This window comes from Populus trichocarpa, chromosome 6 (assembly GCF_000002775.5).
Source record: "Populus trichocarpa isolate Nisqually-1 chromosome 6, P.trichocarpa_v4.1, whole genome shotgun sequence".
NCBI lineage: Eukaryota > Viridiplantae > Streptophyta > Magnoliopsida > Malpighiales > Salicaceae > Populus > Populus trichocarpa.
Window position 1 is genome coordinate 16077240 of NC_037290.2, and position 72018 is coordinate 16149257.

The 72018-nt window shown below is 33.1% G+C and overlaps 4 protein-coding genes and 1 pseudogene across 9 annotated transcripts; 3 read left to right on the forward strand and 2 right to left on the reverse strand.

The window, feature by feature from the left end:
* Positions 1-7211: 7211 nt before the first annotated feature.
* Positions 7212-13000, reverse strand: LOC18100466 (uncharacterized). Its single transcript, XM_024603316.2, has 14 exons — positions 12750-13000; positions 12328-12383; positions 12065-12239; positions 11583-11684; positions 10996-11067; positions 10520-10636; positions 10364-10441; positions 9850-9912; positions 9673-9769; positions 9464-9542; positions 9179-9390; positions 8472-8617; positions 8075-8197; positions 7212-7645 (listed from the first exon to the last, which is right to left on the reverse strand). Exons 1-14 carry the CDS (start codon positions 12837-12839, stop codon positions 7499-7501), a joined length of 1557 nt encoding a protein of 518 aa, XP_024459084.2. The 5' UTR covers positions 12840-13000; the 3' UTR covers positions 7212-7498.
* Positions 13001-20001: 7001 nt separating this feature from the next.
* Positions 20002-21731, reverse strand: LOC112325663 (rRNA methyltransferase 1, mitochondrial-like; annotated as a pseudogene).
* Positions 21732-29972: 8241 nt separating this feature from the next.
* Positions 29973-32080, forward strand: LOC112323216 (mitochondrial import inner membrane translocase subunit TIM17-2). Of its 4 annotated transcripts, XM_024592483.2 has the most exons (3): positions 29973-30808; positions 30930-31008; positions 31778-32080. In XM_024592483.2, the coding sequence occupies exon 1, from the start codon at positions 30066-30068 to the stop codon at positions 30729-30731; it is 666 nt and encodes a 221-aa protein (XP_024448251.1). In that variant the 5' UTR covers positions 29973-30065; the 3' UTR covers positions 30732-30808; positions 30930-31008; positions 31778-32080. The 4 variants fall into 4 exon arrangements, with proteins under 4 accessions (XP_024448251.1, XP_024448250.1, XP_024448252.1 ...); XM_024592482.2 differs by having other exon boundaries at positions 29973-31008; XM_024592484.2 differs by lacking the exon at positions 30930-31008.
* Positions 32081-42394: 10314 nt separating this feature from the next.
* LOC18100470 (pumilio homolog 6, chloroplastic) lies at positions 42395-53155 on the forward strand. Of its 3 annotated transcripts, XM_024603426.2 has the most exons (11): positions 42395-42617; positions 43431-44093; positions 44777-44927; positions 45009-46176; positions 46260-46401; positions 46498-46605; positions 49367-49579; positions 49691-49801; positions 50320-50514; positions 51603-51774; positions 52694-53155. In XM_024603426.2, the coding sequence occupies exons 2-11, from the start codon at positions 43500-43502 to the stop codon at positions 52708-52710; spliced, it is 2871 nt and encodes a 956-aa protein (XP_024459194.1). In that variant the 5' UTR covers positions 42395-42617; positions 43431-43499; the 3' UTR covers positions 52711-53155. The 3 variants fall into 3 exon arrangements, with proteins under 3 accessions (XP_024459194.1, XP_024459192.1, XP_052309693.1); XM_024603424.2 differs by having other exon boundaries at positions 44777-46176; XM_052453733.1 differs by lacking the exon at positions 42395-42617 and adding an exon at positions 42845-42929 and having other exon boundaries at positions 44777-46176.
* Positions 53156-65775: 12620 nt separating this feature from the next.
* Positions 65776-67562, forward strand: LOC18100471 (spermidine hydroxycinnamoyl transferase). The gene has a single exon (XM_006381713.3). It carries the CDS (start codon positions 65951-65953, stop codon positions 67307-67309), a length of 1359 nt encoding a protein of 452 aa, XP_006381775.3. The 5' UTR covers positions 65776-65950; the 3' UTR covers positions 67310-67562.
* Positions 67563-72018: the final 4456 nt, after the last annotated feature.

Consider the following 72018-nt stretch of genomic DNA (forward strand, 5'->3'; position numbering starts at 1 on the left):
TTCAATAAAGTTAAAGTCTCTTTACATAAGAGGAGAACTTATTATTGGATCATTATCAAGGACAAGATATGGCCTGGGTTCATTGCTTAATTCTCCATATGAACCTAGTTTGTGATGATATTTCTATAATTTTTATTTTCTTATCCTGTTATTTTCTCACTTGTTTTCTATAACTTTAGGTGTATGATGTTACCTTATATGTAGAAGAACATCCAGGTAGGGATGTTATCCTAGCACATGCTGGAGATGATTCGATTGAAGGATTTTTTGGGTATGAACCTACCAGTTAAATAGTTTTCCTTCTTACAAGTGATCTCATAGTATTATTTTTTTTTCAGTTATTTTTTTAGCTATTACTTCTTTTCCCTGTTATTTTTTGTCAAATAAACCAAGGTAACAAGCTTTTGTACTTCTTGGGGTATGTCCCTCGTACTTTGTATAGTTTCCTTTATTTAATACAATTACTCTTATCCAAAAACAAGTGATCTGATGGTAACAAAAATGTTTTCTATCCACAAGTATTTTAAGAATGCTTATTAGTTTACCGCCCTTATCAACCTTGTTCTTGAGTCTGCGCTATTTAGGATCATTGTAGTAATGATTAGACCACAACAACCTCATGCATAGCTTAACTATTTAGAATCAATAGATAAAGCTTTGTCAGATTTTGAGCTGGGGCAGGACAGCTTTTCACTTAACTGAGTGCATGCATCAGTTGACCTTTGTGATGCAATCATATTGTTCGATAGTTTCACCCACATTTAACTAGTGTTTTGCCTATGTTTTATATATAAAATGTCTTGATATTCTTTGTTTTATATTTTGAAGGCACTTTTGGATGAAAGATGCAAAAAGGAGTAAATTGGAGATAATTAGCAGATTTGACCTTCAGTCGATGTTTTGTGCAAAGCGTGAGCTCTAGAGGTCGAAATGAAGTGATTCCAGTGGAATTAAAAAGCTAACATTCATACCTTTCTGGGCATCTAAGGCAAGAAAATAAAATAAGGAAGAGCATGGAAATCGCAGCTTTCAAAGTCAAATCTCGCAATCTGCCAATGTTGACCTTTAGTTATTCCGACTTGAATATCTAGAGCTACAAAAGTCCAATTGATGCAAACTCAATTGTTTTAGATTCCTAACTCAAAGACCTATAAAATCTCTAAATTTCAGCCAAAAAATATATCATATGAGGGAGATATGATTTTTCAAAGATGACAACTGAATTCTGCCAACAAACAGGTTTCGTGAAGAAACGAGTCCAAATTACGTTCTGAAGCATCTAAACTAATATCCAAGTTTTTTATTTCAGAAATTTAGCTCCTCTAAGTCAAAGCTTGAAGATTTCATGCAAGTCTATTTCTTCTTTTTTAGGAATATAGTTATTGAAGTACTTAAATGTAAACAATCTACTTAAGGAAGGACTATTTTGTAAAATAGAGACTAGGGTTTTCTAGGATATAAAAAGAATGAGAGAAGAGAAGGGGGGCAACCAGCCAAGAGGAGAAAAACGCTCCCCTGCTCTAAGAAACCTGAAATTATGCATTCTTCCTTCTTTTTAATTAGTTGTTCAACAAACATGCAAGGTTAAACACTTTTTCTTGGTTGCAAGGACACGGAAACCTTCGGATTTCAAGAACTGTGAGATTTATTTTACCTTTTCTTTTCAGTTTATATGATGAATATGTTTGTTCTCCTATGCTTATTTTTCCTATGATTGTTTATTTTAATTGCTAGAGCGGACTCTAAGTTATTATTGTAGACAATCTATTGCTAAGTTTGATATCAAAACCGGAGTTGTGGTATATGAACTTGTGAAGCAACTGAGTTTAATAATTGTGGCGGATCTACGTTATTAATCTTAGGGAGAACATTCAATCAAATCAAACATAGATTGCGGACAGTTATGTTTTCTTGATTAATCGACTTATCTAGTTCTTAAGGCTGCCATTGAATTAAATTACTAGTGCGAACACTGTGGTTGTTTGATGGTTAGGGTTAGTTATACGGCGGATCCGTTAACTAACCAATGTTAAGAAGAGATAAATATTCATAATATAAATTGATGTTTCGTTTCCATGATCAATTCTGATTTTTGTAGGTGGATGTGTGCTTGCGACCAAGGTTTGTTCTCTTGATAATTTTCTGATTTTATTAAATTTTGTTTAATAGTTTTATGTTTTCTTTTGATTTAGCCTAGATAACGTCCAAACCCCCCCCCTCAAATTGCATATCATATAGCATAAAAATCTGACTTGAATCTTCCTCGTGGGATCGACCCCTTGCTTGCTCTATATTATCTTGTGTGTTGTGTTTGAAGCTAGAGTAATTAATTTGTGCGACCACGACATCGCAACAATCTTAGACAGGCCTATAACCTTACTAGGTTGCAAGCAAATACTAGCTCACAGATAAACTTCTGGATATCTATCAATATACTCAGTTTCCTCCACTTCTCACTTTATTCAACCTAAAACCATTTAGCAACCAAACTCTACTAAAACCAGCTTTACAACAACAACCAACTTACCCAAAACAAACCTTACCAAGTGGCAAAATAAAACTACTCAAAACTCTTTTAATAAAAAACTCATTAAACCCATCAAATTTATTAAAAAACATGAATTTAAAGAATGTAAGCTAAAGGGATTATGCTTTTAAAGTGATGAGAAATTCGTACATTGTCATAGATACAGGAAAAAGAAGTTGTATTCTCTAAGTATTCTAGAAGAGGAGGAGGAGGTAGTGGGTGAGGAGATTCAAGAAGAAAGGTGTCATGTTAGATAAGTCATACCTCACATTTCTTTGAATGCCTTGAAGGAACAGTGAAGTTCCACACCATGAAGGTCACTGGAAAGATAGAAAAACAAACCCTTCATTTCTAGTACATTATGAGAGTACTCACAACTTCTTCAACTCCTCTCTAGCTCTTAGGCTACAATGTGAGTTAACTGCCATCAATTCTATAATTATACAAGCTGTAAAAAGGGGGGAAATGGTATGCAAATCAGTCTGTAAAGGCCTCAAATGGAAAATATAGGGGGTGTACTTTGAAGTAGATGTTTTCATCATGGACTTGAACAATTATGACATGGTGCTAGGTATCTAGGGGTTATCTATGCTGAGGGACATTCTATGTAACGACAAGCATCTTTAAATGTCGTTTGATTGGCAAAGCTAGAGAGTATTGCTCAAAAGGGAGAATCCAATCAAATTTCAAGCTATTAAGCTTGAACAACTAAACTGTTTATCGGGGAATCATAAACAGGTGGCAGAATTCTATTTATGCAGTTTAAGAATCCTAGAAGAGGGTGACCATTCTCTTAGTTCTCTAAAAGTTAAATCACCTTCTTATCATAACAGTGATACCATATTAACATCCTTACTAGAGAATTACCAGGACAAATTTAAAGAGCCTGAAGGATTACCCCCTCCTGATCATGTTATTCCTTTGAAGGAAATGAGCCAAACAATAAATTTGTGACCTTACAGGTACTCGGGGCTAAAGAAGGATGTTTTAGAAAGAAAAAAAATGGTAGAAGAAATGTTAGAACATGAATTGTAAGGTCTAACAACAGTCTTTTTGCCTCCCCAGTAGTGCTGGTTAAGAAAAAAGATTCTACCTAGAGGTTGTGTATGAATTATAGGGCCTTGAACAAACTCACCATCAAGGACAAATACCTTATTCATGTGGTAGAACTAGAGGATAAGAGCAACTATCTTTTCAAATATTAATCTTAGATTTGGATATCACCATATTAGAATGGTTTCTAGGGAGGAATTCAAAACAGCTTTTAGAACACATAATGGCCACTAAGAGTTCTTGGTCATGTCATTTGGGCTAACCAATGCCCCAAGTACTTTTTAGAGTTTGATGAATGAGGTTTTTAAAGAACACCTCGGGAAATTCATCCTGGTGTTCTTCGATGACATTTTGGTATACAATACATATCACTATAAACACTTAAAGATAGTTTTTGAATTGTTAAGAGCACATAAATTGGTTGCTAAGACAAGTAAATATAGTTTTTACAGTGAACAAGTAGAATATTTAGGTCACATTATATCTAAGTATGGAATTGCTACCGACCCCAATAAAATCAAAGTTGTACTCGATTGGCCATGGCATAAGAACCTGAGGCATCTAAGAGGATTTTTAAGGCTTACGGGCTACTATAAAAGATTTGTTAAAAGGTACAATTCCATTTGTAAACCTTTAACATAGCTATTGAAGAAGGATGCTTTTATGTGGGATCATAAAGCTACCAAAGCTTTCAACTTGCTCAAAAAATTGATGACTAAACCTTCAGTCTTATCCCTACCAGACCTGAATAAATTGTTTATTGTAGAGACAGATGCGTCCATGGTGGGGGTGAGAGTAGTACTTATACAAGATAAACATCATATTGCCTACATCAACAAATATCTAGGCCCTAAACAACAAGCAATTTCTGTTTATAAAGAAGAGATGCTAGTTATCATGCATGTAGTCACCAAATTAAAGCATTACATGTAGGGAAAACATTTTAAGACTCGCACTAATCACATGAGTCTTAAATATCTTTTGGATCAAAAAAATAATTACTCCTATATAGTATTAGTGGTTAGTTAAGTGATGGGGTATGATTACGAGATAAAATATAAGTTGGGAAAGGAAAATATAGCAGCAGATACCCTCTCAAGAACTTTAATCAAGAACTCTACCCAATGGTTGTCTTTTCAGTCTCTTCCAATATCATGGGTGAGATTACAAGGACCTGGGAAAAAGATCAATACTTACAAACCATCATTCAGGACTTACAAGCCACTTCAGGGTCACACCCTCATTACACCTAGGTCAATGGTCATCTGAACAGGAAAGGTAAAATTGTTGTAGGACATGATTTACAACTACAAGCAAGGTTGATTTCATTATATCATAGCTCAGTTGTGAGAGGACATTCAAGAATTACAGCTACTACGAAGAGAGTGGGGAGTTTATTCTACTGGAAAGAGCAACTGAAAGCACATTCGCTAGTTTGTTAGAGAATGCACTATCTACTAGAAGAACAAATATGAAAATATGGCCACTCCTGGGCTACTACGGCCCCTGCCCATTCCCTATACTCCCTTCATTGACATTAGCATGGACTTCGTCGAAGGGTTACCTAAATTTGAAATAAAGGATGTTATAATGGTAGTATTGAATTGCTTCAGTAAATACGCTCACTTCATGAGCCTAAACCACTCGTATTTAGCCCCTACTGTTGCTAAGTTATTCATGGATAATGTGTACAAACTACATGGCCTACCAACATCAATAGTTAGTGACAAGGATCCTGAGTTTTTGAGCAAATTCTAGAATGAAATGTTCAATGCCCAAAGGGTCAATTTGCTCTACTCATCTGCATACCACCCTCAAACCGATGGTCAAACAAAGGTATTTAATAAATGAGTTAAAAACTATCTCAAATATATGACTAGGGACAACCCAAACTAGTAGGCAAAATGGCTATCATTGGTAGAATGGTGGTATAATGCAAACTTCCATTTTTCTATCTAACTGACACCCTATAAGGTATTGTATGGTTTTCCTCCTCCTATCCCTATTTTCCTAATGACTCTATAGTGGAATTTGTTGATGATCTTCTAACTAGAAGGGAAGAAATGATTACACAAGTCAAGGTTCATCTTCGAACTACACCAAACAAGATGGCTCAACTTGCCAATAAAAAAGAGAAGTGAAAGGAGTTTTTCTATCGGGGATTGTATACATTAAGTTACAGCAATACAAGCAGCAATCAGTGGTTCGCAGATCATCACAAAAATTATCAGTTAAGTTTTTTGGGCCTTGCTTAGTGATAGACAAGATTGGAAATATGGCATACAAGCTGGAGCTTCCACTCTCCTCTGCCATCCGTCTAATAGTTCATGTCTCCCAACTTAGGAGGCATGTAGGGAACCGACCAGTGCAAAGTACCCTGTCAAATCTACCTTAGGTTTTTGGCCTGCAACTACAAGCAATACTGGATAGAAGGATCGCAAAGTAAAAGGATCAAGTTGTTACCTAAGTGTTAATTCATTGGAAGGGGCTTTCACTGATGAATGCTACCTAGGAGATTGTTGAGAAAATGACTGTGTTTTTCTCAATTCAACCTTAAGGATAAGGAGGTTGTGAAGAGGGGAATTATCATGTATTGCAACTACAAGTGTGGCAGGAGACAAAGAACAAGAGATGATAGAGGTTGTGGCAATTTGAAATTATAACCGTTGTTAGAATCCACTGAGACGCCAAAGACACCATTTAACTTTCTTGTTTTTAGTGTTGTTAAGGAATATGTGTATAAGGCATGCTATTCCTACGATTATGGGCACATCAATTATTGTGTGATATATTAGTTGTAGCAGAATATGAATAACAGAGAGAAAAATAATAAATGCATAAAGTGAGAGATTTGGGTGAATCACTCTATTTCTATCCACTTTTCCTTTCTTTACTTGATTTCATCAACTATTGTTAAAGAACTAGTTTCTCACTGGATTCTTTAACTGTTGGTAACATTTTTATTCCAATCATACCACAGATTTATACATTTAACTATGTAACTTAATAGCATAAACCTTGAGATGTGAAATGGCATCGTCATTAACATGAACAAACATCATAATCATCAAACCATGTATCTATTTACTCTATAGGGAAGACACTAAAATAAAGAGGCCTAACTATGTTGATTCTCTTAGACTAAGAGCTTGTTTGGAATTGTGGTAGCGGTTGCGGTTCAAATTATTTTTCGCTTAGAAATGCATCAAAATAATATTTTTTTTATTTTAAAAAAATTATTTTTAAAATCAACATATCAAAACAATCTGAAAGCATAAAAATAATAATTTTTAGTAAAAAATAATCTACGTTCCCAAACAGGCTATAAGACCATGTCGTTTGCACCATCTTATTTTTAAAGATTTTTTAACTTTATAAAATTAGGGTATAAATCCATAGAAATTCAAATGATGTTTGACGTTAAAATGAAAACCTTGCTTGCGATTGGCTTCTACTTTCTGTCACCTAACTGCTGCCTTTGCTGATGCGCCATTTTTTTTAGGCAATTCTCAGATCATGCATCCATGGATCATGCCTTCCCTTGCAAGTTGTTGCCAGTCCGTATCTAATGAAACTGGTTTCTGGCAGCATTTGAATTTAGACTTGGGAAAAACAACAGAAGCACTATGAGTTTTGCAAACTGCGGCGAATACAAATAAATGTCATCTTAGGGCAAAACAAATGTGTGCATGTTACAAAATCAACCCAGACTGAGGGGAGATGAAGAATCAAATTTGATTGAATGGAGGAATCAAAAAATGAGACTGAATTCCTAAATTACTAAAATCAATCAATCATTGACTAATCCAACCTATCCAAGAGTACAATTTAATCCACCAAAAATATTTGTTTCCCAAACCTTAACTAACCACCAGATCTTAAAAGGCGGGCAAGGAATTCACAAGATACTCCTGAACTCTAGCCATCAAATTTCTTAGGTTGTCGCCACTGTTCCAAACTTCTAAGCAAAGCACCAAGAAATGATGTTTTGGGAGGAGCTCCCTTCTTCCCATATAATTTTTTCCACGCTAGGTCTGTGTATTTGGGGCCCGTACTTCTTTCAATCTGCAGAATTTAAAAAGAACAGCAGCTGAGAGAGTGCCAACAACACAGTTTCTCTTCGTTGCTCAATCTTGTACCTTTTCTAGCCATGATAAATCTCATAACACAACCCAAGCATTGGTGTATAAAAACAGAACTAAAATAAACCAGTTCTATGGCGCTTCAAAAATTATAACAATTTAACTTCATCTAAAAAAAAGAGCGTGAACGACTTGACCTATGGAAAGTGAAGGGAATCTTTCATTTTGGACTCCCTGCCCTTTAAAAAGACCACCCCCACCAGTATACAAATTAATAAACAGAGGCATATAACTCGTTAAAATTTGAAAGCTGAGCTACTCATATGCAATTGCTGCTACTTAAAATGGGAAAAGATTACACTTTCTAATTTTTTGTTCTTTCTTTTTAAAAAAAAATTATTTGTGGGCATACCTTGCTTATCTTTCCATCCTTCAAGTGGTACCGGATACCAGACCAATTGATAGACTGAGAAAAATGGGAACGGAATGCAGATATTGGATATAAGAAGTTGTCCACAAGCATTGCAATAAATACCTGCCCAAGACAAATCATTTTGCTTAATAACAAGTAAACTGTCAGATTGGCTATAATTAGCCTAATTGGTTATTAGCCTTCTATGTTTAATTGGTGAATCTTTGATACAAATTTAGTGCAATGGTTTTCTTTAGAAATATAGTCACTGCTAGCAATTGTTCACAGAAAGGGCCCATTTATACTAGGCAATACCAATTTTTTGAACCATTAATATCATGTCCACAAAGAATTTTACCAAGACTGCAAATGTGCAAAATAAACTAGAAGTACTTACTAGGACCCAGTTATAAGTAGCAAGGGAGAGTCGGGGTGCCTCAGGAGAAAGCATGTTGCATAGTTGAACTTCTATCCTCGTCAAGTTCCACATTGAAAAAAGTTCTATAAAGGTGCATGCAGCTAGGCAGGTGACTAGTAACAACCCTGGGAAAAAGCATTTTTCTTAGCTGTAAAACTGCAAATTTTTTTGTGTAAGAACCATGTCAATGCCCTAACGTAACAATGGGATCTAGCTCTAGCTTCTTATTCCTAGTATTAAGTACTTTTTTTCAGGGCAAATTGCAACCTATGCATGTGAAAGGAAAGATGAAAATTCTTAATTATCGGATCCATAGACAAAGGAAAAAGGTGCCAATGTTGTTTAGTACCCTGGTTTCAAAAGCCAAAAACCCAACCCATTATATCTGAGCTAGACTTTATGGGTGTTTGTAATGGCTTTGTAAAGTAATTATTCCAATATAGAATAAATATGGTTGTAATAAAATTAAATGCATGGAGATGCATTGCCTATACAATAAAAAAGCATGTCACCATCATTGCTAATGCATTACCAAATGCTAATAATCCACCATAAGGTCTAAAAGGCCTATCATTAAAAACAATCCAAACTTAACCATATTAGTATCTTGGTAGATTCCAACCTAAGCCCCCAACCCACGTCACATGAAAAGCAAAAGGTAGAGAAGGAAAAGTTGATGTGCTCACCATTAGAAACAAATGTAGTTTCCTCACGTGCATATCCTTGGATATAGATTTGCAGTGCCGCTGCAACATGGGTCATGGCCATCAAGTATGGCACTACGAATCCCCATGATAAATAGCAGTGAGAAGAAAATAATGCACGGTTCATTATCCAGTTAACCTTAGATGTATATGATTCTAAAACAAATGTTTGCTTCCTCAAGTAATTCCAGTACCTACACAAAGTCAGCAAGTCAACACTAAATGAAATATAGTACATTTAAGCCTGAGCTAGCAAATATCACAAACCTTGAAAAGCTAAGATCACTAGAAAGGGGGTGAGGAAAAACAGCAACAGGAGGAGATGTAATGAGCCTCTTATGAGCCCCTAAGGAAAAATCAGAAAGTAGCGATCAGAAAGTTGATACCGAATGATAGGATAAAGTTTTGAAGTAGAGACTGAGAGAGGCTGATTTTAAGTCCAAAACAACTGTCTTCAAAGAAAATTAGTTCATTACCTGCTAAAGCTGCAAGAGTCATATCATCTGAATATCCACCATCTCGAAGACCAGATACCACACCACAGCGGTCATACCTAAAATCATCAGCATGCATCTGAAAAGAAAAATCTAGACCAATCAAAAAGCATTCAATCTTCTGTACAGATTTTTAATAAGGTAGTAGAAGCCACTTGCCATCATGCAACCACCCCATAGAAAGAATGTTTTTCCACCAGTGGCAAACCCCATCGAACAAGGCTGTGACAGAAAATATTCGACATGTGAACAAGTTATGACCATATTAACTCCATGAAAACCAAGAAAGCTTCTCTAATATCAAAAGCAAGGTAGCAATATTAAGTCATAACAGCATCAGCCTACAAATTCAGAGTTCCACACACTCCAGTAGTTTGCTAGAAAGAAACTCGTGTCCGTGTGCCAAAGAAAATTAAATTCCAGTTACTTGCATCTCCCCCCCCCCAAAAAAAAAAAAAAAAAAAACAAAAATAAATGATGCTGTGACTGGGGTCAGCAAACATGTGTTCCTCGCTTCACCAAGTTTAAGTAAATAATGCCACAAGTTAACTTGCTAGCATTTAGTGGTTAAAAAAAACTTCAAGACTGGAATGAAGCAGCAACTTCGCTTGAAATACCATAATGAAATAAATAGAAAGAGGAAAAATATGGAAAGGTCATTAAGGCGCTGTACCATGTGATATTCATAGATGCAGTAACTTCCTAAGCTCCCAGAAGGTAGATCAAGAGGATAGCCAGTTTGAATAAATATCTGCATTCCATTGCACAAAACTTAAGATTATAAAATGAATATAGTTTACATCATTACAACCATAACAAAGACCCATACCTCAGGATTTTTTTCCATCTCAGCAGTTAGGGCACCAATTGAACCAGGGTGCAGCCTAGCATCATCATCCAAAAACAATACATACTTGCTTTCTTTGTGCATTTGCTCCACACCAATCTTGACAACAGCAGAATAACGCACTTGTGAAACGCTAACCAAAAGTGTGGTTCTAGAGGAGACCAATGAAGAGAATTTATGTGAAGTATAGAATGGATCAACTTTTGTATAAACTTGCAATATCCTGGTTTTCTAAAATACAATTTGTAAAAGCATCATGTGATGACAGACCTTTTTGGCAACTAGTCTATGCATAGGACTCCTACTTTATAAAAAAAATTAGAATTCATATATAGCCATGTGCATTACATTGTAAGATGAAGAAAAAAAGTATGAACACAAATTAAATTAAGGAACAGGTAATCAGTATTAAGGGTATTGCCAAAAACCATTAAACAAATGCTAAACATGTTACATACCAACTGGTTGTGAATTTTCTGACTACAGGTCGTTGATAAGCCAGCTACAACAATTCTAGCATCGATACTATCCTGCTCATGTGAAAAATAATTACAAGTCAGTACACAAGGTGATTCACAGAACCAACATATATTTAAAGGATGCAAGGGACAAAAATGTAGTGACAGCTTTACTGATTTTCACATCAATAAAATGAGAGCCTACATATTTCTGTGCAAGTCTATATATCTGGTAGTTCATACTTTATACTTCGATACTTGCTGTGCAAGTCTATATATCTGGTAGTTCATACTTTATACTTTGATACTTGCCAAATTGTTCGTTGACTTGGAGACTAAACTTATGATTTTGGTTAACTCTACGAGGTTATCTCAGATATTTCACAAAGAAACGAAGATTATCACATTTTACTATGAATAAAAGCACAATTAATTAATGATTTTCCACTATATTGATGGGATTTCAAAGATGGACCAATAAATTGGGAACTAAGGAACCAATTACATAGGTGTCAAATCATATACTGCATGTGCAGTTTATTTCTCTCAGTACTGGTATTGGAGTAAACCAATGAAAACAAATATACCTTGAAATCTGATATCAAGCTAGAAACAGCATAGTAAGCAGGGTCTTCTGTACTGTCCACAACAAAAAGGAATTCTAGCGGACCTCCATAAAGAGATGTTACCTGCACTTAACAATACCTACGTCATAAACAATGGCTCTCTTAACATTGTATAACTTTTCTCAATCAAAAGGAGAGTTTGAGCATAATTACACCGAGCAGGAAGATATATACCTTAAAAAAAAAAAAAAAAGCGCTCTATGAGGATTCCTATGTATCAGCTCATAGCAGAAAATGAAAACAACAGTGCATATATCAAACTAGAATATGAAATAGACAGCACATACTCATTTGACCCCAACTCTTCTCTACCCAAACAAGGAATGGAAAAATCAGCGGTTTAACTAATTTAATGAAAACCTCAGCAAAACAGAAAAGGGTTGAACAGCTTCCCTCTCTGTCAAGGGGAAGAGAGAAAAGAAAGCCGGCAGTGAACAACTCACTTGACTTCTCCAATTGTGCAGATTATGTTCTCCAAACCCCTTTAAAGGCATAACTACTGTAACTCTAGGCAGATTGGTCTGATAAGAGTGCTCAAGTTCAGTAATGTCATGGCAAAGAAATGAAAAGCTGTTGCCAGCTCTCATACTATCTTTTATCCGTTTGATCTCTCTATTCCTGCGAGAAAGGAGAAGATGTAGGTGACGTCTCAAAGAACAACACATTACAAATCATTTTCAAAACTAAATTCGCTAGATCTCAATACCTGACATAGGCAGCACAAGCCCACCCAAGAGCCAGAAGTAAGCAAATTGCACATCCCTGCAGCACGAGAAAAGAGGGCGTAGAGCTGGTAAGATTTATATACAAAAGAAAACGGGAAACCTTTTTGCTTCTTGACGAGTGATACTTAGAGAGGGTAAATAGCTATCCAGCCAAGTTTGATGGAGAAAGCAAACCCAGAGGAGCCCAGAATCCAAATGTAGGACTTCCATAACCCAGCTTATTATTCATTTATGCATGAATTAAAATTGAAAGCTTTAAGACCCAATCCAGCTAATCCATAAACCTATAAAAATGAATGACAAGCGACAAGGAAAGAAAAGAAGCAGTGTGTTGCGACAGCAATGTGAGAAAAGAAGCAGTGCGCTGCGGGATGGATCTAAAAATAGGAAGGAAGAAACACACCTGGATCTGAATAAAAACAGCGAGAGGACTACAGAACGCTTTACTCATGGAGAAGAGGAAGGCACTATCCATCGCCTCTTTCCCCGTCATTGCTTCCTCTTCCCCCCCCCCCCCCCCTCTCTCCGTCAATCTTATTTATTCAATATTTGGAGGAGAGGAGAAGCGAGGAAGGACGAAGGAAACGAAGAGGAGTGAGAGACCGCGTGATTTTTACACTAATAATAATTGTTGGAGGAGCAGACAAAACAGAGGGAGAGACCGTTAGACAAGGGTGGGTTCTAACAAGAGTGACGGAATATATTGAATTTGAAACATGAATGAATCGATAATGTTTTTGCCCCTTGTACTTTCACTACTGTTTTATTTTGAACCCTATAGTTAAGAAGTCCCATTTTGTCCTCCTTATATGCTCGAATTGGCTACACCTTATTTTATGTTATGTTGCAGAGGATTGTGGCCTTGTCATTGCCGATTTTAGCTTCAAGGCATGCTGTAGATATAATTACCAAAATCCAAAGAGATTCTCCTTTGTGTTGCTTTTATTAAGTATTGCTTTCAGCTAATCTTTAAGAAGTTCTTGTAACTATTCTTATAATCATTAACATCATTTCTATGTACACGAATGGTAAAATCACAAGTAAATTTTAGAAAATCAGCGAGCATAAAATTTATATAGAGACTAAATAATTATATTTCAGATAAACATGTTGCAACTTGTCCTCTGAATCTTATCCCAACTTGAAAAATAAATCATTTGTGGCTTCATGTCTTTTAGGTTTCCACACAACAACACGGATCCCAACACTTCAAATATTTATCATATTATATACAAATATCAATAATACAATGAACAATTATTCAAAATAAGTAGATATATTTATTCAGGATTTGAAAACAAACCTTCGAAAGCTATTAGAATGGGCTAGAAGCTATTGGAAGTAGGATTAGGTAGTGGTGGTGTGTGACTTCCACACATGGATGTGTGATTGGAATTACTCAATATGGTTACATGCTCTGTGATGGGGGAAGGTATATGAATTACTAGATCGAGTACTCGTCCTCATTGTCTTCTTTTATACATCAATGATGAAGTCCACCGCTACTCCAAGAGGGAGATCCAACCAAGAGAGGTTTTGGTTTCTCCTTTATTGTCTTTCTCTCTTCACATGCTCATTGCTTTGGGTGGTTCTTGCTATTTTAGATGGCTTGTTGGTGGCCATTTGACATGAGAAGAGGGGTTGTCGAGGTGGTTGGGAAGTGCTAATAATTATTGGTGTTTGGCAAATATGAGTTCATGTTAGAGATGAAAGATGGGTTTTGCCTGTTTGGTGATGGTTGTGAGTTGTGCTACCAAATTCTGACAAGGAAGAAGGGAAGTGACTTGTCTTGTTTGTTTTGAGCAAATAGAAAAAGGAAGATGGAGGCTAGGGTTTTCTTTTTTTCTTCTTTTTTTGTTTTGTTTCTTTTCGTGTGTTTCTCTAGTCTCTTTCTATATGTTTCTATAATATGTGCATCTTTTTTTCTTATGCTTCAATTTATAGTGTTGAGAACCCTCTCAATTTAGAAAATAAAATTAAAATATTAAAAGATTTTTATATTCTTTCATTCTTGAATGGGGATTTTAAACTATAGAAATTTATAGTCAAAGATTTTATTTTTATTTTTGAACTATGCATGATCTCTTTCTTTACTTCTTCACTTTAATGAGATCCATAATCGGTGATTTTCTAAAACTATTTATTTCTTTACTTCTATATTTTTTCTAATTTTATTTGAATATCTACTTTATGAAATATAATCCCTCTTCTTGTTTTTTAATATTTGAATTATATTATTTGATTCCCCATTATCTTATTCGATCTCACAAAACTTTATTTTTTTTATAGTCCCCTATTCTTTGCTTGCCCTTTCACTCTCTATTTTTTCCTTTTCTTTTTCTTTTTTATTTATTATTTTTTATATGAAAAATTACCACACAAAATAAGATAAGTAAAAGCACCAAAAAACATAAAATGATCATGAATTGGTTGATTCGCATTGAAAAGATAGTTTCTTAGAAACTTAAAATACATTGAGAAAACTGAAGGTAAAAATGAGTTATGATACCACATATTTATGTAAAAGTTTTTTAGTTTATGTTGTATTAGGTTTTGCAATTATTTTGTATACATACTATTAAGTGTTTTGGTTTATGTTTGCTTATGTTTCAAGTCCTCCTATAAAAGTATTGCTAGCTGAAGTTTTGATTGGTTTTTTTAATGGATTTGAATGTTGATACAAACTTTTCAACAATTAATGGAAAATTACATAACTAATAACATCTTTATACTCAAGTTGAATGATAAATTATAAGTCAGTTCTTTAAGATTAAATTTGATTCATATATGGTATTGTGCTTATATTTTAAATCTAATAATTAAATATGAGTTAGAAGTAATTAAGAATGAGATTGAAAGAATTAGAGAGGGTGTACTTTATTGGAGAACTTCACCAAAAAGGAAAAAAGTTCGATGAAAAACTCACCATGTTCATATTCTTATAACAAAAAAAAATGGGTTTGATTGCCCAACGAGGGATTCTACATGTTTAATGCTTAAGAATGTTTTAATTTATAAGGATGTGTTTGCTCAACTTTAGCAACAAGAATCTCAATATAAGAGTCTATTGGGTAATAAATTTGACCAAATTTTCATAGACTTTATACTATAAGTATTGTAAAGATGAAAGAGCTATCATAATTAAAAAAAAATTTACCTCTCTTAAATATCCCAAAAGATATATATGAAACAAAAAAGAAAAGAAAAAAATACAATTAGAGACTAAATTGAGAAGAAATTGAGAGAAAATGATTGAAATTGGCTAAACATTGAAAAGCCAAAGACTGGATTGGAAAATGTGTCAATGTGCAAGGACTATTTTAAAGCAAACAGGGATGAAATTGAGAAAATATTGAGAGAAAATGGTTGAAATTGGTTAAAAATTGAAAATTGAAAAGTCATTACTGAATTGGAAAAGGAAGCAATATACAAAAACTATTTTAAATATAGTTAGGGACTAAATTGAAATAGATAAAGAGAAAAAGGTTGAAATTGACTAAAAATAAAAAATAAAGACCCAATAACCAAATTAAAAAAAATAGAGAAATTAAGGGATTTATTTTTAAACATGAAAATTGTATTTAAATAAATCAATGTGTTTTAGGCAAAGTGATGTCATTTTATAGTAAAAATCAGGGAAAAAAGAGATCAAAGCACCAAAACGACATCATTTTAGTGCATGGCCAAAATTGTACCTTTTTCTTCTTAATGGGGTTTGCAACTGTCTTATTTTTCTCATAGTTTTGGCTTGACTTTGACCCTTTTTTTTTTCTCTTTCCCACACTTGTAAAAAAGACCAAATAACACACTATTCCCCTCCATTGCATGTGTACTACATTCTCGATAATAATAAAAAATGCATGTTTTGACCCTCTGAAATCACTGAAAAAGTAGTGCAAAGAGGGCAACACAATCATGTTTAGCCAAAATGTAAAACTATAATGGAGAGTTGAGATTGACCCAAGAGAACTGATGGCCACGAACATTCCACCAAGAAAGGTTCCAAAAGCTTCATCATTGCTCATAAATAGAGGGGTAATGCAAGAAACAATATGAGCCAACTTAGAGAGAAAATGCCAAGTTAGAAATAGAGAGAAGAAAAGGAGAGTTTGAGCTGATAGAAGAGAGCCATAAGATGAATTGGAAGAAAAGGGAAGAAATGGAAAAAAAAAATTAAAACCCAAAAAAACTCAAAGTGGAAGTGTTGTGAACCAAGAAGTAGCGGGAGGAAAAGAGAGGAACAAAGAAAGAAAAAGGAAGAGAAAATGAGGCAAAAACCAAGGAGAGAAAGGGTCAAAGTAGAGAGAGAAAACACCTGAAAACCATACCATCACTGCACACCACCGTCCTTGTCAACACAACAGCTCCTCCCTTGAACCAGCCCCAAAATGAGACAAATCCTTCTTTTCTTCTTTTCTAGTGGGGTTTTTGCATTTTTTTTCTACACACAAATGAAAATAATGCACAATGCACTGCTCATACATGATTACTATTTATCTATGCATTTTTATTTTAGTTTTGTTCACTTCGCAATCACATTAGTTTTGTTCTATAAAATTGTATTCTTGCCTTTTTACATATGCATATACGTGTAACAAAATATTTTTTAAAGTAGGTTATTATTCATCCATATAATTTATCATTTTACTTTTATGTTATTTTATTTTTATTGGTTTTATATTAGTGTTAGTTATACTTCATAAAATATACTTTCATGTGTGTATGTGTGTTTAAATATTTATTTTCAAAAAAACAAAAACAACATTGATGAGTTTTCATCAAGTTATCATCATATTTTTTTTATTAATCTTGGGTTCTAATAATTAGGTCAAAGTGTCTCTTAGTTTTTAAAGACCGATATAAGCATAACACGTTTTTCTTTAAAACCTTAAAACTAGTTCAATAACGAGACAACGAGTGGTTGCTAAGTTAGCGTCATGTTTTAAAGACTTGATTTTAATGGTTAGGTCAATATGTCTCATAGTTTTAAAGACGAACATAGATCTAGCGTAATATTTTTAAAATAAATAACTAGGTTAATAATAAGTTAACGAGTCTCCTTTGAGTAGGGATCAACATGGAACAAGCCTAGCATTCTTTTCATCTTCTTCTTTTTTTGTCATTGTAATAAAAAGGTCAAGAAATATTTATAAATAAAAAAACTAAAAAGATGTGACTTCATTTTTTTATATTTCTCTTTAATTTTTAGAGATTATCATTTATATTTAGTGTGATAATCGTGATAACAATGGAAAAGGTAAATTGGAACTAATCTTCAATCCTAAATCCCAATCAATACAATATCAAATAAAATAATAAATAAAATAATAATCAAAATGAAAAAAAAATCTAATAAAAAGGAACATTGTGTGAATAAATGATGGTCTCTCTCATATTTTACAGTGGAAGATGTATTTTTTTTTAATTTAATATCCCTTGTCCAAACAATAGAATTTAAAAAAAAAAAAAAGAGTTTGATGTGAAGAAAGCCCATGTGGATTCTTGAATAATTTCGATCTCGTGTCTTTTAGGCCACGTGACTATGCCTCTAAAATTCTTGGAAAATATTGGAAGGACGTATATTAAATTCTTGAATAATTTAATATCCCTTGTCAAATGGTTGCCAGCTTTTGCTTCCCAGGGATTAGGTTAGCAATGCCAGTCTATCAGCATTTGATAATTTCAACCAAAACCTACCAGTCTATTTGTCATCTGGTTGCTCGTTCTGATGGATGATTTGTTGGCTTTTTGCCTCCCATTTCCCACTTCTCACGTTTGAAGTTTGATTTTTGTACTCTTTTTGAGCAAATGATCAATATATACCATACAGCTCTCTTAGTTATCAAGACAACACACTTATCATCCTATTAGTGAAGATATAATAATAATTATACTCCAAGTGGCAGCAAGGATGTCTGTTCAAGTTGAATTCGATGATGAGCCTGCCTGGCAACAAGGGGATCCATCAGGCATGGCTACTGATTTCCAGCATAGTGAAGTTTATAAAAGAAGGGGACCTCGTCAAAATGCCCTTGAAACCAAACAGACAACTTCTTTTCTGGATTAAGGTGGCCTCCCATGCAAGAAACCTTTTCCCTTGAATGTCTGGTCCTTCTATTATCTGGGAAGCCTGGATAACTGCAGAGAATTTATTGTCCTTTTTGTTTTTCTGATAGATCCCTTTGACTACTGTGGTATTGCTGGTTCAATTGAAGAAGGTTGCCGTATCCACACAGGACCAAAAGGCTAGACCTCCTCAGGGAACAACCTTTTGAACAAAGTGACACAGCAAATATTGATGCTTTTGATATCGCAATCACTGCAAAGGTAATGGGAGTACAAATACATGAGCACAGCTTTCGAACAAAGTGAAGGAGCATTAAGGACTCAAAACAGAAGCAAAGTTTATGTATGCATAAGCACTCAACAGCCATCGACGTTTTAAAGAGATGAAGACATAATTAGTGATAGAGAGCATCCATCAATGGACGGCATTGCAAAAGCGAATTAACATACGCCTGTATGATCTTATCCAGTGGAGAACAAAATAGCCCTTTCTTTTCTTTTCCTTGAGACACATGTTACTTCATATATTGATGCTATCCAGGTTTCATTTTTCGGGTCAGCATTTTTATCATCATTATAGGGATTGGATAATGGATACTCGTGCATGGATATGTCACTGCCCCTGTCAAAACCAAGTGAAAATTGATATATCTGGGTTGTGCCCAGCAAATTTGAAACTATCAGCATCTCAAAACATTATTTTAGAGGATTAGGGTTTGTGTAGTAAGTGTTGAATGTCATAAGACGTTCGATATAGGATAAGGTTCCCTCGTGCTTCAGACTAGAGCTATCAAGAGCAGCGTCTCTGAAATTTAAAGCACAAGCCTAAATATTTTCTGGTGAGAGCAGGGAAAGATATCAACTATTCTAGCAAATTATTACTACAAGAAACATGATGCTACGAAACTGCATTGTGAAAAGCTGGCTCATCTCCCCATTTGGTTTGGTACGAAAAGATATTAAATTGATGTTTTTTTAAGTGTTTTTCTATTATTTTAATGTATTTTTAATTAAAAAACAATCACCTCAGCTAGATTAAATTGCAGCTTCCAGGCTCATGCTTCCTTTCCTCTACATGATATCCGTCTTCTTTCACAGCTCGCAATAACAGAGAACTTTTCAAGATAAAAGATCTTGTTGTTCAAACTTTGGAGAAGTTTTTTTCTCCTCTGGAATACTTTTCAGCAACTCAACCTGGTTTACTATAAAGTTTACCCCCTGCTAATGCCTTGTATATGTGTGTGTGTCATAATAATACCAAAATTTACTAGCGGGGAGATTTTCGTTCCATGAAACCCACTGGCAGTTTCATATACAGGAGAAAATCCATGGGAGAAGAAACTTGGATACTGAAAATGCAGGAGCAGAAAAGGCCCAGATCCCATGGTTTACTTCTCGATGCAACATTTGTCTCTCTCTTGCTAACCAATAAAAGAGTGTAAAGCTAACCCCAGTCCTCTTGAAAATTGCTAAATATTTGCAGCAAAATGATAGACAGTTCGATCAGTAAAGCATTTGATAATTGATGAGATAACTAGAATTTGATTTTGTGGCCATTGAAACTCTTGCTATAGCAATTGGAGATACAAAGTGGAAGTTCTATCATGCATGTTTCCCAAATGCCATAGAAGAGCATAACTTTTAATCTACCTCAATTTTCAAAGAAATTTCGACAACGCTGATAAAATTACAGTGCTTATATATTATACTAGGAGGGAACGAGAAAGCAACTAATTTCTGTAACTGAAATTCAGCTGGACGTATTATGCAAAACATCCACGGAAAGTCATTCAAGTATAACCGTTGAAGTATGGCCTATGCAGAGATTCTCGTCGTTGTTCTCAATTAAATGGTGAAGAAGCACACCTGCTGCAACACTGACATTCAAGCTCTCCACGGCCAAAAAGGAACCAAACTCTGCACTCGAGCACTCAAGATTTATTTCTTCACCTTCCACTTCATCACCTCCCACAGTTGCATCCACAGGAATGTTTCCAGGGTTCCGAACGAATTGAGTACATGATCTCTCTCCACTAATGGCCTCAAACCAGTGCCCTCGCTGCCCAAAACAAGGATTGTGGGTTGACCAGGCAAAACCTCATTCAGGGGAACAGCTTTTGAAGAAACAGAACCACCAAGAACTCGCATCCATTTTCAGCTGATGATGCTAAGAACTGCATCCTATTCTTGCAACACCTAAGCTCCATTAGTTCAAGTGAACCTGCACTTGCTTTGCTCACAACTCCACTCAATAGAGCTGAATTTTTTGCACATAGCACCACCCCTGAAGCCCCAAAGAAGTAAGCAGACCTGATAATTGCCCCCAGATTCTGAGGATCTGTAACCTCATCCAAGGCTACCCAAAGAAAACCTTTTTCTTCATCGTGTAAAACAGCATCTAATTCCTGTATTTTAACCATCTCCAGTGGAGATGCATCAAGCACAAGGCCTTGATCGGGACGATTATCAACATCATATTAAGATCATGCTTTGAAACTTCCTTTGTGCTTAATCCAGTTTTCTTAGCCATCCACAACACTTTCTCAAACCTTTTCTTGTCCTTTTTCTTCCTATTATTGCCACTCAAATCCAACCCTTCTTGAATATACAATGCATAGAATTCTCTTCTTCCAGCTGACAAAGCAGCCAAAACAGGACCCACCCCATAAACCCCTTCACCAACAATCTTCGGAACAGTCGATTCTGTAGCCTCTTTCCATGTCTTTCTTCCCCGATTCTCCTCTTATTCCACCTTTGAAACTCAGGCTTCTCAGCCCGGCCTTTCACGCCCATCATTCCTCTGAACCTATTGTTTATCTTATCCCATCTTGGATCACCAACAACCTCTAGTTCCTCTTCTGCTTCTCCTCCTTCAACACCTTTCCACTTGACCCTTTCTCCAACCCTTTTGCTTCCTTAACTTTCTTAGAATTTAACCAAGCAAGTGACTTTCCAACTCTCACCACATCACTCCCTTCACCAACTCTCTGCGAAAACAAGAGAAACTTCTAGCAGAACAATGCACTACACTTCTAATTCTAAACCCGCCTGAAATACTTCTGGCTCTAGCCATCCCACCCGTTTTTATGAACTTCCACTGAAATCCAGTATCAGTTTTTGTTGGTCTCACAAAGTTGAAAACTTTATTGGATTTGTGATCAAACCCACGTGAATGTGTTGTAAAGTGGACACATAGAGGGTTTAGTGAGGGTTTTGAATGAGACGCGATTGGCAAAGACTGAGGTTTTAGACATTTGGGTTTTAGAGAAACCCTGGTAGCCAAGGGAAATGCTTGACCTTTTGTTAGATTAGAATACATTGTTTTCATTGAAACTCTGAAAGAATTGAAAGCAACAACAAACAATTCAAAGAGCAAATACCTGAGGATGGATTCAACACAAAGGCTCATTATTGTTTAAGCCTAATAACTCCCTTTATCTCCTTTTCCCTCAGCCTCGAACAAAGACAAAAAGGGTTATTTTTTAAAATATTTTTTATTTAAAAATATATAAAAATATTTTTTTTATTTTTTAAAATTTATTTTTTATATTAATATATTAAAATAATTCAAAAATAAAACAAAAAATTTAATTTTTAACAAATATCTATTTCGGTCGGACTCTCGAACAATAATGGAGTAATAATCTTCAATATTGCTTAAATGAACTTGTATAATGATCAACTCACTTTTGTAACAACGTAAATATTTTTTTATTTTAATTACACTATGTTTGGAATTCTCTTAATTGAATTCATTTAAAGTTTTTTTTAATAGAATCTTTAAAAATACTACAAAAATAAACCATTGGTCAAAACCTTTTATTTACAATTTCAAAAAACAAAAATTTAATATTGAAATTAACTTTTCTAGAATACCCATCAAGCACTTTATTTTAAGACCTTTAAAGAAATAAGATCAATACTGAGAGTAATATAGAAAATAAAATGAATTGAATTTTATCTCTTCCAAATACATGAATTCAATTTATTTATGAATTGAATTCAAATTAAACACTATAATTGAATTCAATTATAGTAGAGAATTGGTTCTAAACAACTTTATTTCTTTTATCGCTTATACTTACAATTTTAAAACTCGACTCGAAAATTAACATGAGCCTAACCTTGGGTCCCGAGTCAAGAGAGCCAACCTAGATTTTTTAAAAGAAAATAACATTAAAACAAAGAAAAAAATTATCGGCACTCCTTCCCCAATTTTATCTCATTTCAAAAGCATTTTGGGCTTACCACATAATTATAGCCAATTCTTCTCTTATCAGCTCCCATCAACCTATTCTTGGCCACTTGCCCATCTTTCTTTTGTTAACTTTCAAACCTCTACCTCTTTTCTTCACACATAAAAGCAACCAAACCCTATATCTTTATTCTTACACTTCAACAAATATTCCTTCATTTAGAGAAAAAGAGAGAATTATCCCTCTAGGAGCATACTCTCTTAACAAACACATGTTACTCCTTTTGTTTTCCTTGTTTTTCTTCCCAATGAACATCTATAGTCGAATTATTCTTATGAGAGCAAATCCAATCATCATCACCATCACATAACTATGATCCTCATCATAATCAATGAAGGGCAAATTATTGATTTTTAGGTCACATATTAATATTTATATATTTTGATGATAACAATTGAATGAAAATGAACTAATAATATGTTTGGTTGAGAATAAATTTAAACATGTTTTATATAAAGATCACATCAACAAACATGAAGAACTAAATAAAAAAATAATCAATAAGTCCAAGATGCAAAGCAAATAAAGACTTAGTTAGCATGATGGGAGAATTGAACTTCTTTATTGGATAGCAAATCAAGCAAACAAAAGATGGCATCTTCATCAACAAAAAAAAATACGTCAAGGATCTACTAAACTGATTTGGTATGGAACATGTCAAAGAAGCCGACACACCCGTGGGAACATCAACCAAGCTTGATATGGATGAAAATGGTAAGAACATAGACATCACCAAATATCAAGGTATGATTGGCTCACTCTTATATTTAATTGTAAGTAGACCAAATATTATTTTTAGTGTTTGTCTATGTACATGTTTTTAAGTATGTCCTAAAGAATACCATGTTAGTGCTATAAAATGAATTTTTTGATATTTGCATGGTACAATTAATTTAGGGTTGTGATCTCTAAAAGGAAGTAATTTGAGTTTGATTTGCTTTTCAGATGCTGATTTTATCGGATGTAAGGTTGATAGAAAAAGTACTAGTGCAATATGTCATTTTTTAGGATCATTACTAGTATCTTGGGCAAGTAAGAAACAAAACTTAGTAGGCCTATCTACAACTGAAACATAATATATATCAGCCGGTAGTTGTTGTGCACAAAACTTATGGATGGCACAAACCTTAAAAGACTTTAGACTTAATATTGATTATATATCTATTAAATGTGATAACACTAGTGCAATAAGTTTATCCAAGAATCATATACATTACTCGCGTACAAAACATATAGAAGTGAGACATCACTTTCTAAGAGATTACACGATGAAGGATGATATTGTACTTGAGTTTGTAAGCATAAAACATCAATTAGTAGATTTTTTTACAAAGCTTTTAAGTAAGGATCGCTTTTGCAAAATAAGGAGGAATTTAGACTTTATTCATGCTAATGACATTTAAGGTTTTATATTTATGCGTATACATTATTGGAAATAAGTTGAACATATTTGAGTGATAAAATATGTACCCCTTAGCATGAAAAATCTATTTTAACTGCGAAATTCACTGTTAGTGAAGCTCTGGGATGAACCGATTGACCGGTTTGTCATACCAAATCAAACAAGCGACCGGTTGAAACAGAGAAATAGAGTATTTGCTACTGTGTGAACAATAACATTTTGAGGTTTCAGTTAGGTTTAATTTTTTAGTCTATAAGTTGGACAAAAAGGTATAATTAAACTCATGAAACATATCTAAAAGAGAAAATACAAAAAAAATTCTGAATTTTGTGTAAACTGGTCAACTAGTTGAGATAGAGCACAAATAAATTGGCTACTGCCCAAAATTTTAGATTTTAACCCCTTTATCTCTTTGATTTTTGGACTTGATTTTTACATGAAAAAGAACCTTTTTAATTGTATAAGAAGGATCAAAAGATAAAATTAGGAAATTTAAAGGCCGAGGTTAAATCAATCGACTGTTTTAACTAACTCAATGCAACCGGTCGATCAATTGCTCGACAATATAAATATTGTTGTCATTTTCCAACAGTGACAGAATCCTCAAAATTGAAGAACCCTAACCCCAAACTGAAACCCTACTCTTAAATCACTTAAATTCCCCCAAACTAAGCTCAATTGGGGTTAATTTCTTAAAGATTCAAGCTATATGGCACCTAAGAAACATTATCGAGACGCGAAATCAAAGAGAAAACAAGCAAATGATCCTGATTTTCCTTAAAGTGATATTGTAGAGAAGTTTATAATTTTTTTTGCAAATCAATTTATTACAGTTGAAAGGGGTTTAGAAAGTATGTTAAGTGTTTTTGGGATTGATACAATCTTTGATTATATGGGTTGGCATAATATGTTTCATTTAAAGAAACCCACATATTCTAAGCTTGTTAAAATGTTATTTGCAAACATGTATATCAATATGGAGCCTAGGATAGTCAGTCATTTATAAAGTAAACGAATTGAATTTAATTGTGAGATTCTAGGTAATATTTTAGGTATAAGCAATGAAGGGCTTATAGTATTTGAGGTTAAATTTATACCCACAATAAGTGATTTTGTGTATGATGAAGTTATAACATAACATACTGGTCAATTGGACTTTGCACCAGATGTTAAGATTAAGAGCCAGGATTTGCTCTTATGACCTAGGCTCATTCACTAAATCATTAGAAAGGACATTATAATGAAGTAACCTTTATGGATATGTGCTTGATTGACTGCATGATTAAAGGTCATCAAATTAACTTATCATATATCATGATAAAAAATATGATCATGACATATGATAAAAATAAAAGTCTTTGCCTTATGGTCAGTGTCTCACCAAGACTTTTTAGTACTTTGAGATTTTGCTCACTGATATAGATAAGAACCCATATTCAAAGGAAATGGAAATAGACTCAAGAACCCTTAATAATATGGAATATATACTATCTAATGACAATGCTTAGGTTCCTAAAGACCAGGTTGGTGCTCATGCTAAAAAAATAGCATGAAATCTAGGATGGAAGATCACATAGCCCATATTGAGACAGATGTGAGCTATCTTTGAGACTATCGCGTGCACATCATTGCTAATCAAAAACATATGACCGATCACTTACATGATATCAAAACCATGATAACAAATCTACTATGTCAATATCCACCACCCTAGGCGATTATACCAAGAGCATTTTCACATTTTCATGATTGTATCTTTTTATGTTTTTGTATTTTCTTTCCCTAATTGTAATGGATATTACATTTTGAACATTATAGCATGTTTTTGTATTTTATTTCTCTATTGCTTATAGTTTATCATTCTTTCCCTATTACTTTTCATTAATGACAAAGAGAAAGAGAATTGGAAGATTTGTGATAATAGATATAAAACATGATTATATGATTAAGAGAGAGAAACATGTATGTATAGATTATTGTTAATTGTTAAGTCTCTAAGGGATTATATTGCAAAATATAAGGGGAGATTCATCTTTTTATATCTATATGTATACATTAATTGTCATCATAAAAAATAGGAAGATTGTTAACCTTGACCTTTGAGTCATATTAATATTTATATATTTTAATGATAACAATTAAACGAAAATGGACTAATGATATGTTTAGCTGAGATTAAGTTTAAAAATGTTTATAAAAGATCATCAATAAGCATGAAGAATTAAATGAAAAAACAAATCAACAAGTTCAAGATACAAAGCAAGTGAAGACTTAGTTCTTAAAGATTCATTTTAGTGTTTATCATGTAAATCTTTATATCTTACTTGATAGCAAAAATTAAAATGAATTCATACATTTCACATTGCATGTATTATAAGATTAATATGCATTTAGTCAGTTCAAGATTCACCAAGTTTAAAACTGTTAAAACTAGATTCTAAGTTGAACCGGTCAATCGGTTGTTCATCATGAATGAACGTCTCAAAATCTACAGGAATCGGTCAACCGATTAGCTTGACCAATCTAAACCGGTTTTTAACTGTCAGAGAAATAGTAACGGCTATAAAACAACTAGTTTTTACTAAAAACATAAATAAAGCTTGTCTAATTGCAGAATTAGATACAAAATTTGAACACACACACACAAACTATTTTCATCTAAAACCACCTAATAAGAATCCTTATCATGTCAATTGATGCAACCATATTATTCGATAGTTTCACCCACATTTAACTAGTGTTTTGCCTATGTTTTATATATAAAATGCCTTGATATTCTTTGTTTTATGTTTTGAAGGCACTTTTGGATGAAAGATGCAAAAAGGAGTAAATTGGAGATAATTGACAGATTTGACCTTCAGTCGATGTTTTGTGTAAAGCGTGAGCTCTAGAGGTTGAAATGAAGTGATCCCAGTGTCATTAAAATGCTAACATCCATACATTTATGGACATCTAAGGCAAGAAAATAAAATAAGGAAGAGCATGGAAATCGTAGCCTTCAAAGTCAAATCTCACAATCTGCCAGTGTTGACCTTCGGCCATTCCAACTTAAATATCTGGAGCTACATAAGTCTAATTGATGCAAACTCAATTTTTTTGGATTCCTGACTCAAAGTTCTATAAACTCTCCAAATTTCAGCCAAAAACAATGTCATATTAGGGAGATATGAGTTTTCAAAGATGACAACTGAATTCTGCCAGCAAACAGGTTTCGGGAAGAAACGAGTTCAAATTACGTTCTGAAGCATCTAAATCGATATCCAAGTTTTTATTTCTGCAATTTAGCTCCTCTAAGTCAAAGCTTGAAGATTTCATGCAAGGCTATTTCTCCATTTTTAGGAAAATAGTTATTGAAGTACTTAAATGTAAACAGTCTACTTAAAGGAGGACTATTTTGTAAAATAGAGACTAGGGTTTCCTAGGATATAAAAAGAATGAGAGAAGAGAAGGGGGCAGCTAGCCAAGAGGAGAAAAACACCCCCCTCCTCTAAGAAACATGAAATTATGCATTCTTCCTTCTTTTTGATTAATTGTTCAACAAACATGCAACGCTAAACACTTTTTCTTGGTTGCAAGGACACGGAAACCTTCGGATTTCAAGAGCTGTGAGATTTATTTTACCTTTTCTTTTCAGTTTATATGATGAATATGTTTGTTCTCATATGCTTATTTTTCCTATGATTGTTTATTTTAATTGCTAGAGCAGACTCTAAGTTATTATTGTAGACAATCTATTGCTAAGTTTGATATCAAAACCAGAGTTGTGGTATATGAACTTGTGAAGCAACTAAGTTTAATAATTATGACGGATCTACGTTATTAATCTTAGGAAGAACATTCAATCAAATCAAACATAGACTGCAGACAGTTATGTTTTTTTAATTATCAACTTATCTAGTTCTTAAGGCTGCTATTGAATTAAATTACTAGTGCGGACACTATGGTTGTTTGATGGTTAGAGTTAGTTATACGGCGGATCCGTTAACTAACCAATGTTAAGAAGAGATAAATATTCAGAATATAAATTGATGTTTCGTTTTCATGATCAGTTCTGATTTCTGTAGGTGGATGTGTGCTTGCAACCAAAGTTTGTTCTCTTGATAATTTTCTGATTTTATTAAATTTTGTTTGATAGTTTTTTGTTTTCTTTTGCTTTAGCCTAGATAACGTTCAAATCCCCCCTTAAATTGCATATCATCTAGCATAAAAATCTGACTTGAATCTTCCTTGTGGGATCGACTCCTTACTTGCTCTATACTATCTTGTGTGTTGTGTTTGAAGCTAGGGTAATTAATTTGTGCAACCGCGACATCGCAACATCAATAAATTAATTTCTCAACTCAAAACACTCCAAAATTAGTTAAAAATACAAAATGAAACTGAAAAACCTCCCAACCCCGATTCACTTTATCAAGCAAGATAAAGGGAAAAAACACATCAATGGAACTTCCATCGTTAAATGAAATTCGTTGACATCAAGAACAATAATTTTTGTGGCCTGAATGTGGCAAACCAATATATTTCTCTCTCGTTCGTTGTTTTTCGATGATTTTCTCTATTTTCTTTAAAATTCAGGGACTAAAATATAAATAAAAAAACTTTAAAACCAAAATAAAAATTATGAAACTTTGAGATTAACCATATATTTTCTATTTGTTTTACAAATTAAAATTTTATCTCATGGAATTAGATTAAATCCCAAAACAAGAAAATTTTGAATAATGAAGCACCTCTTTTATACCCTAGTTTATGTCAATTAAAAAAAAATCTTAGTATATTTCAAGAACAATATCGAAGAAAAAAGTCTATAAAAATAGTACTATTACTCTTAACAAACCGACATTACAAACCGAAATACAAAAGAAAATATAGTAATTTCAAGTACAATATCATAAAATAGTCCCATTTCCTCTAAACCCTCCTATAAAGTTGAAAAATAAATAAATAAATCTGCCGCTGAAAAAAAGTGACTAAGGGTCCGTTTGTTTCCTGGAAAGTGGTTTTCGAGAAACCACTTTCCAAACTTTCCTGTGTTTATTTGCCATTAGAAAAATTGGTCAACGGAAAATATTTTCCAGTCAAAAGAAAATTTGGCTTGGTTTTCAGGAAAGTGTTTTCCCTTTTATTTTGGGCGGAAAACACTTTCCGGAAGTTGTGAAAAATTTAGAAATGTTATATTATTTGCTGATTATATCAAATTTGGCCCTCAAACTTTTGATTACTATATATATTTTATTTTGATTATTTGTTTTTCAATTTCATCCCTTAGAATTTAATTTTTATATTAACTTTGGTTCTTATTTTTATTTTGCTTTTCCCTTATCATTTTTTAATTGAAATTTTTATCTATCAAATTTGGTCCTCATTCTTTTGATTGTTACTTATTTTATTTGAAATAATTTATGAAATGTTAATTATTATTATTTTAATTTCTTCATCTTTTAATTTTTTAATTTTTTAGATTTGATCTTATTATTTTGATTATTATTTATTTTATTTGAGATAATTTATGAAATTATATTTTTTTTCAATTTCATTCTCATTTAAATTTTTAATTTGTAAGATTTGTTCCTCATTATTTTAATAAACTTCAAGAAAATAAAACATTAATAAGTTATTTTCTAACTCATTTTCCATGACATAATCAATTACTGGAAAATAGTTTTCAACTTATTTTTCATTACACTACCAAACATCAGAAAATAATTTACTTTCCCAGAATTCACTTTCCAAAAAAAAATATTTTCCAGCAAACAAATAGGGTCTAAAAAAATAGTCATATTTTTGTTAACAAACCGAAATGCAAACCGACATTACAAACCGAAATACAAAAGGAAATATAGTAATTTCAAGGACAATATCGTAAAATAGACCCATTTCCTCTAAACCCTCCTTCAAAGCTGAAAACTTAAAAAAAAATTAAAAAATCTGCCGCTCTCTTCTTACCTGTCGAACGAACCTAACAAAACCTCCCTCTAAGAATCCTATCGCCGATATGGGAACACCTGAAACTTCTCGTGAGCCGTGTCCAGATCGTATTATCGATGATATCGGCGGCGCTTTCGGCATGGGAGCCGTCGGTGGCTCAGCTTTCCACTTCATCAAAGGCGTCTACAACTCTCCAACAGGCACGCGGCTTATCGGCGGAACTCAAGCAGTTCGCATGAACGCTCCGCGTGTTGGCGGTAGCTTTGCCGTCTGGGGCGGCCTCTTCTCTGCCTTCGACTGCTCAATGGTTTACCTCCGCCAGAAGGAAGATCCATGGAACTCGATCATCGCTGGCGCCGCCACCGGTGGCTTCCTCTCCATGCGGCAAGGGCTTGGCGCGTCGGGTCGGTCGGCTCTTTTTGGTGGCGTGTTACTGGCTTTGATTGAAGGAGCTGGAATTATGCTCAATAAGGTAATGAGTGCTCAACAGGAGATGCCTATTATGATTGAAGATCCTGTTCCTTCTATGGCTGGTGGGCATGGTTCTCCTATGGGCCAGCCCCACGCCCATGCCCAAGAGGGTGCATCTGCAAGTGGGACGAATTCGGGTTCGTGGTTCGGTGGATGGTTCGGTGGAGGGAAGAAGGAATCAGAGGCTAATATAAGCGGAAGCAAGACTGAGATTTTAGAGAGCTTTGATGCACCACCAGTGCCAAATTTTGAGTACAAGTGAAAAAATCGAAAAAGATGAGCTTGTTTAGGGTTTTATTAACTTCTTATTAGGAGGTAATGATTTTGGAGCTTGTGAAGGTACAAACTTGTTGAACTCGATCCTTGTCCTCTTTGAAATTTTATTTCTCTGCTTGAATTATGAAACAGAGTGGCAGCAATGTATAATAATTCACTGCCAATTTTTTTTTTTTTTGCTGAGGTTAATGGATTTTTGCTTGGGTGACTAATTCTCAATGTTATTGGATGGGAAATGGTATCTCAATATCATGGAGACCAAGGTCTGGCTTGTTGAAACTCGGTTTGCAAATACAGTGTTTGTGGCTGTGCCTCCATCTCTCTATATTTTGTGTCAGCTTGTGTGTTTGAATTTGATGTTTTTATGTTTACTTTTGTAACTTCATTTTGTGCCTTTGCAATGTATGTTAAGGATCTGCCTTTTTTGCTAATTGGTAGGAATGCTTTGATTGGATTTTAGTATCTTTTCTGGCTTGGGGCTTCATCCATCCTTTTATGTTCTACTTTTATTACTCCGTGGCTGGATTTCTTATCAATGTCTGAGAAATAGTTATTGCATATGATGATGAAATATTGAGTACTTAAATAGGCATGGGGTTAGAGAGGATTTAACAGTCTGGTTGTAGTTGTTTTTTAAATAATTTTTCGTGTCGAAATGCATGTTAATGATATTTTTTTATTTTTTAAAAATTATTTTTGATATCAGCACATCAAAACGATTTAAATCATACAAAAACATATTAAATTTTAATAAAAAAAACAAATTTTAAATTTTTTAAGCATGTGGTTTGCATAACGTTTCTAAACGTATTCTTAGAAAACAAATTCTCCTTTTCCCTACCGTTGGATATTTTCTATATTGATGAGATATTGTTGATGGCACTACTTTTTGGTGAGGGGGTGTTCTCTTGATCTGGCTGTAAACTGTTACTGTTGCTGGACATTTTAGTTTCTTCCTCTTCAGTCATAAAAACCTAGCGATTTACTGTCAGCAGTTAATAGACGTGTTTATTTGTTCTGTGCTTCTTGCAGGCGTTAGGGATTCAGCCACAGAATATATACCTAGAGATATAAATATGCTGAAGAATGATGGGCGTAGCTTTAGCTAGCTAGCTGTGCTGGTTTATTGACCACCGCAGTTGATAATTGGACAGCTCCTTTACAGATTAGACACTACCTCTTACCTTGTTCATCGACTCTGCCCCTTCTGTCTTTTACATGTGTTTTAGTATATTCATTTAATTATTTTTAAATTGTTTTAGCTTGGTCAGGTGAGATTCAAATATTTTAATTTTTGAATTTAATTTGGAGTGGTAGAATTTCAAATCTACTAAACTATGTTATTGCAGCAATAGTTTTTTTAAAAAAATATACTAATAAGCAAAAATACCCTAAAACTACAAGAAACATCCTCGATTCACTTTATTCTTGAGTGCGAAAAATACATGAATTATCTAGCAAGCAATCAAGTAGGAACAAGAATAAGGCCCACGACCTTAGGTCAAGTTAACTCAATCGGATCTATATCTACATTCTTCTATATTGTGTCCCGCTATCCCTGCTTTATAAATTATTTTTAATATCTAACACATTTTCACTGGCTGAAACTCTTGCAGGGATCATGCCTTCTGTGATTTCCAATATAGTATCCTATGAAGGTATTTCAATCTAGTACACTAGGAATTACAGTTGTAAAAAACACTAGAAGATGTGTTGAAATCAATGTCCCTTCACAAAGCATTGTTTATTGTAACTTTATAATTTGTTTCTCATCACTCTTCATGGGAGGACTACCATCATCTTGGCAAATCATCCCACCATTCAGTTGGTTTTTAATTTTATGTGAATCTATATGATTTTATTATTTGCACAAGTTTGAAAGCTAGGAGACCAAAATTGAATGATAAGAAAAAAATGCAGCTATCTTCTAAAAAAAACTTTTGGTCCCTCTGCTTTTTGATAATTTTTTCCTCAAAGTTTTATTAAAGTTAGTTTTTGGTGCTTTTAGTTTGAGGATCAAATGTTTTAGTTCAAGATTTTATTTTCTTTTCATTTTGGTCCATAGTTTAAAAGATGACAAATAAAGTCAATAAAAAAAACAAAGAACAATGAAGAAGAGAGGAAGTTATAAGTTGACCATGATTACGGCCATGAAAAAAATTATTTTTGGTATGAGTTTCATTAAGATGGTCTTTAGCCTTTGTCTTGTAAGGTTTTTTTTTTTTAATTATGTGATTTTGCGGGATCTATTTTTTCCAAGTTTAGTATCACAAATGGGTTTTTAAGGTCTGGATAGTGTTTTTAGGTAAAAATAAATAAATTGGTTGATAAAAAGATTTTTAAGATCCAAAAGGTTAAACCTTAAATTTTCAAATATAACAATTGATGGTCGGAATCTAGGTTCTTTGAATTAAATGACGTGTCACTTGTTGTAGCATGCGACACATCAATTAAAAAACAATAAAAAAAAGGAGCAGATGATATGTCCATATATCCTTTTAAAATAAAAAAATAAAAACATAGGCATAAGTTTTCAGGCTTAAGTGTGCCTAGGCTTGGGCTTCTTTCCAAGTGCGTGGCAAACCAGACCCGAAAACATCTGATCTCTCTCTCTTATTTATATTCAAGCCCTCCTATTTTTAATGGATTTTTTGGTTTGCATTAGATTTTAATTAAGACCTTTCTTTTTATTTTTTAGATTGTTAAATCATTCAACTACAAAAAAAAAAGTTAAAAAAAAGATAAGGTTATTAAATCAAGTAAGAGTTATGACATTAGTTATAGGTTGAGGGGTTAACTCGGTTAGAAAATTATTTTATTTCAATAAAATTTAAATTATATATATATATAGACATTTAAATAAATAAACAAATCTTGGCTTTTTGCATATCAAGATCATGTGTTTTGATCTATACCGAACTCTCATATTTGTGACTTGGTATTTGGTTTTAAAATATAATATTATGATAATATTGACATTTATAGATGCATTGAAGCCTCAACCAATTTTATAATTTTATTAAATGTACATTTCAAATTTAAATTCACAAATTAGAATTTTTCTTGGTACGATTTGTTGACAACAATTGCATGTCTTTTTTTTATTTAAATTTTGATTATGACCGTTCCTTTTATTTTTTAGATTGTTAATTGTTCAATAAAAAAAATCCAAAATTTTAGGGTGATCGAACATCGAGAAGACCTTGCAATAAGGATTATAATATGTTGTGCGAGAATTATATTAATTTCTAGTTTATTTAGGATTTTTTTTCTATTTTATTTTGAACTATTTTATTATTTTTCCAGCATTTTTAGGATGTTTTTACATATTATAAATAAGGTTATTTAGCTTTTATTCAGAATTTTTTAGGACAAACATTGATTTCAACAATTATTATTGTATGTGTGAGGTTTTGTTTTTACTTTTTGGTTATTTATTGAACTCTTTAACTTATTAAATAATTAATCAAGATTCATGATATTTTCTATAGTTCTTGTTCATGTTTTTTTTATAGGTGTTGAGTGAGGCTTCAATTATTTATAGTCTTGGTGTTTTGGTACAAGTTATCATTGTGTCAAACTCAATTCCAAACATAATCTTAGCTTTCTTGGGAAGAGTTGATTGACTATAGGTTTTTAAATTTATATATCTATGGGATTCACATCAGCTGGTATCAAATGAAGACTCTACATCAGGTTATATCCCTTTTATCTTCAAGTTTTCGTATACGTCATTGTTGTCAAATTCTTTATCTTCTCTACAAACTAGTTGCAAGTTGCAACATCAAGTAAAAAAAAAAGAAATTATTTGCAATCTTGATTAAATAAAGTCTTATAAAAAAAAAGAACAAAGAAATTTGCAAAAAAAGAAACTTTTAGGGTTTGCTGCAAATCTTGATTCAAAGAAATATATAGTTAGGTCTCTTGATTTAAATATAAAAACTATCTTAATTCTTGAGTGTTTCTTGGAGATAAATCTTGATTTAGGATATTTTAGGTTTATTTGAATGAGTTTTCTTAAAAATTACAACAATAAAAACATCTAGTTTTTGCATCATTTTTTTAAGTTTCGGCCACCATATATATAATCTTACATTATTTTATTGTTCCATTAAGATATTAATCTTTGATTTATTATGAACTAGTTTCTTAAAGAGCTAAAATCTTGAAAATTGAATGGTAAAAGGTGAAGGTGAGCATATTAGAATGTAAAGCCAAAAATTTGTATGAAATATAAGAGGAGTAAGCAATATGGTTGAATTGCAACACTATGTTAATATTGTCATAATTACCATAAGGAAATGGAGATTGTCATTATTAGAGATAATGTTCTGAAGAATAAAAAAGCTACAAGGCTTATGAATGGATTGATTAGAGAGATAACTAATGTGGTTAAGTTACAATATTATATTGATCTTCAAGATATGGTTAATATAACTTTCAAAATAGAGAGATAGTTGAAAATAAAGAGAAGTATATGTCAATGAGGTAATTCAAGTTTTTTTTTTTTTTACTTAGAAGTTGAATTATATGAGAGAAAAGGCTACAACATCAAAGTCAAATTCTGTAGGTAACAAATCAAAACCATCTAAGGCTTGGAGGAAAGATTCATCCACTAAAACAAAAGGTAAAATTGAGATCCCATGTAATAGTAATTATGATATTAAGTGTTTCAAGTGTTGAGGAGTGGACATATAGCTCCACAATTCCAAATTGAAGGATTATGACTATAAAAGAGCATAGGGATATTGAATCAAAAAGTGACAAATCCAAGAAGGATGAAATGCCACCACTAGAAGACTATAATAATGTTGAGTATCTAGTTGATAAAGAGGCTTTGGTGATTAGTAGAACACTTAATGTTCAAATTAAAAAGGATGATATAAAGCAACAAATGGAGAAAATATTCCATGCTAAATACCACATAAATAATAAGATATAGTATAATTATTGATAGTGAGAGTTGTTTTAATATTGCTAGTACAACACTTGTTAGAAAATTTAATACGAAAACTATTAAATATGAAAGGCCTTGTAGATTTTAATGGTTGAATGATTGTGGAGAAGTAAAAGTTACTATGCAAGTTTTGGTTTATTTTTTGGTTGGAAAATATAAGTATGAAGTTTTATATGATATTGTGCCTATGCATGCTACTTATTTATTATTGGAGAAATCTTAGTAATTTAATAAAAAAAAAAACTAAGCAATATAGGTTTAAGAACATGTATTTTCTTGAGAAGGATGAGAAAACATTCATAATTGTATAATTGTTCCCTACATAAGTGTATGAAGACTAATTGAAATTGGAAGAAAAAAGTGATGCTGAAGAAAAAGATCAAACATGCGAGGTTGTGAGGAAGAGTGAAACTATAGTAAGTCAAGAGAGAAAAAGGTTAGACTGGGCCAACATAGGAATTCTTAGGGATTCAACTGAGATAAGAGAGAAGAAAAGAGGAGAAGAGAAAGGAAGAGTGAGAAAAAATATAAATAAAAACATGTTAATTTTTATACTAAGAGGAGTGAGTTTAAGAATGCTTATTTTGTCTAACATGCCCATGATTTTACTTGTATATAATAAGACATATTTTAACACCAATGACCTTGATCATTGTATTCCTAGTTTTGTGTTTTTTTTATTACGTTATTATAATAACATCTTTCCTAATAAAAATCCTATTGAGTTACCATCTATTAGAAAAATTGAGCACCAAATTGATTTTGTACCTAAAACATCTATATCTAATTAGTCAGCCTATATAAGTAATCTCAAGGAGACAAAGTAACTTCAAAGGTAAATGGAAAAATTGATGATAACAAAGTACATAAAAGAAGACATGAGTCCTTGTGTAGTTCTAGTGTTAATAGTACCAAAAGAGGATATGACTTGGAGGATGTGTGTTAATTATTATACCATTAAAAATATTACAATAAAGAATATATACCTAATTCTAAGACTTGATGATATGTTAAATGAATTTCATGGGTCTTGTGTGTTTTCTAAAATTGATTTGAAAAGTGAATATCATCAAATAAGAATGAAACAGTGAAATGAATGGAAAAATGTATTTAAAACTAAATATGGTTTGTATGAGTAGTTAATTATACATTTGAAATTACTAATAAACCTAGTACTTTCATGAAATTAATAAACCATGTTTTGCGCAATTATATAGGGAAGTTTGTTGTGGTTTATTTTGATTATATTTTGATTTATAGCAAGAATTTAGAGGAGCATGTAGAACATTTAAGAAATATGCTGGTTTGTTTTGTGAAAAGAATGTTTATATGCTAATATAAAAAGTATGACTTTTGCATGTAAAAGTTTGTATTCTTGGATATATTGTTAGTGCAAAAGGTATTGAGATAGATTAGAAAAAAAGTTAAGGCTATCTAAGAATGACCTACACCTAAGTCAATTACTAAGGTAAGAAGTTTTCATGGTTTGGCTAGTTTTTATAGGAGATTTGTTAAAGATTTTAGTACTCTATTTACACCTTTAACTAAGATAAATAAGAAATCTGTGGGTTTTTAAATGGGACAAAGAACAAGAGTATGCTTTTAATTTATTAAAGAGAAAAAAATTAATTTCAGCTCTATTATTATCAGACATAACTTTCAACTCAACTGTTGGATCAGGCTAATATTTTGAAAAACGTTTCTAGACATGTCCTAAATTAAGTTAAAATATCATGTCAATTAAAGTATGGTAAGTGATTATTTTAAATGGTCAAAGTTACTGGGCAAATCTTGTCAAATTTATATATCTGGACCTTTGTTTGTTGTTCGGACTATATTTATAGCTATATAAGGAATTATGCTAAGATTGGGTTAGAAAGTAGACATTCATACCTTTTCATCTATATAAGATAGGATTGTTAATTCATTTAGACAAGAGAGAACCACGTGTTTGAAGTCAGGACTAAAATCCACGAGGAATGTGTGAAAATAGGAGAAACATTGTTTCCTTGTGAATTATGGATTCCAATTAATACAAGGATTTCTTAATGTTTTTGGAAGCATGTGTGGTAACAATTGGCTTACCTATTCTATAAGGATTCCATATCAAATAAGAAGACATTTATGGTAGCAACTATTATTTATGGTATGCAAGAATTCCACATCCATTATGGAATGTATGTAGTGACAAGGAGCTTATGATTGTTTTGTTGTTCTTTTCCTTATTTTATATGATTTTCTTATTCAAAAGAGAGATTATGGAAGCCTATTTAAATGAGATATTTCAATCACTTTCCTTTCTATTTTTGAGGGCATACTTTTGGCTAAACAAGGAAAGAAACTTCAGCATTCAAGACAACATATTTAAAGTAAGGAAAAAGAATTAATGGACGACACAAAAAGATACCTTTTCTTCTAAGTTTTGGATTCGTCTTTAAGGGATCCAATGCAAGGAGATACAATTTTGGGGTTGTTTTGATAACTTGTATTAATCTGAATATTTCTTAATGTTTATTTATTGTTGTAATTAATATTTAGGATAATTATATTTTAGTTTTAGGGTTTTTATTTATGGTAGGTTTGTTTTGGCCAAAATCAATACTTATGTTTATTTTAGGCTTTAAGCTTGTGCTTAGCTGAGTTTTAGTTAAGGCCCATTGGTTTGTAGTCTAATATAGGACTAGGGGTGAGCAAAAAAACCGAAAAACCGATTAAACCGAGAAAACCGGAAAAAAATAACCGAAAAAACCGAACCGAAAAAAAAAACTGATTAAACCGATTAGAATTTTTAAAAAACCGGCCGGTTCGGTTCGGTTTCAATTTGATAAGCCTGAAACCGAAAAAACCGAACCGAACCGAACCGGTTCAGTAAAAAAAAAAAACTATAAAAGCCATTCCTAAACTTTTAAGTTTTAACCCTAGCATTTCCTTGCATCCAGCCACCGCCCCCCCCAGCCCTCAAATCTAAACCTCTCTCTCAAATCTCTCAAATCTTCTCACATCTAAACCTCTCTTCTCAAATCTTCTCAAATCTAAACTTTTAACCCTAGCATTCCCTTGCATCCAGCCGCCCCCCCAGCCCTCAAATCTAAACTGATTAGTACTTAAAAGTGCATTTTTATCAAGGTTTTATATCATCATTTTGCACTTGAAATATCAATAACTCCTTAACTAAAGCATGTTTTATAATAACATATCTAATAATATAAGATACCTTTAATTTATGGTAAATGTTCATCTTAAATGCAGGCCTATCACATAAATGAAAGAATTGATTGATGAGTTGAAGTACTGAAATTGAAAGGACAAAGAGATGGGCAAATTTAGAAAAGAGATGATTGGTGCAGTCCAAACTTGAACACTGTTCGGTAATCGGGTCATATCTGGAGTTGGAGATCTTGGATTTAGGTCCATTTTATATGGATGGAAAGATAAGACATAGGCCTACAACTTTCATGTGGAGCCCAAGATTTAAAAAGGCTGTTTTCAAGTCCAAATTGCAGCAACAACAAAGAAGTCCGAATCTGTCCTGCAGCCCAGACACTGTTTAGTGTTCAGCCCATATCTCGAGTTCTAGAAGTCCAAATGATCTCAAATTTTTACCCTGGAAAGATGAGACAATTCTCTAGAACTTTCATGATTGAAGTTTGTTCAGATTATGACGTCATCAATGACGTTTTTGGCAGACAAGAAGATAAGGATTGTCACCAAGTCAAGATGTGGCCACCCACTCATCAATTAGTCAACAAATCAATAGTTCTGAATTTTGGCCTATAAAAGGAGGCATTTGCCATGTATTTAGGCATCTTGGTGTTCAGATCAAGATCATGCTCTTGCTCTCTCTTTATGTTTTGTAATGCTTAAGTTTTGCTTATATTAATTTCTTGCTTATGCTTTTCATTTCCTTCCCTTGTTTATTTATGTTTCTTTCTTTCATTATGTGTTGCTAAGTTAATTATGTCAAGGTGAAAAGGGTACACTAATGGTGTAAGAATAAATATAATATAAACTTAACATGGACCTTAATGTTGGATAATAACACGCTTTATATTTGTTATCTTGTTCACTTTTAATACTTTGCTTGTTAAATGGTTAATCTAGATTTATGTTGTATAACACTTGGTACAACAAATACTTGGCACTTTCATAGCCCATATTGTATGGTATAACCGACACCTGAGCTATGAAAGGAACTTGATTTGTTGTTAACATAAGTTATAATCATGAATGCCTGACAACATTTACAAGTATTAGCATTATTCGAATAAGATAACTAATGTAATCATGTTAATAATTTATAATCCGATTGGAACCTCCTTTGTGTGTGGTTTCCAGTTGAATAATAAGAGTTTATACTATACTTGTTTGAAATACCATTAGTGGATCCTCTAACCTTGACATTTGTTGTTATTATTGTTTAATCCTTACGTTAATCTTGCATCTCAAAGTTCTCATCAACTTCTTCTTCTTCTTCTTCTTCATTATTATTATTATTATTATTATTACTATTATTGTTATTGTTATTGTGTTGCTGTTAACTATAATTTATACAATTAACCTCCCTGTGGTTCGACCCCGGTCTTGCCGGGTTATTTATTACTTCGACACTCCTGCACTTGGGAGAAGACATCAATCTTTTGGTCGTGTCATAAACCTCTCTCTCAAATCTCTCAAATCTTCTCAAATCTAAACCTCTCTCACTCTCGACCTGATAAAAAATTAATTCTCCATCACTTTACAAAACTTCATGGCCAGATCTAGACTTCTAGTCATCTAACAAAACTTCAACAAGGCTTCAATCTTCATCTTCAAATCTAACGACCCAGGGACTGGTTTAGTGTATGCTTCAAATCTTCATCTTCACGGCTTCAATGTTCGTTTCCTCTCATCGCGGTTTTGGGTCCCTTTTTTTTTTTTTTTTAAGGTTGACGCAGCTCCTGATGTAATTCCTGCTAAGGTCGTTTAGTTTCTTTCATAACCATTTTGTAATGCGTGGAGACGATTTTATGGTTACTGAAGATGGATTTAGAATAATGGAATGGTTCTTTGCTGTATTTTATCTGCTTGCAGTTATTACATGTTTGAGATTTGTTGTTTGTTGAGTAATTGGACTTCTGAAATTGTAGGGTTTGTACTTTGTAGGGAAGAACAAGAGGGAAGCTGGAGAAGCTATAGAGAAGATTGTTAAAAAAAACCCGGTCGGTTTGAATATAGGTTTTTCCAGTTTTTATGTTAAAAAAACCAAACCGAACCGAACCGAAATTAATCGGTTTGAACCGGTTTTCGGTTCGGTTCGGTTCAAAAAATTAAAAAAAAATAAAATCGGTTTGGTTGTTTATTTTGGTTCAAAACCGGATCGAACCAGAAATGCTCAGCCCTATATAGGACTATTAGAGTTATTATCTTAGGATTATATTTTGTTTTGTTTTTCTGCAAATTTGGCAGCTTTTAAATATCAATGAAATTTAGTTTTGCTTTAGCAAACTTCCTCTTCTTTGTTGGGACAAAAAGTAAATCCGACTTATAAAGGTATATCTAATCTTGTGGCATCATTCGTTATTATCCAATACCTCTAGTTTTTAGTTACAGATTAGCTATGGGTCAATGTTCAACCGAACTTGATTATTCGATTTTCTTGGGAAAGTTATCATCTTTGTTGTGGGTTGTGTGACCACGTGATCACGAGGTTCACATAAAATAATACACCATAAACTTTGATCGAATGATGAAATTGAAAACTATTAAAATTTTAATAAAAAGGCCAAGGAAAAAAAATAAAAATAAAAATAAAAAGAATAAGGACCAAATTGAAAAACATAATATATTACAAATTGTAATTGAAAGACTAAATTGAAAATAAACAAAACTTTTATAAAAGGGTTAAGAAAAAAAAATTAAAAATCAAAAGAACAAGGATTAAAATTAAAATACCAAAAACAAAAAAAGGTGAAGGTGTTCCCTTTTTACGATAAGAGCGAGAGAGAAAAGAAACAATTACTAGCATTAACCATCCATCAGCCTCCATCATAAGCTGCACTGGGTGGAAGAGAACGAGATAACACTTCCAATGACATGGTAAAAAAAGCAGATTTAGCCACTAAGAAGTGCTCATATTTTTTGCAGAGGCGTTGTACGCACTACTCAAAAGGTGTAGATGCCTCTTACATGTTGATGCGTGATGTAAACAAGCCAATAATTTTTTAATTAAAAAAAAATCCAAAATGCCCATGTAAAAAGATAAAAACAACCTTAAACACATGCCTTAATTTATTTTTTTTTGATTCTAAGAGAAAAAAAATCCTTTTACTGTTTTGTAAAAAAGAAAAAGATAGAAACACTCAGGTTCAACTCTAATATTTCTGACTTTAAAGTGAATCTGAAAAAAATTAAAAAGGTGAAAATACCTCCTGACAATGTTGTGTTTTAATGACCAATTAACTATTAAAAAAAATCAAATTACCGTATAAAACAAAGCACCTCAATTTTTCTTCTAATGACAAAAGCAAAATTTAACTTTAACAATAAATATTTTCTATGTGCTTTCCACGTTATTTTTGCTAGTGTGGATGAACGGGGTAACAAAGTCATTGCGAGGTCGTACACGTGTCAAATGTCCCACTCTTTATGATGTTCGTCCGCTATTCTTTGGCCACTTCTTGTTTTGTCCTTACTTTGTCTTTGTCTTTGCAATAAAAAAACCCAGACCGAATTTTAGCAAAAACCTCAACCGGCATTAGTTCCTTCCCTCTTTATTATTATTATTTTTTTGTAAAAATATCCCCTCAGCTAAATCCAAATTTATCATTTTATAGCTACTCTCTCCAAGTTCACAACTCTTTACTTTGCTCTAGAAAGAAAAAGAAACAATCTATTCTAGGGTTTTAAACAGTGAATCTTTCCTTCTTAATTTGATAGGTAAGAGTATCTATACTGTTTCATTTAGGGTTCTTGACGAGTAAAGTTATTGTCTTTACTATATGGGGTAGTTACTATTATTCCTTTTATTGTTTGACCATTTTTTTTAGAGGAATAACTTTCCTGGATACTCGTGTTTCGTTGTTTATTTTCTATCATTTCTGTTTTCTTGAATTGTGTTCTAGTCATTTTATTTGTTTATTTTCTTTGAATTTGTGGTGTGTAAGCGACTCTGTTTTTGGCCTGTGTTTATGCAAAATGGCTGCTTTTTTGGACAACAAGGGATTGTTCTAGTGCCAGTTTAGAGAGAAGGTACTGTCCTAATATCTTTTTGTTTTGTTGATGAGGAAAGCAAGAGAATAGAAAAGTCCGGAACTTTTTTTTTCTCCTGAATTCCAAATAGTTAGGAACTCGATTCAACCGGGTTAGAGTAAAGTGCTTGGTTCTGCCGTTTGGAAGTCTTCTTTTATCTTATTTATTTAGCTTTTGTTTTAGCAACCAACTAGAGAGTCTTAATGTTGTGAATTCTTTTGCTGATTCTTTCTCTGTGTTTTCATAGCCATATGCATGGTGAACGACTTCTAATTGAACCTAAACCCCTCACAATGGCAGAAGGGAAACTCTTTGGGATGTTGAATTAAGAATTCCTAACGAACCAACATGACAATTTCTCTCAATGCACTTGTGGTTTATGCAATTCTACAATTTTCTTTACAATCTAGCGTTTATGTGTCTCCAAATAGCCGAGTCACATCTTTAGCTTGATATTTCCTTATTACTCATGACCATGGTAAATTGATGCATCTTTTTCAGGGGACTATGTGAGATATCCTGTCACTCCTTAATTAGGAAAGAGCACCATAATAATAATAGTTTAGCAATATGGCAACGGAAAGTCCACTTAGAATGCCCTCGCACAAGGAGCCAGCAACCTTTGCACCACCAACTCCTAATATGGCAGTGGAGGAGTTGGGATTTCCTAGAAAGGGTCAAAGATTCCATGGAAGTGGGAGAGACACAGTCCCTAATCGAAGTGGAAGTGCACCCCCAAATATGGAAGGCTCCATTTTGGCCATAAACAACCTCATTTTCCACCAAAATTCCAACCTTAATCCTAGGTTGGGGCGTTCAAATGATGCTCTTCAAGAGTTTGACTCAGAGAAGCAGTCATATGTATCTTATTATGGTACTGGTGCCAACCCAAACACCTCACCCATCCCAAGGGAGAATCAGCTTGCAGAACACCATGCTGTTAAGTTTGGTACTAATTGGGGATTGACTCCAATAGATGACAGCAGTAACAGTTTCTTGCATTTGTCGCAAGGAGTACTTTCTACACACAAGGAAGAGTTGGAGGATGATCACTCACCCAAGCAGCCCGTGGAAAGTTTAGTCAACACAACAAATGGGTTTTGGTCTGGTGAGGCTGCTGCTTCATTGGCAGGCCAATCCAAAAGCTTGGTTGATTTAATTCAGGTAGCTATTTTCATTTCTAGGAAATGCTCATTGATTTGACAGTTAATTACTGTGCTTGGATACCTCTTTATATAATTTACTTTCCTGTTGGGTTGACACTTAATTTCCCTGCCTTTCAGATAGCTTCCCTTGATAATTGTTAGCTACATTACTCTGATGCAAATGGAAGAGTTGTTAGTTTTAGCATGTAAATTCCATAACTGACAGAAGTTTGTCATTACTAGCTTCTAGTCGTGTTCCATTTGAATTTCGTCTGTGTTGGAGTTTGCCTGCAACAACAACATGTTCTTCATTAGTTATGCACCACTCATGCTTGGATATATTTCATATGTAATAGTGACTTCATTGTTAACTTCAAATTTTGGTTTCATGTTTCTTTCTTTTGTATTTTTGTTGATTAAGTTAATCATGGATGTACCACACTATAGTTCAGACATGTTTTGGTTTGTAAATTTAACTGTAAATTTTCATTTGTTCCAACAAAACAACAGTAAACATAGCAATCCTAATTCTATAAGGTTGAACTAAAATAAAAATCGACCCATCATTTAACGTAATTTATATGCTCGGTATGCTGCTTATTGGCTTAACATTAGCATGAAAAAAGGAGATTGATTCTTTTATTTTTGTTCCTTTTGAATTACATTATTATGCACGTGTTATTTATTGATTCACATTTACAGGAGGATTTCCCCCGCACTCCATCTCCTGTATATAACCAGTCTCGCTCCTTAAGCTCTGGAATGACAGATGAACCTGCTGATCATGATATTGTTTCTAGTTCCTTGCCTGACCCCACTGTTAGCACATCCAATGCTGTTCCATCAATTCTAGGTACAAAAACTGTGGGGCTACCTTTGAATGCTGATCCCCTAGTTGCTCCTGTTTCAAGCTCATTGTCTCGTAATCGTACAGGAACCATACAACCCAAACCACCTCGTAGCAAAGGATTTTTAAATACTGCAGACGTCAACGTTATTGAACCTGGAATGAAGGATCTTAATATATCTAACCTTCAGAATCCCAAGGTGCAAACAAATCAAGAGCAGTGGCAACACAGCTACCAAAGCCAAGTGCAGCAACACCAAGTCCACCAACAGCCGAACAATTCATTTCAAGTTCAAAGTGCCAAGTCTCAAATGGGTCATCAAAATTCTGCATACATTGATGTGGACCAAGCTCTCCATGGGCCATCAAAGTTCTCAGCGGAGGTGCAGCCGGTATTGCAGTCATCTGGGTTCACACCTCCTCTTTATGCAACAGCTGGCTACATGACTTCACCAAATCCATTTTACCCAAATCTACAGGCTCCAGGATTATGTGCTCCACAATATGGCACAGGGGGGTATGCTCTGAATTCAAATGTTATTCCTCCGTATGTTGCTGGATACCCCCCTCATGGTACAGTTCCAATGGTTTTTGATGGCTCCGTTAGTCAAAACTTTAATGCCGGAATGTCTGGGGCTTCAAGCGGGGGAGGCATTGCCCACGGAGCTGATGTGCAACACTATAACAAGTTCTTTGGGCAGCTTGGGTATGCAGTTCAACCTTCATTTACTGATCCTGTATATATGCAATACTATCAACAGCCTTATGGACTGGCATATAATACGTCTAGTCAATTTGATCCATTGGCATCTGGAGGTGGTGTTATTGGGAGACAAAACAATGCTCCTGACTCAAAGAAAGGATCTGAGGTTGCTGCTGGCTTGGAGGATCAGAAATTGCTTCACCAGAGAGGTGGAGCAGGTAATCTGAATCAAGGTAGAGGGCAGATGATGAATCTTCCCTATTTTGGAAATTCTCCAAACATGGGTATATTGCAGTACCCCACATCACCACTTGCTAGCCCTGTTTTTCCAGGATCCCCAGTGGGGGGCACTGGTATTTCTGGAGGGAGAAATGAATTGAGGTTCTCGCCAGGCAGTGGAAGATATGCGGCTGTACATTCTGGTTGGCGAGGTCAAAGAGGATCAGAGAGTTTTAATGACCCTAAAATATATAATTTTCTTGAGGAGTTGAAATCTGGCAAAGGCCGCAGATTTGAGTTGTCTGATATTGTAGGGAACATTATTGAATTTAGGCAAGTCCTTACTGAGTTTGCTTTCTTTGTTTTTGTTTCTTTTATATTGAAAAGTTGAATGATGAAGACTTTTTAAACTTCAGTGCTGATCAACATGGTAGCCGATTTATTCAGCAGAAGTTAGAGAATTGCAATGCTGAAGAGAAGGCATCTGTATTTAAAGAAGTTCTTCCTTATGCTTCCAAATTAATGACTGATGTTTTTGGCAACTATGTTATTCAGAAAGTGAGTGCTTAAAATATGCAATTTTTTGGTGCTATGTTCACCATTTGCTGACAATGTTGATTGTCTTGGTGTCCTTTTCCTTTTGTTTACTTGCAGTTTTTTGAGTATGGAAGCACTGAGCAGAGGAAGGAACTTGCTATTCAGCTTACTGGTCAGATTTTACATCTAAGTTTGCAGATGTATGGCTGTCGGGTAATCCAAAAGGTATGTGTGATTCTTGTGGCACATTGTTATCATGCATTCCACACAACCATTTAGTAGCTTCTGATTTTCTGTCCGTGATTGACTGCTTGCATGCAAAGAAAACAAATGCATAATGATTCGGTATAACAAATGCATAATGATTCTGTATACAAGGTGTGGGAATAGCTATAGGATGTTTCATTGTGTCTTGCACTGACTTTTGTTTACTCCAATGTGGCTAAAAGAATGCTCCAAGTGTGCCTTAGGGACAAGAAACTTGCCCCCATGATGAAAACAATTTTTATGCTCTAGCCAAAGCCCTTCACCTAGGTGTGTCTCTAGAGGCACTCTTTTTTGCGTCTAGATGAAGATGCCTCTCTACTTAACTAATTATTTGTTTTTCTGAGGATGTATTTCTTACTAGTTTATCTATTATTTTTTTTAAGGTGGTCACACAGGCATATTTAACCATATCAGTATGATTCATAATGTTTTGGAAATTATTGGATAGGATTAAAAAACTTACATTGTTGATGTAGAATTTTGATTCACAACCTTTCTGCAGTGGCACAATGTTCAACCATTTGAGGTGATAGATAGGCTACATAGATCATTTATCATTCATTTTTGCATTTTGTTTTTACTTATACTATCATTTTTTTTTCAATCCACTTACTATAAAAAATCATATATTTACAATAAAGGCGGTGCCTTATTTTGCTTTGGTGCACTCCTCACTTAGCACCTTGCATCTAGGCTCTATTCTCTAATAGCCTTTAGCGCTTTAATGTGCCTTAGCACTGCTTTACACAATGGAAATACCATTTACTCACGTTTCTTTTGGGCAAATTCTCTGGTTACAAGTAAGAATTGCTTTGGGATATCACTGGAGTATATACCTTTTGTAAATTTTGTTAATCATGTGAGCTTCTTAGGAGTTTGTGTAACATCATAAAGTTAGGCATGGTTGAGATTCATATACTTGTGGAGCTGTGGTAGAATGTTTCTTCCAGCAAATTTATGGTTATTTCTATTGCCATCTGATGTAGATTGCTTTCAAATTCCAGTACTTTGCTGGTTATTTCAATGGCATGGAAATGTACCAGTCAATGAAAGATACCTGGGATTTCTGATTGCAAATGTTGTCACTAGGCTTTTTTTTGCTGGAACTTTTTCCCATATCTCTCCTAAGTGTAATAATGGCATATATAGAGCAACTTTTGGAAAGTTTTTGGGTCTAAACCTCTGTCCATGATATTTATGTAGTCTTGTATTTTCATTCATTTAGATTAAGGTGCATTTGATCATGTTGTTTTTCATACTGGTTGCCTACTTGATGTTCCCCTTATGTGTGCTATTGAATGTATGAAAGTATAAAAAGAAAGGTAAAAGAAGGGAAATTTGAATCCTGAATGGATACTTGCTGATGTGACCAATTTCATAAAGTTAGGTTGTGGTCCTTGTGGATATTCTAATGGTTCTATTTGTTATCTGAGCGGGCCTGAGAGAGAAACCTACCAGAAATTGAGATGTTCAGGAATTTGGTTAAATCATAAAGATGGATACAGCTTCAATGAAGCTTTAGCCATTTCTTTGTATACTCAATATAGTTATATGAGTTAACTTGTGTGACAAGTATGATTGCTTGTTTTTATCGTGTTCCTAAAATTCCACAACACTTTGGTTGAGCTGGGTTTTAAACTGTTTTGTGTTTTAGGTAGATAATTTTGTATTCAATTGGTTGCAAGATTAGAATGATTGTCAGATTTGCATTAGCCCCAATATTGAATTTCTGCCTATTCAAAATAACAACTATTAGTTTGGCCATTTTTTCTTATAATCAGATTATTTTTATGTGTTGATCTTGATTTAAAGGAGAGCATCCTGTCTTCCATTTCTCTTCACCCCTACAATAGGCAGCCTATTGAAGTCTGTCATGGGCCTCCGGCAGTTTCCTCAGATGGGGGTGCCTACCCTCGTTGAGTTCAGCACCATGGAAATGTGTAGACACTAGCATACAGGCTGTCAGTACTGAGTAAGAATAGGAATGCCAAGCTTCTTATTGGTGTTAGGTGCTCCATCAATACTGATCCCACATCAACTCTGGCATTAAGCCATTTTTATTGTCTGGTGCAGGAATCAAGAGGGTTCTTTATGCATGCTCTCTGAGGCTAATCACAAGATGCTAGCCTTTACATTTCTGAAAGATAGAGAAAATGGATGGGCTTTAGGAAATTAAAAGGAATCGTTTAATTCAAGACATAGTTTTTCAATTCATTTTATGTACATTGTGTGAATTTACGGACCATTAGGTCTTATCTCACCACTGGTCCATGATGCAGCCGCGGCACAAAAATGAGCCTCCTGTGGTTCTGGTCCTTGCCACAAAATTCCAAGTGTTGGTGAAAATCTTAAAGAGTTGTGGATCAATCTGAGTATCTGACTAAATGGATATCTTACCTGAACCAGCAACCAAGCTAAAGAAACCCAATTTTGCCTGACCCAATTGGGAAAGGGGCAAGTTTTCAGCAATTTAGGGTTTTCTTTTTCTTTTTCTTTTTGATGTGCAGTCATCATGCAGAAAAGTAAATATTTTTAACACGTCCAATGTCTGTCGTGGAAGCCTTGATTGAATGATGCTTTTTTTTTTTGGTTTCTTTAACAGATGTCTGGATGAAATTTGATGTTAGATATTTAATTAATTGCTTCCTATTCAGAATATAAACCTTCTCCTCTTTGTTATGTTGGAATCGCATTGATTTTGATCCTATGATGTTCTTAGGCACTTGATGTGATTGAACTTGATCAAAAAGCACAGCTTGTTCGTGAATTGGATGGACATGTTATGAAGTGTGTACGTGATCAGAATGGTAATCATGTCATACAGAAGTGCATTGAGAGTGTTCCGGCAGAAAAAATTGGATTTATAATCTCTGCCTTCCGTGGTGAAGTTGCAACACTTTCCATGCATCCTTATGGTTGCCGTGTCATACAGGTATGTTAGACTTGACTGGTGTGTTGGAAGCTCACCTGCTCTCTTTTCCTCTCCCGCCTATGGTTGTCTGTCAGAACATTATTGAACATTGATACATTTGGTTTATTGTAGAGAGTTCTAGAGCGTTGTGCGGATGAGCTGCAATGTCAGTTCATAGTGGATGAGATCTTGGAGTCTGTATGCATTCTTGCGCAAGACCAGTATGGAAATTATGTTACTCAGGTCAGTGCATCTTTTGTGCTGTATCACCTTGGAATTTATAGCAAGCAATTCATTCTTTCTAAAAATCTTCTTTATATTTGGGGTGGGTTTGGTATAGGGTGAAATGGTTTGATAGTTGATATAGTGACAATTAATGTTGTTTGGTAAATTTTGGGGGACGGGAATTGTTATTGGGGAAAGGGGATTAATATTTATGTTTGGGGGAGGAAGAATAAGAAATCATTAGATACTTGAACTCCCAGTGTACAATTCCTGAAAGATAGATCTTGTTCCCTGAAAGATAGATCCGCGTCAAGTGAGAGTGTTACAGTGTAGCACTATGACTTGGATGCAGATCTATTATCCAATTGAAACACGGAATTCAGCTTAAACCTTCCTCCTATTCTGTATTCAATGTGAATTCATGTTTTAGTTGCTGTGTTAATGGTGAATTCCATGAAAGTTGCCAAGTTATCCAAAGGGACTTTAATTCCATGTTTCAATTGCTGTATTAATAATGATGCGTGTATTTGTAACAGCATGTATTGGAGAGGGGAAAACCTCAAGAAAGATGCCAAATTATTAGCAAATTGTCGGGGCATATTGTTACACTCAGCCAGCATAAGTTTGCGTCCAATGTTGTTGAGAAATGTTTGGAGTATGGTGGTGCCACTGAGCGGGAAATAATAATTCAGGAGATTCTTGGACAAAATGAAGGAAACGATAATCTATTGGTGAGTCTAGTGAAACTATTTTTATTTAGTTTTAAAATCCTTCAGCATATCAACCTTTCTAACAGGTAGCTAACTTAGTTGCTCTGCTGAGGTCACCGTGAATAATTAAAATCAGAATTTATGGAATTTCTCTAAACTCATTGACAGAAAGCATATTAGCTGCTACTTTTTATCACCAACACATGTTGCCAACATTCTCACTGCCTTCAGCTTCTAAATACTATATATGGTGTATGTTCGTGTGTGTACCATTTTAAATAATTTTTTTCTTATATTGTAAACAAATTGAACTCCGTGTGTGATTGGCATCAAAGGTGAAGGGAAAGCAATGCACTTACTAGACTTAAAGTTAATAAACTAACATGCATTTCTCATTTTTCGAACTGCATTTAAATCATGCTTTATAATGTCAAGAAGCTATTTTTTATGCTTAGGTATCAGTATGAGTTGCACAACTCCTTTGTTATGCAATGATCATGATATCAAACTTTGAAGCATTTGATTGAATTTGTTATAGTTAGACTATTATGTATTCCATTTTCTTTCATAAATTTTCAAGGCTTTGAAGGATGAATCTTAGCATGTTTAGGATTTCTCTATTGTTCATTTTTTGTTTGATATACAACAGTGTTCTATTAATAACTGCAAAAGAAATATGAACTTGCATCTTAAATCTTTTTATCTCATATGAGAATCAAAATCAACAACGAGCTCCAAATTGTCATTTCATTAGTGTGCCAGAGTCCAAGATTTACTCTAATCATCACTGATAGTTATTTGCAATCACACATGTTTTCTTTACTCCTTTAGCAGTTTACACGATAATTTTCCAGATTTTCTCAAATTTTCTCACTCTCAGAGTGGTTCTTGCTCATATATTGAGAATCTCTTTCACAATCTTAATTGTAGGCACAAATGGGTCTGTTTCTTGTTATAATGTTTCCCTTGCACGCTTGCCAATACCTTCAATCTCTAGTTCAATTTCACTTTGAAGTTTGAAATTCTGCATTTCCTTATGGAATTGTATTATCTAATTAGTTTTTGAAAGAGTTCTAAATGTGTCATTTTTTCCCTGTTGCTATGTTTAGATAATGATGAAGGACCAATATGCAAATTATGTGGTCCAGAAGATTCTTGACACTTGTACTGATATTCAGCGGGCAATGTTGCTTAATCGTATAAGAACACATGTGCATGCTCTGAAGAAATATACTTATGGGAAGCACATTGTTGCTAGGTTTGAACAGCAATTTGGTGAAGGTATAAGCTTTTTAGTTTCACTAATTCTACATGTATTTGAAATTTTGTATTGCTTCACTATCTATTGCAAGTTGGACATCAGGAGACCCCTTTAGAGTAGCTTGACTGCAGGTTTCATTTGATCACAGCTTCTTCCAGCTCCCAATGTCTAGTTAAGTATTATTTGTTGGGAAATAAAAAATGGACGAATGAATTCTACCTTGAAGATTTATTTGAAGAGATATTGAGTTCATAATTTGGAAGAGATGTCACTTGAATAGCAGGTTAGAAAATACAACAGTCTGGGGACAATAAAGTGGTAACTTTTGTAGGAAACTCAGGAATTTTTAATTCCATGAAAAAGCAATAAATGTGATTGGAAATCTTATGTCCCTGTGCCAGAAGATCCCATCATTCCCAAAATGAAGTATGGTGCAAAGCTATTACGACGTAGTCATCTTTCCATGTCAAAAACTACTCAAAAGTCTCCTCTGGGAATTTATTTCCCTGGAATGACTAACTGGGAGAATCTCAACTTGAACTTCCCATAATATCTTCATATTTGCTTTATGAGTTACAATATCAAGCTTGGACGAACACATGATTTCAACTTGTATGGGTGCACCGTTTAATACGAACCCTTTCAGTTTGGATATTGTCCTGGTTGAGAGAGATGGTTAGATATTTTATGACTGGATTGTATAGGATACTATTGGTTTTAAAAAATCTCTATGATAATTTTCATGTTGGGTTTCTACTTTTTTTGTGAATAATGTACTACTGGCTATTGATTCTGGCTGATTCATTGGTAAATGGAACACGAAATTAGCAGTGTCCTTTGATTATTTGAAAATTTGCTTGTGTAGCCGACCACAACTAGTTTGGGATTGAGGCTTTGTTGTTGCTCTCACTTTGCCCATTAAACTTATCGTTTATGCAGAGGGACAAACATCATGATATGACGCAGATGCACTGTCGTGGATTGTCTAGTACTAGCGCAGCTGCAACATGTGACAACCTCACAGCTGATCCCATTCTTCCAACATTTGCAGAAGTAGCATGGGACATGCAACAACCATATCATGCAAGCAATCTTTGACTTGATCATGTTAAGAATACATGAATGCCTCAGGAAGCTTCCACCATTAGGAACAGGGTTGGAATTGTAAAGTCAGTAAACGTGTGCCATCAAACGGTTTGTATTTATGTTCTGTAGTTCAACAATTTGGACCCAAAGGAAAAGGAGCATCAGTAGGACAACAGTTTAGATTGCAACAGATTCGAAGGGAATGAATTATTTGGAAGGAAAAGCTTCCTGATGGCAAACGCTGTAAAATCATCTGTTGGGTTTGTTTTTGTTTGGTGACTGGCTTTCCTTTATAAAAGTTGGAAAATATAGCAATATCATGTCTCTTTCTTTTCTACTGGGGACAAAGCAATAACTTCGTGATGAATTCCACATGTAGGAAAAATCTTACTCCTAAAAGTTTTCCCAGAAAATTAAGATGATCTCAAAGGCGTTCATTACAAGCTGGGAGGAACTTGAATTCTTTAGCTCACCTATTTTTGTAAATTTGCTCTTACAAGGGTGACTTGCGATATTTCTGTTGTAGGTACTGTTATAGTACTGTATTTTACTTGGGTTGCAAGAATCTGAATAGGTTTAAATTTCAGTTCTTCTAGTTTAACTTTATGAATGGGAGTGGCTATTTTCTGACTGGTAAAAAACATTTTAAATATAAGGGTGGGGGAGAGAATCTCTAAACAAATAAAAGGAGAAGTTTCCCTGGTCCCCAAGCAGACACAGATGCATTCTGTCACTTCGAAAAGTTAAGAAGTTAAACCTTTCGAAGTGCGTGCTAATAATGTTACTTCTCTCTTTCTTTTACACCATATGCAAAGGAAAAGGTAGCATATATACTTTAGTTTTTTTTTTTTTTCATAATTCTTTGTGTCTTCGTATCATTCATACTTGTTATGAATTTGTTTTGCTATTTATGTTTTAATATTTGTAGTTTGATATGGATAGATTTTGGTTTTTTATTTCTTGAGTTTGTATTATTTTGGATTGCGCTAATTTGTTTTTTGAATTTTATGAGTTAGTTTATTAAAAAATTGAAATTTTGAGATTGAGAGAAAAAAGGAAAAAATATGAGCATATATTATTATTATAAAAAGCTAAAGTTTTGAGTGAAACATGAGAGAAGTGACATTTATTGAGCGTAAACACATTAGAGAGTGTGATGATATTTTTTTTTTACTACTAACATGATTTGTAGATCTTGACGATGTCATCCAAAAGTGGATTATTATCGCCAAATGATAAGAACAATCCGGAATGAGGTTATTTGACTATGCAACAACAATTGAAAATGATGAACTTGAGGTTTGGAGAGGTTTGAGAATGTGATGGCTGGATTGAGAACTAAAGCAACTAGCCTTCAAAGAGTGCTAGCCAATAAAAATCTTAAGGGTAGAAGGTCCACGAGACAAGTTGTTTCACATTTAAAGGAGTCTATAACAAAAAATACAAATGAGGAGACCGAGGATTTTGATTATGGATATTGATGCAACCATATTATTTGATAGTTTACCCGCATTTACCTAGTGTTTTATACATAAAATGCATTGATATTCTTTATTTTATGTTTTGAAGGCACTTTTGGATGAAAGATTCAAAAAGAAGTAAATTGAAGATAATTGACAGATTTGACCTCCAGTCTATGTTTTATGCAGAACTTGAGCTCTAGAGGTCGAAACGAAGTGATTCCAGTGGAATTTGAAAGCTAACATCCATGCCTTTCTACACATATATGGCAAGAAAAATAAAAAAAGAAAGAGCATGTAAATCGTAGCCTTCAAAATCAAATCTTGCATTTTGCCAATGTTGACCTTCAACCATTCCGACTTGAATATCTTGAGCTACAGAACTCCATTTGATGCAAACTCAATTTTGTTGGACTCCTGACTCAAAGACCTATTTGCCTACCAAATTTAAGCAGAAAAAGAGCTCATATGAGAGAGATATGAGTTTTCTAAGATAACACATGAATTTTGCCAACAAACAGGTTTTGTAAAGAAACAAGTTCAAATTACTTCCCGAAGCATCCAAACCAACATCCAAGTCTTTATTTCAGCAATTTAGCTCCTCTAAGTCAAAAGTCAAAGCTTGAAGATTTTATGCAAGGTTATTTCTTGTTTTTTAGGAAAATAGTTATTGAACTACTTAAATGTAAATTGTCTACTTAAAAAAGGACTATTTTGTAGAAAAAGGATTAGGGTTTCCTAGGATATAAAAAGAAAGAGAGAAAGGAAAAGAGGGGGACGACCATCAAAGAGAAGAAAAACACACATTCCTTTAATAGAACCTAAAATCATGTTTTCTTCCTTCTTTTTGATTAATTGTCCAGTAGACATGCAAGGCTAAACTCTTTTTCTTGGTTAGAAGGACACAGAAACCTTCGGATTTCAAGAACTGTAAGATTTCTTTTACCTTTTATTTTTAGTTTATATGATGAATGAATATGTTTGTTCTCCTATACTTATTTTCTATGATTGTTTATTGTAATTGCTAGAGCAGACTTTAAGTATTATTGTGAACAATCTATTGCTAAATTTGCTATCAAAACCGGAATTGTGGTATATTAACTTGTGAAGCAACCGAGATTAATAATTGTGGCGGATCTAGATTAATAATCTTAGGGAGAACATTCGATTGATCAAATCAAGCATGGATTGCGGATAGTTATGTTGTCTAAATTAATCAACTCATTTAGTTCTTAAGGCTGCCATTGAATTAAATTACTAGTGCCGACACTGTGGTTGTTTGATGGTTAGGATTAGTTATACAACAGATCTATTAACTAATCAATATAAGAAAAGATAAATATTCAGAGTATAAATTGACGTTTCATTTCCATGATCAGTTCTGATTTCCGTAGATGGATGTTTACTTGAAACCAAGGTTTGTTCTCTTGATAATTTTTTGATTTTATTTACTTTCGCTTGATAATTTTTTGTTTTCTTTTGCTTTAGCGTAGATAACTTCCAAACCCCCCCAAATTGCATATCATACAACATAAAAATCTGAACTAGACCTTCCTCATGGGATTGACCCCTTACTTGCTCTATACTATCTTGTGTGTTGTGTTTTAAGATAGGATAATTAATTTGTGCGACCGCGACATCGCAACAAACATGGTGATAGGTTTTGGCAGCATTGAACCCACATATATGAGGGAGTTCAACCATATGATTACTATGATCATAAGAGCAGACATGGAGGTTTTTTTGTTTATGTCTCCATCTTCCTAGCAATGGTGGCCTGGGTTTTTCCATGGTGGCCTTTCCAACTATTTTTAGGCTAAAAGTTGTCATTTTCATTTCAATTGCTTGGTTTCCGAGTAACATCATTTTATTTTGGCCTCTTGTTGTTTTACTTTGCACTATTAACCAACTTGTGTATTTTACTCTCTATTTTGATTTTTTTTTTTGTATTTTGGTTTTTTTTCAAGAAACAACATTAACATTGATTTGATAAGAAAAGTATTTAAGAAATACAAATTGTATACAAATGAGTTAAAAACATATTTTTTGAATTTGATTTTTTTTAATAGATGTCTACTAGAGAAAATTAATTTGAAAATTAGAAAACGTAGTGCGAATGGTCAAAATGCATAGAAAAAATATTTTGTTTTTTTTTTAAAAAAATATTTTGAGAAGAAGTATAAAATTGGGTTATAATAGTTGTCCCTTATCTTTACAATACTTAAGGCACAAAGTCTTGTAGAAGGCTTTGTATTATAAGCTTGTAAAGAAAAAGATAATGTTTTGTCATTATCACGTGGATTCATAAATAAAAAGGAAAGTTGTATTAAAGATGCAATGAGTATGATCAAAATGCAAAAGAGAAATATATTAAGTATCATGTAAGAAGGAGATTTATTTAGATTAAAAAAAGGTAAAAGTTGTTTATAATGTTATTTAAAAGATTGTATCATGATGAGTTGAAAAAAATGGTCCTACTCTTCATAAAGATAACTTGAATATATGTTCTAAATAACATGTAAATATATGGGATGTTACATCGTATAAATAAACTTGAAACACCCCTATTGTTTGCTACTACATCATGTTCTTGAATTATCTTCTTCTTTCCATCACAAAGTATAAGAATTGCAAGGAATTTTTTAAAAAGTGAAAAGACCTTAGAATTTACTTTAATCTATAAAGGATGTACCATAATTTGTTTAATTTGGAATATTTCTATGAAGCTGATTTCTATAATCTTACAAAATTACTCCATATAGTTGATATGAGACAATATAATTTATGATGTCTTTATCATTCATTATTTTAATAAATTTAAAAGTTTTTCTTTAGCATTTATACAACAAGAGTCACATGCCATTGTCTCTTAATTTTGGTTTGCATAGTTCCAACTCACCTATCCTCCATTCCATCATCATTGTTTCCTTTTATTTTATTTGTTTTTTATGTTGTTCATGTATAATAATAAAAATATGTAGACATTAAATAATTTATAGAATATGGATAATATGAAAATTACCTATAAAAAACACCTTCAAGTTCCAACTCACTTGCAATTTGGCATGACAATCCGACACATATATCCCACTAATATTCTTATTTTTTCTTCAACAGATCCTATACTTCTATTTCTAGTAACTTATAATCCAAGTGTGAATGAAAATAGCTGCATTAAAAAATAACACTGGAACTTTTTAATAGCTCAAAAGAGGTCAAGAAACATAAAAGTTTCATTGAGAAGTCAAGGTATTTATTCATTCCAATTTAAGAAAGGTACAAAAAAGGCTTACCATATTTAACACTGAAATTGTCCAAATGAATATGATAAAAAAATCAAAACTTTATTTAATCATTAACAAAGAACAAAACTATTATCCACACTAAGTTCTCTACCCCATGTTGATCATTTTGCTTCGGTCTCTAGCACATCACGTACTATGAACCGTCTCAAGTCTTTTTAAAATTAACAAGAATTAATTAAGGAGGGGAAATCACCATTCTCCTCCTCACATTTTACTTCATTGGATTGGTAACATGATTTTTTTTTAATTTTATATTTCAATATTGAGTTTATTGAAAACTAGACTTTGTTATTTATTTTGTTTACCTTTATACGAGATCATCATGGTCTCAGAAAAACATCATAGTATTAGGTTGATGCTCAGTTTACAACCATTTACTTATTTCTATCATTTTATTAAATAAAAAATGGTCTATGGTCTATCATATTGTTAAATAAAAAATGATTCTAAAAAATGTAATTATTATGAATTGAGCTTCCTGATTTATTATGATTTTTTTCTATAGGGTTATCACGATTTTAGAAATACGTACCGGTATTGGGTTGGTGCTCGGTTTTTTGAGCATCTATTTTTTATCATATTATTAAATAAAAAATAATTTTAGAAAAAACATAATTATTGAGAATTAAATTTTATAATTTATTTTGATTTACTTTTTATGGGGTTATCGTGGTCTCTGAAAAACATATTGTTATTGAGTTGGTGCTCGATTTTTCAAGCATCTATTTTTTATCATATAATTAAATAAAAAAGTTATTAAATTCAATGGAGTTCATGACTCAGATCATGAGTTTGATGAGTTAACCTAGATTGACTCGGGTTGATCCAATGTGTCGCTGTTTCAATATTTTTTTTTTAAAAAAGATACCATCTTGAAAATATCTTTAAAGTTAAACCACACTTTTACCAGTCTTCCAAGTTTTCTTTAACTTGCCATGGACCGGGTCACGACTAAACAACTCCTATACAATTTAATTTGAAGCTCGAGCTAGGTAAATAGTATAGTCGGGAGGTTTCAGGTTCAACCCACTATGTTAGGTTTAATGACACTATCTGGGCATTTTTTTTACATGAAAAAAGATTTAGTCCCGCCATAACATAGCATAGGGAATTATCTAATTTAACTTTAAAACAATTCATTTACTCCCTCTCCTCTCGGTGTCGTCCATAATGTTATTATCCACTAGACTTGCTTCCAAGATTTTCCCTCCCTATATTAATATATATTAAGAAATAAAATCATTTTGCAACAAAACAATGACAAATGGCTAAACCTTGGTCAATATTTTATAAATGTTTGCCAACAAATAATATGTCTATTCTTAAACTTTGTCTAATGATTCTTCTTACATATAGTCTTAAGCCAAAGTGATTAAAGTTAAAATTACACATTTCCTTAAAATGTCATTTGCCTATGATTTGCTAAAAATATGAAATTGAACTTGTACTTGTTTATTTATAGATACAAAGAAAGCACCTTTATCCTTCAACCATATTTTCAAGGTCAATAACCTTAAAAGTAATGTGCCAACTGAAAGCATTCCAACCATTTAAAATATTCATATCCACAACCAACTTATTAAGTTACCTCGCTATCAATGTAATTCAATCCCTATTTTGTCTCCTTTGCCATTCTTTATGATACACCTTCATAGCCATTATTTCAATTGAGATCAATTAAATATTTTCAAATTAATGACACTTCAATCCTTTTTTTTATAGCAAAAATATATTTTCCAACTTGACTAGGTGATACTTCACTCATCACCACTAAATTTAACACACACCAAGTGTCTCCAAAGTTTCTTTAACTTCTTTGACACATAGATCAAATTCTAGAAATGAACATGAAATATATGATAAAACTATCTAAAATACATGTCGTTGAGGTTAAAAGGGACAAGAAATTGGATTAAAAAAAACATGAATGCAATAAAATACATAACCTATCATTAGTGAATCTCATTTTAGGGTTTAAAAAGTATTGTAACAATGTAGTTCTATTGTTTTATGTAAGTTCCCATTGAAATTACATAAAAAAAAAGAGGCTAGATGAATAAAGATAAATCAGCAAGGACTGACAGATTGTGTTTAATTTAATGCACACAGGCAAAAAAAAAAGCCTTCATGTTGCTCTAATGATTAACCATATACTATAAGTAAATGTATAGATAACCATATTAATGTTTGAATATACACAACACTCTTTTCTAAGTATACATAATGTTTATAGTTTTTTAGATTCACAAAGGGGTTACAGAAATTATGTCAAATAACAACTAAACTATTATTTTTTAAATAAATCTATCCATGCAAAAGGTATAAGTTGCCAATCAATCTTATTGATGATGGTAATTAATAATAACAATAAGCAATTACATCAAGAGCAACATCATCTAAAGTTATCTTTTAGTTGGTGCTTTTTTTTTAAAAAGGGATTTGATTTCCACCAATCTTGACTAGTGTTAGAGGCCACCCAAACATCTTTTGACTCAAAATCTCCATCCTTATCCATAATGCCAATGTGGTTTACTCTTACAGGTTACTTTCATTATCAATTCCTAGATAAAAATATATTTAGGAATAAACCAAAAATTGTAAGAAGAGGAATTGCAAATACATTAACCAACTTATATTAACAAGATGCAACATGAAGATCCTGGAGCAATACATAGTGTGGGTGAGCACAATATATTTTTACAATATTTGAATTGAAAGGTGGATAAAGAGACAATTGTGAGAATGCATAACTTAGGAATCAAATTATATCACAAGGAAAACAACAAAAGATCATTACATTTGGGACCTTCGGTGAGATTATAATCCTTAAGAAAACATAAAATCAAAATAAAGAGTTGGTTAATCTAATTGAAGAGATAACAATACTCACATATAAGAACAAAAAGCCAAAAATATTTAAGAAGCCACGGAAGGAGAAAGTAAAAAGCAAGATATTTTTGGTAACTAATTTGAGAAAATTTCACCCTTAAAACTCTTTACATGATTTTTAGATTTTGATTATGTCAACAAAAAATGGATCATCATCACCAAAGGATAAGAATAATCCAGAATGAGGTTATTTGGTTATGCAAAAACAATTAGAGATGATGAACTCAATATTTTTAGAGGTTATGAATAAGATGACTAGATTGAGAACTAAAGTAGCTAGCCTTCAAAATGAGCTAGTCTGTAGGGGCCTCAAGGGCAGAATGCCTACGAGATGAGATATTTCACCTCTAGAGAAGTTTATAGCTGAAACTACAAATAAGAAGGCTAAGGATTTTGATCATGATTATGGTGTGAGGATTCAACAGCTTAGAATATACAAACATGAGGAGTTTAGCCACATGATTATTTCATCCATAGAAAAGCAAATAGGAAGGATGGTTTTTATGATGGTTTGGATAGAAATTTGAGGAGTATTAAGATCAAGATTCTGACTTGAAAGAAACTATTTTAAAGCATATTTGGAATGGGAGAGGAAAGTAGAGTTAATTTTTTTATTGTCACCATTACTTTGAGAAAAAAAAAAGGGTAAAACTTGTTGTTATTGAGTTTATTGACTATGCTATTATTTGGTGAGATCAGATTATTTTAGATATGATAAGAAATAGAGGAAGACCTGTAGAGACTTAGGATGAATGAAAGAAGTTATGAGAAAAAAAGTTTGTTCTTGGACATTATTATAGAGAATTATATCAGAGACTGCAAAGTTTGACTCAAAGGTCTAAAAGTGTGGAGATTACCATAAATAAATGAAGATTGCCATGATTAGAGCTATTGTTGTGAAGTATAAAGAGACTATAATAGCAAGTTTCTGAATGATTTGAATAGAGAGATAACTAATGTGGTTCAATTACAACATTATATTGAGTTAGAGGATATTGTTAATATGACTACCAGGGTAGAGAGGTAGTTGAAAAGAAAGGACACTACAAGCCAAATGGGTAATTCAAGTTCTTTTTCAATTTTGAGGACAAATTATAGAAGAGAGGGGGTTGTCCCTTTAAATCCCAATACTTTAGGAAGCACAGTTGAACCACCTAAGCCTACAAAGAAGGATTCAACCACTACTGTCCAAGGTAAAACTAAAACTCAAACTAATTATAATCATGATATTAAGTGTTTTAGGTGTTTGGAGAATTGATATATAACTTTACAATGTCTAAACAAAAGGGTTATGATTATGAGATAACATTGGGAGATTAAATCCAAAGGTGACAAATCTGAGGAGGGTGAGATGCCACTACTTGAGGATTGTAATGATGTTGAGTATCTAGTTGATGGAGAGGCTTTGGTGATTATGAGGTCACGTAATATTCAGATTAAGGATGATGATGTGAAACAATATATGGATAACATCTTTCATACTAGATGTCATTTAAATAACAAAGTATGTAATATGATTATTAATAATGAGAGTTGTGCTAATGTTTCTAGTGCTACAATTGTTAAAAAATTGAGTCTAAATATTATTAAGTATGAAAGACCTTATAAACTTTAATGGTTGAATGCATGTGTTGAAGTAAGAGTTACTAAACAAGTTTTGATTTCTTTTTCAATTGAGAAGTATAAGGATGAAATTTTATGTGTTGTGGTTCCTATGAATATTACTAATTTATTATTAGTGTGTCATTTTTGTGTGATGCGGTTCCTATGAATGCTACTCACTTATTATTAGTGTGTTATTGACAATTTAATAGAAAAGCCAAACATGATGAGTTTAAGAACAAATATTCTATTGAAAAAGATGGGAAGACATTCACACTTGTATCAATAGTACCTAGATAAATTTATAAAGGTAAATAAGAAAGGTGAAGCTAAAAGTTCAGTACAACCATGTAAAGATGTGAGGAAGAGTAAAACAAATGAGAGTATTAAGATAACATATTTGGCCAAGGTATAGACAAATAGGGTTTTAGTTGAGAAAAGAAAGAAGAAAAGAGAAAAAGAAAAAAAGGTGAGAAAAGAAGAGTGTGGAGAAAATAAAGAAAAAAAAAGGAAAATAAATAAGCATATTTTAACACTAATGAACTTGATACTTGTTTTTGGTCATGTTTTTTCCTTTTGTTTTCTTGGTTGTAAGATTATGAGGATGTATTGCCCATAAATGGTGTTCATATTATTGATTTAAGGAAGAATCCTTTTGAGGAGAGGGAAAATAATACGAGTCAACAAGCATCACCGAAGGATTCATTAGAGGTGCTAATTAGGCCCATTACAAGATCTAAAACTAAAAGGATCCAAGAGGAATTGGTTGTACTGATTATGGATATTTGGGTTAATAAATTGCTAATCTACCAAACTAGATATTTGTGTACTATTTGGGACATATCTAGATCTATATGTTGAATTTCAATGTGATTATAATTGGTTTGAAAACTAGACATCTCAATCTTTCCATACATATATAGTAGGCCTAATAATTCATCTAAATAAGAGAGAACAAAATGTTTGAAGTCAGGCTAGAAATTGTTATACAAGTTTTGCTATTTGTTTCCTTTTAATTTATGAACTTCTTATTTAGCAAGAATTCCTTTTCTACAAGGAAAGCATATGTGGTGTTGTTACCTAATTTTTTGACCCTATTTTTAATTTTTTTAAAACTAAAAAATAGCAAAACAAAATAAATAAAAAAACCCAAACAATATGTTCTTGCTGTCTTTGTATCATTTTTAGCATTTTCAACATCTTTTCGAAAGAATTTAACATTAAAAAATCTAATTTCGAAGCGTTTTAAATGCGCTCATATAGTCTACTTTGATGTTGGGTTTTTTTAAAAAAACTCAAAACATAAAAAAAAAAGAAAAAAGAAAAAAAATGCATTTATGATTGTAGTGGTCTACTTGTAATTGTGAAAGGGAAAATATCAATTTTAAAATTAGATACCCTCTCACAAAGTAACCTAAATTTTAATCAAATGGTCCATAATCAATATAGTTAATCTAATGGTCCATATTTCTTTGCTTTGCCTCCAAATTGTTCCTACAAAGCAACAAAAATCAAATGAGTGATAAAGAATATTTAACTCTAAACATTTCACCATTCTAGACCGAATTCTTGATTGAGAAAACCAGGGTTTGTTCATTATAACAAACCCGCCATAATAGGATGATAGAAGCATCATCAGATTATAACAGATAAAAAGAAAAAATTTAGGGGTTCTAGCAACCTATATTAGGTAAAACGTACTAATGGTGCTAATACCATTATTTTACGCAACTAGTCAATTTCCTAGAATCTCTAAAAGACCAGTTAGGGGTGCCAGTAACCATAATATTAGGTGATGAATCCTTTATCAAACCCAAGACCATTCCAGAACACCACCCAGGAAATGTCGCCGCGACGCCACGCCCCCACGAAGAGGGTACGATAAGATAGCGACTCCACTAGGGAGCTTTGAACTAAGCTTTGTTTTGTTTGTTCATGCTATGATAAGATTGATGTATGTTAATTTTTTTTTTACAATGAATGATTTACTTTGTTTAAGAGCTTTAACATGTATCCTTTTTACATCTTGTCATGCAAAGGTATTCATGCATCACTTATATTATTTGTGAGGGCACACATTGAAAAACTTTAAGTTAAGTGGAGGACTGACAGTTTACCTTATGACTTTTAGTCAATGTTTAAGCTTGTGTAAACTCCAACTCTTCATTGAGTGCTTAGACTAGTAATGATTGGTACACATGTTATCCTATTACCTACTAAGCCCCCTCATATTGCCTTCACGAGAGTGATCACTAGGATAATAAAAAACCTTTTTTAGAGATCAAGTAGTAAACTTACCCTTTGTCTCACATAAAAGAATTATAACCTATCTTTAGGGTGTATAATCCCTACACATGTTTTGCATCAAGGCAAGCCCTACATATAGTATCTTGAATTCAGGACTTGCAAGTGACACAATAGCCGTCGTTTAGGAAATTGTCGATGTAGAGTTGAGGTAAGAATCAAAATTTTTGTTCATCATACAAGAGTAACAACCATGTATCATCCTTTGAAGGACAAGTTCATCATATAAATACTTGCTCATACATTTAACATGCATGTTCATAGGTTAAAATATAGGTCCTCCAAATCTAGTTTTTCCTTAAAGAGTCAAGAGTTGTCAATGTCTGGTGATAAAGTATTTACATTGGTATTTCCGTCAGAATATAATGACATGTCATATCATCAACAAAATTCTCAACAAAATATTTATTGATTTTTTTTATTTTATTACTTTGGTAATTATTGACAACACAAATTCTATCATTAACTCGAGCGGTAAATATAGATGAAAATTTACTTGTCACTTTGTGTGTGTGTAGAATAAACTAAAAGAATTGGGTGAAATTAACTATTCAATTCACTATTTATAAAGACTCCTTTCACAATGAATTTCATTGTTCATTTCTATAATATATTTTTTTTTTTATTTTTGATTTTGTTTTTGCAGTATGATCTTTTCAAGTTATATTAGCATGATTTTATATGTCAAAGATATTTTCTTACTTTGCATACTTTTTTATATACAAAGTGTTGAAAAATATTTTGATGTTAAATTAAAGATGGATTATGTGAAATGATATTTTAGATTGTAGTTAAATTGGGTTTGATTTAAATTAAGATTCTATGTTGTGGGTTGGTTTATTTAGCTGAAAAATGAACCAATTTTCAACCCGTCAAATATTTTTGTTACATATAATTATGATTCCATTTGTCATTTAGTGAACAACTTAGCATACATTTTATACTTACTTGATCCGGTTCAAAAAGGTTAAACAAATTTATTCGGTAAAAAATAAAGTTTGTATAATTGACAAATAACAACACAAAGTTCATGTACTAATTAATTAATAACTCAATTTTCGATTGGTCAAATGTTTTGGCTACCTGGGTTTCAAGGAAAAAAAATTATTGATTTTTAAATAATTCTACACGATTTATCCCTTGCTTGTAAAAATTCATTCAAGTCGCTATATTTTTCTCATGCACTGCTCGCTCTTTGTAAGTCGTCACTACTCTTCCTTCACCAACTGACCCTCTTTTCAGGGCTTATCCGTGCACAATCCAAACCTCACATGCATGCCTTTCCTCTCATTTGCTTGAAAAGTTGAAGAATTTGGAAAAAAAATCATCCATTCCCTGGGAACTGCATGAGAACAACATTTATTTTTTTAATTTCTTGAAGGTGTTGATGGACTCTCCTTAGGATCGGACGTTTCGAGGGAACTACTAGACTCACGAAAAAATCATTTCAACAAAGTATCTTCATTTTTTTTACTCTTGACCATGGCTTTTAAATACAACTTATTGTAGCATTCGTAACTCTCACTCTTATAATAATAATAATAATAATAATGGTGGTGGTGGTGGTGACAATCAAAGGCTCTTATATAGTGAAACCTGCCAAACCAACATGGACCGGCCGCGTTTCCCTTTCTGAGTTGGATCAAATTGGAACAATAATGTATGTTCCCACTATCTACTTCTACAAACCATCGCCAAACTGGCTAACACCATCCAATGATGTCGTCAATGACCTTAAAGATTCATTGAGAGATGTTTTGGTGCCATTTTATCTACTAGCTGGCCGTTTACACTGGATAGGTCGTGGCCGCCTCGAGCTTGAGTGCAATGCCATGGGTGTTATGTTCACTGAGGCTGAATCTGAATCCAAGCTTGAAGATCTTGGCGACTTCCTACCGTCTTCAGAGTACAAATACCTAATCCCAAATGTTGACTATACCGTTCCAATACATGACTTGCCTCTATTATTAGTGCAACTCACCAAGTTCCAATGTGGTGGTATTAGCCTAAGTTTAACAATATCTCATGCTGTTGTTGATGGGCAAAGTGCTCTTCACTTTATGTCAGAGTGGGCAAGAATCGCCCGTGGCGAGCCATTAGGCGTGGTTCCTTTTCTTGACCGAAAGGTCTTGCGAGCTAGGGATCCTCCAATAGCTTCACAGTTTCACCATGCGGAGTTTGATCTTCCACCATTACTATTGGGGCAGTTGAATAACGCTGAAGAGAGAAAAAAGAAGGCAACTGTAGCCATGTTGAGGCTAACCAAAGTTCAGGTTGAAAATTTAAAGAATGTGGCAAATGAGGAAAGAATCAGTACAGATAGTGGTCGTGGTTATACTAGATATGAGACCTTGTCTGGACATGTTTGGAGGTCTGTTTGTAAGGCTCGTGGACACAACCCAGAGCAGCCAACTGCTCTAGGTGTTTGTGTTGATTCACGTAAACGGATGCAGTCACCTTTGCCTGATGGTTACCTTGGCAATGCTACTCTTAATGTGATCGCGGTTAGTCACGCCGGTGAGCTCATGTCAAAGCCCTTGGGATATGCCGCAAGAAAGATAAGGGAAGCAATTGAAACGGTGACAAATGCGTATGTGAGATCTGCGATTGATTTCTTGAAGAATCAACCAAACTTGACAAGGTTTCAAGACATTCACGCACTAGGAGGCACTGAAGGGCCCTTCTACGGGAACCCAAATATCGGGGTGGTTAGTTGGTTAACCCTACCTATTTATGGCCTTGATTTTGGGTGGGGAAAGGAGATTTATATGGGTCCAGGAACTCATGATTTTGATGGGGACTCATTGCTTCTGCCAAGTCCTAATGGAGACGGGTCTGTAATATTAGCAATATGTTTGCAGGTGGCTCATATGGAAGCTTTTAAGAAATACTTCTATGAAGATATATAAAACAATCCAGCTCTAGCGCAAGAAATAATAGCAGTATAACTAGAGATCAAGAAGAAGTAATCAAGAAAGAGAGAATGACTAATGGATATGTTTACTTTATTACTATATTTTGATAAATATTGATAATTTGATGTGTTCTTGTATTAATAATGAGATGTTCAAGTTAAGGTTATTGCCTCATTACTAGTGGAACAATTGATTTTATTACTTTATTACATTGGTATCAAAGCTTTTAATGTTGTTTTCGAAATGATAATGAATTAACAACGAGTGTTTTAATGGTCAGGTATGATGTATGGTAACTCATTGTAAACACCTTCAGATGAAATGTTGCCTCTTGGCATGAGGATTAAATCAAGAAAATTTGTTATTAAACGGATTTGTATGATTTTTTATTCAAAGTTTATTCAAATGATAAATGGATGATTTTGTAGACTTGTAACTCCAATATACTTCATTGTTGTTGTTAAATTACAAAAATAAAAACAAACTAAATCTGATATCAAAATTATTATGCTATCAGATGCAAAACATTGTGTACAACAATATTGTTTCACTTTATTTTTTTTAAATGATCCTTGGAATTTGTTTAATTTGATCCCTAGACTTTTTTTTAATTTGTTTATTTAATGTCACTTTTATTTGGGAATATGTTTTGTGTTTTGCTTTGGCTACTTAGGTTAGGGCATTTAGCATTGGGGAAAAAAATTATCGCTCAATTGATGCTTAATTTGAAAAATCAAATAAAATTTTATTGATTTAGAACAATAAATATTCAAGGACTGAATTGCATGAGCATGAGAAAGGTTCAAAAATTTATTTAGTCACCTATTAATTTTTATTTTTATTTCAATTAAATCCATTCACATTGTGTTTATTTGGGGTTAGACATAACCCTTTTTTTGGTTGCCTAGATATTAGGATCTTTCGATGTCGAGAAAAGATTTTGGTGCATGGTTGATACTCGATTTCATAAAATAAAATAAAATTTTATTGATCTAAAATAATTAAGGCTTAAGGGATCAAATTTCAAACTCAAACAAATAAGAAAAACTGGGCTAAACGAGCATGGACAAACTTGCTGACGCTTGCATTGCATGCACCAACACTTGAAGGACGCTGATACACTTTAGTGGTGTGTGCAACTTTCTCTAGTGGTTGAACATCACCTTCTTTGGTGGCATTGGAAGCGACTCAATAAGTTTTTTCCATTGGGGCAGCACATGTCAACGAGTGGGCGGTGGTAAGGATCCAATGACCTTTTCTTTTTTCTCCTCCCTTTCTTCTCTCTCCTCTCCTTGATTTTCATGCTGAATTTCCAAATTTGCAAGGTGTCCTGTTACATTTTTTTTTTGTCAATTTTAGTCATCTTTTTATCACTATTTGTTTTTTTAGGTCCTTTTTTGAATTGATATTTTTTCAATTTCATCATTCAATATTGTCTTATTAGGGATTGAGTTTTGTGATTTTTCTCGTTTGACTTCTATAAGATAATCACAGCCTCATGCCCTGAGTTATGGGTTCAGAAGGTTCCTAGCCTCATGCCCTGAGTCACGTGTTTAGAAGGTTAACACAAGTTAACTTTGGTCAATTTTCTTACTTTTTTAAAAAAAAGTATTTTTTTTTAATTTCATTCTCTAATATTAGGCTGATTTAGGATTGGACTTCATGAGTTTTTTTTCCTATAGGGTTATCCCAATTTCATTACCTAGATTGCAAATTCAGGGAGTTAGCACGAGATGGTTTTTTATTTTTTTATTTTTTAAAGTTGATTTTATTTTCTATTTTTGTCATTCGATATTAGGTTTGTTCGGGAATTGAGCTTTATATTGTTTTCTCATTTTTCCTTATATTTGTTTACCGCACTCACATAATCAGTGGGGGTTGGTTGGATCACCTGGGTTTACTACGATTTTTTTCTTAAGTCCTTTTTATTATTTGAGTTTTTTTTTATTTCATCATTTTACATTAGGTTTCTTAGAAATGGAGATTCATGATTTTTTTTTTCAATTTTCTTTCTTTAGGGTTGTTATACCCATTTTAACCCTGAGTAATTTTTTCAGAAATAGCCAAAGTAATTTCAAAAACATTTGAAAACAAGAAAATCCAAAAAATATTTTTTTGCATTGATTGGACAAATTTTTTTCAAGCTTTAATTGTATAGGATAATTGTTCCAATAGTGTAACTAAACTAAATCAGTTGTAATTAAAGGAATTGAAGGATCAATGACCAAATTTGACAAATTGGTATGAATTGGGAGGTCCTATTAATTCAATCAAGGTTTTAATTAGATAAATTTTTTACTTTTATAGTTTATAACTTTAATTGAAAGTTTTGCAAGCTAATAACCACTTTGAAAAATACAGAGAGAATGGAGGGGTTCACCTAATTTTGGCCAAAGGCTCAATTGAAATTTTTTATTTTGTTTAACTTAAATTTAGTTATAGATTGCAAAATTAGAACTATAGGACTATTAAAACCGAAAAGAAAAGATGTTACTTTGTAAGGACTGCTTTGAAATTTCACCACATCAAGTATTGTCCTTTTAGAGGTTCCATATATATACCAAAGCAGTCTCCTTTGTCTTCTTCCTTATAAGCAAAGTTGGAGGAAATAACCCTAGTCATTGTTTTCAAAGAGTCAAATACCCAACACTCTTCTTCCTTTGACTTGTATAAAACCTTAGTAGCTAGCCCTTTTAAAGCCTCACAATCGACATGCCTCTTCAATGTTGGTTGGCTTAATTTTAGGATTGTTTGGAGCCATGTTAGTTGTCATCCTTTAATAATCTTGGCGTCGTCTAATCTTTAAGTAGTTTATCTTTCACCATAAAAGGTTTTTTTTTCTCCTTTTTCTTTTGCTGTTTTATTTAGCTGCTTTTCCTCAACAATTATCTTACTACCCCTCACCATGAGAGCAATTGCATGCTCTTGTGCAAAACTTGTGGTCTTAGTTTAGGTCTTAGGCCCTTCAATGATTGATTTTGGGTTGCTTGCACATTTGACAATTCATGTCGATCTTATTAAGTCAATTATCTTGCATATATATAGGTCTAGTTAGAAAATAAAAGAGAAAGGAAAAAGAGAAACGGTGAGAACGAAAGAAAATAGATTTTTTAGAGAGAAAACCTAAAAAGTACTAAGAATATAAAAATTAAGGTTTTGGGTCTCTTATGACTTTAGAAAAAAGCAAGTTGTAAAGTCTTAATTTTATGTTGGAGCCTGAGATTTAGGGTTTCCAAAAGCCCTAGGTATTCATATAGGTTTCCAAAAGCCCTAGGTATTCATATATTTGTCTAATTAATCCTTAAATTACAAGTTTAGGTATACATATATGCTTATATAGTTGATATTGTTGTTGTTGCTTCATTTATTTTATGTTTGATGTTGATTTTTAGGCTTTTGAAAACATATATATTTATTCTAGTGTTGCCCTTATTTTACTTTTCTTTTAAATTTGAAATTTGAACTTTAGGCATTGTAAATATACGTGTTGTTGTAAGTGTGTGTTTATAATTTCTATTGAAACCTTTAAGATTTTGAAATGGTCTTGTGAATATTTAGGATGTGTTGTGTATGTGATATTCTAACGTAAATGGCATGGTTGACACCAAGGCTCATCCTTAGTAAGCCTAACTAGAACTCTTAACTTGATAACTAAACTTATATTTGTTGCATACTCACCACTTGTGAGTTGTGTTGAGATTGCTTGTTATTTGATCTTCTTGACTATTAGGTATCTTAAGTCTTTTGCTGAAGGCAGTCACATATGTATGAGCACGCATTATGTTTCCTTTGTGATACTTGTATCAATGTGGAGTTTGGGGTTTACATGACATATTTCAAGTTTAGCTTTTCTTTTTTGAATCTATAGCATCGGCCTAAGCCAACCAAGATAGGTCTTTTGAAACTTTTTTGTCTAGAGTGTTTTCCTTGCATATGGCAAAAAACTATGTTTCAAACTCCATCTTGCATTATTAATGTGTTCTTAAACATTTATATACTATTATAACCTTTTATTTTGGTTTTAAACCTCAAATTATCAAACCATCAACAATCGTTAGTTATCTCTTTTTGGTTTTCAACTAAAACAAATCAAAATCATTCACTTATGCATCATTGGGCATTTGAACAAGTTTACAAGGCCCATTAGGTTTTGGCCCACATTAAAAGGCACTATGGGCTAACATTTAAATTTTTTTAAATAATTCATCTTTGTTTCAAAAATCATGTCAAAAAATGTTTTGCTATTCACTCTTGGTATTTAGGTTAAATACATTCAACATGGACTATTTACGTGGATATTAATAAAAGTAACCCATTCTTTTGATTTTAAATAAAAATATAAAAAATTTAAGTATTGGAAATGCCTAAGTCAAATATTCACCGAACAATTGAGAATATTGACCTATTTTAAAAAATCTCACATATACTTGTTAATAAGAATTTTGTTGATACTATGATAAATAACCTAGAAAGGGATAAGAAAGGGGACTATGTTGGAGACCTCATAACTAAAAAGGACTCTCATGAGATGCTACCCTAGTTGATAGTGAAACACTTGAAAATACCCTGCTAACCGAAGAGTTTTAAAGGAAATGTGCTAAGGGAGAGGAACTGAACAATTTGGAAGCTCATAAAGTCCATATTATCTTCTTAAAAAACTTATCAACGTGTGCCTTATTTGTTTTCTCTATATTTACCTTGGT

Excerpts from the sequence above, each read along its gene's own strand:
- LOC112323216 (XM_024592482.2), top strand. The coding sequence starts at position 30,066 with ATGGGAACACCTGAAACTTCTCGTGAGCCGTGTCCAGATCGTATTATC.
- LOC18100466 (XM_024603316.2), bottom strand. The coding sequence starts at position 12,839 with ATGACGGGGAAAGAGGCGATGGATAGTGCCTTCCTCTTCTCCATGAGT. Across the intron at positions 10,442-10,519 it reads AGATGGAAAAAAATCCTGAG|ATATTTATTCAAACTGGCTA; the intron begins GTATGGGTCTTT and ends AATGGAATGCAG. Across the intron at positions 7,646-8,074 it reads AGGATGGAAAGATAAGCAAG|ATTGAAAGAAGTACGGGCCC; the intron begins GTATGCCCACAA and ends TAAATTCTGCAG.
- LOC18100470 (XM_024603424.2), top strand. The coding sequence starts at position 43,500 with ATGGCAACGGAAAGTCCACTTAGAATGCCCTCGCACAAGGAGCCAGCA. Across the intron at positions 46,177-46,259 it reads GGGAACATTATTGAATTTAG|TGCTGATCAACATGGTAGCC; the intron begins GCAAGTCCTTAC and ends TTTAAACTTCAG. Across the intron at positions 46,402-46,497 it reads GCAACTATGTTATTCAGAAA|TTTTTTGAGTATGGAAGCAC; the intron begins GTGAGTGCTTAA and ends GTTTACTTGCAG.
- LOC18100471 (XM_006381713.3), top strand. The coding sequence starts at position 65,951 with ATGGTGGTGGTGGTGGTGACAATCAAAGGCTCTTATATAGTGAAACCT.